Source organism: Rhododendron vialii, chromosome 2a, assembly GCF_030253575.1.
Source record: "Rhododendron vialii isolate Sample 1 chromosome 2a, ASM3025357v1".
Lineage (NCBI taxonomy): Eukaryota > Viridiplantae > Streptophyta > Magnoliopsida > Ericales > Ericaceae > Rhododendron > Rhododendron vialii.
In genome coordinates, this window is record NC_080558.1 from 3,890,901 (window position 1) to 3,951,848 (window position 60,948).

Below are 60,948 nucleotides of genomic sequence, written 5' to 3' on the forward strand. Positions count from 1 at the left end.
CATTTTTTTTAATTTGGCCTTAGGCACTCAAAACCCTTGGGTCGGCCCTGATTCTTATAGTGAATTTTCAGGATCAAACCATTTCTTCTGACTATTTTCAGAGCCACAATTGGAGGTGTGGGAATGTTGGGTGTCTCACACGGAGTGAGACCCACATATACATAGGGCCCACATCATGTGAGAGGGCGTTGCAAATAACTGTTGCATTGAAACTTTTTTCGGAGACAGGGTAACTAGGCATAACAGTCTTCCTTTGAGTGTGACCATAGGAACTTCAGACCCACTGCAGATCCCGGAAAGGACCAAAGAACCAGAGCTTCTACCGCCCCATCGAGGACTAGTGGAACATAACAGGACTTCGCACGAGGGCAAAATTCGAGAAGACGTACGTTCCGAATCCTGGACTTCTTGACTACTCAAACCCTAGGTGATAAATATTGTTTCACTCTCTACTGTGGTCCAAATGCTTGGACTGTAAGAAAGAGTGACAGAGCTCATAGGACAATAACGTTTCAAATTACGGAGGGGCGCGTTATCGAATCACAGTGGTCTCACGAAAATCCAACGTCCATTTTCAAAGAATAGACATTTCATTTTTTGTAAGATAAATATGATCCAATTCTAAGTCTCGATTGGCTTGATGTTCAAGACCTAGAACTTAGGATTTAATTTTTTTTCCCGTAGGTCTTAGGTTTAGAACCTCCTATGTGATATTTACTCTCGTGGCGCCTGTTTAGATAGACTTCTATTCGACTTTAATTGGGTCTCTGTTAGTGGACAATGTGATTAATACCCCCGAAATTAAGCGATATCTGCGTGAGGTAGTTCAAACAACCTGAGTCATCCTCCCTCCTTCCCGAAAAGATAAACCATTACTAGATGATATGTAATTTTTTGAATTAAAAAACAAGATACTTTAGTGCATATATATATTTTAAATATCTTGATACTTAAAGATTTCAATGAGTTTTTTAATTTGGCGTCAAGCAATTTGATGAATTATGGCACGCAAATAAAGAGAAAGATAAAATCTTAAGAGTATGCATTGCGACGAAAATCTGAAAATAATTTCTTAAAAATCACTCTTGTTGCAGTTTTAGAGATGAAAAAACAAATTATGCTCATACAGTCAATTTTCTCTTATTTAAATTCTACCGACATATATAGCAGGTACTGGAATAATCTAATTTGTGTGGGGTTCATACGTACTGAAACATTTAAATCAAATTAGTGACAGATCAATTGACAAGTAATAAATTAATGGTCCACCCTCGGGACAGAAATCATGCAGGGCACTTCTTGTAAAGCATCATGTAGGGGCACAGTCGCGGTTGTTCACGAGTGTTTTCAATGACTCGAATTTAAAAAATAAACTTTCTTAAAAGAGTTATTTTAAATCGATCCGGACCTTTCAATACACTCCTTAACGGCTTTGATGTGCCCTGCAGAATATGCCAAGAAAGTGTCCTACAGGATCTCTGGATCCATCTCCCCTTGTTCCATTCATTTGGTGAATCAAAGCATATGGTTTTCCTATCTACAGAGGTCATTTCTAATGTAGATACAAGCGATAGATACAAACCATGTTCGTTTTGGGCTTTTGAATAATGAGTAGAGAGATAGATAAAAAAATGAGACTAATAATTGAGAGAAAATTTATTGCGAACCGTGCCCAAAGAGAGAATCAGAAATCCAAAATTCCAAAACTAACAGAGTCATGTGATCCATTTTGTCGACTAGTGAGACCCACTGCATATTTACTTCTGTTAGGTTTCGTTTGGGCAGATGGAGTACAAAATGGGCAGATGGCAGATTTCATTATGTCTAAAATTTGTCCTTTTCTTACTTACCAAAAATAAATAAAAATTTGTCCTATTTTTGGATATGGTAGGCTTCCCAAAAAACCCATTACAAAATACAATTTGAACTCGTCGAACACATATATTTTTCTATTCAAAAATTAAGTTAGTGCAAGTGTCGCATAAAACACGAGCTTGAAAGCATCATTAAAATTCATTTTTATAATTGGCGAACTTTAAAATACGTTTCGAACTATTTAAATTCACAACAGATAAAATTGAGAGCGCTAGCATAGAGCGAGGTCATACTGAATAATTATGTCAGTAAGGTCATGACACGTCTATTTTTTGCTTGACGATCGAGTCATTCTCCCTAATTTTAATAGGGAGCTGATAATGCCAAAATCATTTTTGTTCCTGCCAAAACCCTTTTTGTTTTTGTCAAAACTCATTCATTACTTGACTTAATTGCCATTCACTACACCATTTACTTTAAGAAAATACCCCTTCAAATCTAGAGGATTATTTTTGGTTATGTCTCTTCTCAAATTACCTCTAGTTTTGCTCGTGAATTGCATTTTTGCTTGATGTTTAATTTTTGTTTGCTTCTCTTCTAAAATTAGCTCTAGAATTAGCTCATGAATCATTGCATTTTTGCTTGAAACGTGGAACTGGAAAACGCATTGCACTTGTGGGATTTTAAAGGGTATTTTCGTAAAGTAAGTGATGTAGTGGAGGGCAATTAAGTCATGCAATGAATGAGTTTTGACAGGAACAAAAAAGGTTTTGGAAGGAACAAAAAGGGTTTTGGTATTATCAATTCCCTTTTAATATACACATCATGATTTGCATATGCTAAAGCTAAAATACACTATTGAACATTATATTTGCACCAATTCTTCTATGTATCGTTACAATTTTATCGAATGCCTCCGAAGAGACTATATTTGCACAAAATCCCACCTTGCATCTTTCACTCAGATTTGGGGAGCCTGCTGGCCTATCGACGGTGCCATTTTGCTGCTTGAAATGAATCTCCTTTTTATGCTCATGTTGGCCCTTGTTTGGTACTTATTAAATGAGCAAGATGATTAATGATTTTTTGATTTTTCGTGGGGTCTATTTCTAATCCCACAAAGATGTTCTAACTGATCATTATTCAATTATTTTTTTTATGGGTTCATGCAACAAATTAGCTTAATCCAATATCAGTAAGTGCTTTTCTTAATTAGGAGCACAACACCGCCAATTTATTAGATTTTTATATGTTATTATATATTGGAATTGACAAAATTTAAGTTACTCGACTATGGCTATTCTATAAAAAATTTATAGAGCTATCACTTTGCTAGAGATTTGTCGATCCGGTTAATAAATTCATAATCTCAAAATTAGTTGTGGAGTGCATAAACAAAGTCTGAACACTATCCACCTCATGCATACGCTCCTCCAAATCCCCACTTTCGGTCCCATGATGGGCCTGCAACGATGATTCAAGCCGTTCATTCCCAAAGTCTCACAAAGCACGTCCATAAAACAAGGTTAGCTTGATCGAGTATGGACAGTTGCATGAACAAAATGTACACACTGAGCGGTCCACATGATTTAAAACTTGAACTGTCCATCTTAGACAAATGGTTGTATATATTTGTACAATAGTGGCTAATCTAAGTGACTTTTTCTTCACATGACGTTTTTTGCTAGATGCACAGAATTAAACGGTTTGGATCATGTTTTGGAGGGGTATGGTGGAGACAAATTATTGGGTGCCGGGTGGGTATCACGTGGTGCCTGCTTAGCGTATCCAGATCGTTCATTTCGGTTTTGGACGGCTCTGATTTGGAGAGAGAAAAAGGAGAGAGAAAGAGGAGAGAGAGTGGTAGGGTAAGAGAGAGGGGGGGGGGGGGGCGTTCAATCTAGGCCGTTGAACACACTTTTGGATGGCCCAGATGGGTTGCTTAGGCACCACGTGGACACGGCCACATGGTACTCACCTGGTACCCAAAAATTTCCCGTGGAGGTGAGTTGACCCAGTATCATATTGGTAACTGTGGTTTTTTCATGCATATATATGAGAAAATCTTATTTACGGAAGTACCGTTGTAAACAAGTGTTTACAAAGCTCAATTGTGACCGTCCAAAAGTATTTTGGACTGTCGGGATGCTAATGAAACTTTTCCCCGGAAAATTTTTATGAAAATCCGGATAGTTCAGAATACTTTTGAACGGCTGTGATTGGTTGGTACTGACCTCCATAAATAAGTATATCTCTTTATATATACCCAAACACATGCTAATGGATAGACATTCAAAGTGTGGAGAAAAGGGAGAGAAAGGAGAAGCAATAATTAATGGACAACACTACCCTTCCTCTACACCTCTCCCATGTTCAGAAATCATCTTCCATTATCAACCGATCACACACTCTCCTCCACTCCACAGCACTAATAGCCCTGATTTACTACAGAATTGCTTCTTTCTTCAAACCTAGTGACCTTCCAACTACCTTTTCATGCCTTTTAGTCTTCACCGGTGAACTCATACTCTCTTTCATATGGTTCTTGGGCCAAGCTTATCGGTTCCGGCCTGTTACCCGGACCGTCTTTCCGGAAAGGTTGCCGGAAAATGTAGAACTACCGGCCGTTGACGTGTTCATATGCACTGCGGATCCGAGTAAAGAGCCTACTTTGGAGGTGACGGCGTTGATTAGAATGTTGTATATATATGTCCATAAACGCATAACGAATATGCCATGAAAAAGATGGTTATTTTCTACTATTATAACTGTGTTAATCTGATTATTCTAACGATACTAACTTTTGCTGATTAAAAAAAAAGGTTATGAACACAGTTATATCGGCAATCGCTCTGGACTACCCGCCGGATAAGCTCCACGTGTACCTTTCAGATGATGGGGGTTGTTCTGTGACTTTGGAAGCCATGAAGGAGGCTTGGAGATTTGCTAAGGGCTATTGGGTGCCCTTTTGTAGGGCATATGGCATTAAAACCAGATGCCCCGAGGCTTATTTTTTTGGAGAAGAGGGTAATACTGAGAGTTCTCCGGGTGGTGAATTCATGGCCGATAGGGAGAAAGTTAAGGTTGGTTCACTGTTTCCCCTTGTACCCTTAAATTCCAAAATTTTCTTAAATACCACATTGTTTGAGAGGACTGATATTGAACCAATAAATAATTCCATCAAATATTCCATCGATCGAACAACTAGTGATGATAAAGCTCAAGATATTGTTTATCGCACTGTCTGTGGGAGATCATTATATAATGCATGCTTAATCCGGTTACGTAACTCCCTTTATCAAGAATTCAGTTCGATGCTCATATCTGCAAGAATGGAATCAATGGGGTCTAGTGGCGGCGACCGTTACAACAAGAATTTTAAAAAATGCAATTATTATATGTAAAAAAAAAAAAAATTATCTCCAACTCATATAGTCTCGCCACCGCTAGATTTTTGTTATATACTTGTCCTAAACTTTGTTTTTTTAACAAAGGAAATCTAAAAAGGTATTTCAAAACTAAATTCAATAGACCAAAGTTAATACTCCCTCCGTCCCTTTATTACAGTCCAGTATTCCATTTTGGGTTGTCCCTTAATAAGTGTCCATTTTGTAAAGTTAGTGGGTAAAAGTTTGTGAATTGTCTATTTTGTCCCTAAAAGTAGATTCCATTTTGAAAAGTTAGTGAATAAAAGTGTAATGATGATGGATAAGTAGGGAAAGTGGAGGAAAAAGTTGATGTGAAAGGTATAATGATGATGTCTTTTTAATAAGTTGGAGTTACGAAGCAGGACATTTAAAAAGGGACGAAGGGAGTATAAAGGATGAGGTGTAATTAAGGGAAAAAAACTCCACACTTTAACTCTAAACAACTTAACCTAGAAAACTGAACAAGTTAACCTAAATACTCTGCAGTAGTGGATTTCTTTTTATTTTCGGTTCTCAGTTCCAAATTTCCGATGGTAGCACTGTGTGGATTTCTCGTTTAGAGCAGTGGTGGACTTCCGAAACATTCAAAAATCATTTATCGTTTGGCATTTTGTGTGGATTTCTCAAACTTTATTGAGAAAAGGTTAGTCTTCTTCAATTTGTCCATATTTAATTGATGTTAGAGAAATAATTGAATGTTTTGAATCCCTTGTTGAGTTTGTCTTAACAATAGATGGTATTTGCACTATATTGAAATTATATAACATCATTTACTATAGTTTTTTTTTTTTTTAACTCCATGTGCAAATGAAAAACACCATTTACTATAGTTTTTGGTATGTTATTTTAATTTTTTCTAGCGTCGATGACTATTACTATTGTAATGCAATTTTTTTTCCGCATACATTTCGCCATTACTAGGGTAACATCTTAGTTCCGTCCCTGCATATCTGGTCAAACAAACAGGCTCTAAGCATTTACCAAGCAGTTTTTATGAAGAATTCGTTATAGAAAATCACGAAACCCAGAAACAGAAAGAAAAATGAAACCAATTACAAAGAACACGCTTTCCAAAAAAAAAAAATTACAAAGAACACAAGAGAAAAAAAAAATTAGTCCGGCTTGAAAATCTACTAGCATAGATCTGCAACACACACACACACAAAAGGAGAAAATAGAAAAGAGCGGGTAATATTGTTCGAAATTCAACACTTACCTTAATAAAATTTTTTTTTCCCGCTCTCAACGTATTTTAATTTCCATTTCTATAAAGGATTTTATTATTTTGGCTCCTTAATTTAAGAACATTTTATAGTTTGAATTTGGACCCGGCTTCTCTGTAGTTGGACGGCAGAGGCCTGTGTCATTTCATCGTGGCCATTCATCTTTGTATTCAATGGTCCAGATTTTATAAAAACTTGAAAGAGTTAATGTGGACCGTTAAAAAACACTTTTGGTCTGCTAGAATCACGAGGATGGTAGTCTGCAGTCCAACAACAGACTACAGAGAAGCCAAATTCTTGAATTTAGCCCTTCAAATGTAAGGATCGTGTACGATGAAGTTCTTGATTGTGGTGCAGGAAAAATACGAGAACTTCAAGAGTCGTGTGATGAGGATTAGGCAAAATTCAACCATCATTGTCAACCGAGATCATGTTGCGGTTATCGAGGTGATATTTTATACTTCTGTCCAGATTTAATTGTTCTTAGTTCTATTCTAACTGGCTAAAAAACGGGTTATATCTGTGAATCCGTAATGAATTTCATATTGAATATGGATCTTATTTGATAAATCTCGATTAGTTCTATAATACAATGCTTTCGAAATTACGTAAAACATTATAAATTGGAAGATATAATCGATTGAAAAATGACATGAACTCCAACAAAGGACTATTAAATCCGAACAGAGTGAGTACTTTTGGAAAAAATTTCGAGTAGGTTTTCCTTAATGATTGATACCCACTTAAGGTATTTATTTATTTTTCAATCGGTAGTTATAGGGAAATGATATTGGCACTCCAAAAATTGATGCAGGTACTCTAAAATCAGTGTAACTCCAAAACCACTTTCCTTTGTTTTTTGGAGTGCCTGCATCAATTTTTGGAGTGTCAATATCATTTCCCTAGTTATATTATTGATTACTGTAAAGATTGAAAGTCTAACAAAGCATCCCGACAAGCCCGGTTCGGAAAATTCTCCTCCCAAGTTGTGGAGATACCTACTTGAGGTATGAGAAGTAACTATAAACCTCAATTAAAAATTGTTCACCGAACATGGAATGGAATCAGGCAAAAGTGGCTTATGTTGACAAATTCATCATTTTTTTTTTATAGCAAAATGAATGATAAAAAGGTCTAAATAAACACCGGATGGAATCAGCTAGAAGTGGCTTGTCTGCCGTCCCTATATAGGGACTGCACCGTGCGATTGGTCGATTATCAGCCCATACCAGGTTTATTTTAATGATCGAAACCGTACATGTTGTAGAGCTCGTCAACAACATTAACTACGTCAAAAATCATGTTAATCGCACACTAATTGGAGTGCATTAATCTTTCTGAAAATAAATCCAACTGCACAGTGTAGGAAACGTGAAGTGTTTTTTTGGCAGGTGATAAATGATGCATCCATTGATGAAGCAAGTCAAGAAGACAAGGCAGAAGAGATGCCTCTCCTGGTTTATGTCTCGCGCGAGAAAAGGCCTTCTCTTCCCCATCATTTCAAGGCTGGAGCTCTTAACGTCCTTGTACTCTCTCTCTCTCTCTCTCTCTCAACATCCCACCATATCGCCTTTTCCAAAAAGTGTTTGTAGCAATGTTCCCATGCATTTTCAGTCGCAAATTGTACAAAAGTCTCTTCCCGGGTAGACACCGAAAATGCATGGAACAGACTACCGAGGTACAGATGGTTTTTCGGAATAGAATATTTAACCTCGTTTAACATCTCCATCAAACTAACACCTTGATTTAATGTGGACGGTGAGATTGGTCGATGTGTGCATAAGTTAGCCCGAACATTTGAGTTGTACAAAAACCAAAAAAACTAGACACTTTGAACCTTTAATTTTTCGTGATATGTGGGAAACAAAGTAGCAACATTAGCTTCTTTTTTTTTTTTTTGCCATATTTTATAGTTAACAGGAATTAATGAAAAATTAGTCAACAAAGGAGCTTAGAGGCTATTTATAGCTTTGATCCTATATAAGTTAGAAGGAAACGTTTTGGTGATTGAAGTTAACCTTCCAACCAGGTCCTATTGGACCCATTTCTTTAATTACTGACTTGGTCCACTCTCAATTCAATTCCCTTCTGTCTCTCTGTCTCTCACAAGCACACGCAATTGGCCCACACCAGTAATAAAGATTATGTAATAAACTCACGTTAGTTCAATTGTTTAGAACTCTTGAATTTTATTAGAATATTAGGAGTTCGATTCTTTCCAGCTGCGTATGAGTGTTTTTTCCTTTGTATTTGTTGGGGTTATTTCATTCCTTAATGAGGCTTGCAGTTGAGTTGAGCGCATAGTGATTGTGATACTTTTGATGGACTTGATGGACTTATCTATCTATCCCGTTGATTCAGGATGTAGTACTTTGTACTTCATATATACATGATTCCGTTGATTTAGGATGGAGTACTTTGTACTTCATATATACATGATGTAGCGATCTCTCCTGTCGATAAGAAAAAAAAAAAAATTTCACAGCAGAAATGCCTCATAGAAACGGTTAATTTGTTTGCAGCTTCGAGTATCGGCGATGATAAGCAATTCTCCTTACATACTGGTGTTGGACTGCGACATGTATTGCAATGACCCAACATCCGCCCGTCAAGCAATGTGTTTCCACCTCGATCCGAAGATCTCCCCTTCTCTGGGTTTTGTTCAGTTCCCTCAGAAATTCCATAACATCAGCAAGACTGATGTCTATGACAGCCAGTTGAGATATGTTTTTAAGGTATGCCCTTAGCGACTTGAACTTTGAAATGGATGTAGTACTCGTCAAACTCTATAATATCATCGGTTCGGATCCAATTTTTGGTATAGGGATTGATTGGTTAGATTTAAGGAAGAAGAAGAACCCAGGGAGAGGATGAGTGCACATTGGACTTTTAATGTTGTGTCCATTAATATGGATGGAAAACATAACCGCAGGGCAAAAATTTGCACATTTTCAAAACCATAGGAGTTATGTGCACACTTTTGAACCAAATGGGGTGTATCAGCACATGACCCAAACCGACACAAACCACATGGGTCAAAGTAGACTTTACCCGTTTATCTTCTCAAGAACATTTCTATAATGAGGTAAATGAGTTGGATAAGTAGTTTTTGTACACAAACTGTGTTCAGAATGATGTCTCAGTGGCTATTTTGGAGTTGTAGGACACAAAATGTTGGAACTTGAACGTAAAATCAATCTTTTAAATGTGGAATAGCTTCTAGGCCATATTAATCAAGTTTGAGTGGCTTACTGAAGCATGTGGATGTGATAGAGATATATGAGACAAGAATTAATGGAGTGCTTCACTGAGGTTGGATTCATGATCACCCAAAACCAAGCTCCGATACATTTCAGGGATGTCCGACCTAAAGCACAAAATGTAGTGGCAAGAAGCAGTGGCCTTTGTTTAGGGCTCTTAGGATAATGGTTAATTCTTAGTCTTCTCTGGAACGGAGTTTCTTTTAGGTGCCTCTAGGCTTTGGTTGGGTCTTGGGTGTGGTGTTTCTTTTTTGGGTTTTTAGCTTGGTTTGCTTCTCACCATCCAAGGGCAGTTATTTTCCCTTTTGGTTCCTAGCAGCGTTTTATTGTTGGAGTATGGGGTGCCTTCTGTTAGATTTCTTGGAGGGTTCCAACCTAAAATCAATTGACAATAAGTGGAGTAGCCTCTAGAATTTATTAACTAAGTTTGAGTGGCTTAGATGAGCGATGTGGGACAAGTCTAACACTCCCCCTCACGTGCAGCCCGGATGCACGTGGAGGTGACAGACCAGGAGTTGACTGACTGACTCGGGCGACAGAGATGACAGAGACTTTCTCATGAGAGGTGAGGCCACCCAACACCTAGCTCTGATATCATGTTAGATTTCTTGGAGGGTTCCAACCTAAAACCAATTTACAATAGGTGAAGTAGCCTCTAGAATTTATTAACCAAGCTTGGGTGGCTTAGATGAGCGATGTGAGACAAGTCTAACACCTTCTTTTGTAGGTTTGCTCTTGCTCTGCTTTCATGCTTTGTGTTTTTTATTCTTTTAATCTTTGTAATTTGTTTCCAAAGATTAATAAAAAAAATGTTGCTGTTCAAAAAAAAAGCAGCAGTACACAATGCGTGGAATGAACTCGTTATAAAACAGTCAATCAAGCTGCTGATGGACCTCGATCACACTCTCTCCACCAATGAGATTGAGGGCATTGTTTGCTCTCTTTTAACAAATAGGACACCCCCTAGATTATGTCAACGAAATCAAGTTCAAGGTTATATTAGCTAAACTTGGGTGACTTAGAGAAGTGACGTGGACAAGTCTTAGGACAAAAGGCACTTCATTACAAAAATTCCAATAAAAATCTTATCGCGATATAGAATTACGGTTGGTGATTATGAGAAGATGATGGAACTGGTCCTCTGCTTTCTCCTGAATTTTGTTCTCTTTCTAATCCACTACATTTTCAGGTACTATGGCAAGGAATGGATGGGCTTCAGGGACCACTTGTGTCTGGTACCGGCTTTTACATAAAGAGAGAGGCACTGTATGCAAATCCCATAAGAGGTTAGGTTGATCTTATAATCTTATCATGGGCTTTTTTTTGTATCCCCAGATTTTTTTTTTTGTATCTGTTGGATAGCTTGATATGCATTGTTAGGCTCGTTTTCTCTCAAAGTAAGCTTTTGGAACAATTGACTACTTAACATAGTCTTGGGTTCAAGTCTCTCCGTTTTTGCTTTTGTTCTCCGATTGTATTATGTTTCTCCCCATTTGTATTCTATTTTGCTCTATCCGTCCATATTTTGCATCTCCACTTGTAAAACGGAGTTGCATGTGAGGGAAGGTGTTGAATAGCTTGGTAACTTAAGAGTATCACCATCGGTTGGATACTTATAGTTGGTTCCTTGTTTGGCGATCATTATCAATTATAGGGGTATTGTGCAGAGTTATATATTGAGCCGGTTAGACGTACCATTGCCCGTTTATTGCACGTTGGAGTATAGTTGTTCTTTTCGTCACTGGACAGAGAGAAGATTGCAGTTGAGCCAATGCAAGTTGCACAACAATTACATATTACAGCTTGATGCTACGTCTACCCAGTTTTTGTGGCTGTTTGAATTGAATTATTACTTTCTCAGCAATGTACGTACGTTGCTGTTTGAATCACTAATTACGTTCTCATGAATTCCCAGATGTCGACGTCATGGAACTTAAACAGTATTTTGGCCCATCCAATGAGTTCATCAAATCCTTTGGCCGGCATTACAAGCCTAAAGATCACCAGCACTCCTCAAGTGTAACATTGATGAAAGAAACCCAATATTTAGCGTCTTGTGCTTACGAAAACGAAACCAAATGGGGCAAAGAGGCAAGTCCTAAACAAATCCTACCCAGCATTCCTTAATTGCATATGGGTGGCTGAGCGCCATTTTTTGGACTGAATTTCTGCCTAAACCGACTAAGGTTGCAGCCGACCATTCACCAAAAAGGGCCTCATGTTCTCGCCCTCCAATTCGATTAGAACATCAGTCACTTTGGACTCAAAATGCGGTGCAATGTTAATGTTCAAATTTCATATCGGTTGCAGGTTGGTTTCTTGTATCTTTCTGTGGCGGAAGATTACCTTACAAGCCTCGTCAACATGCACTGCAAAGGATGGAAATCGGTTTATTGTGATCCGGTGAGGCCTGCATTTTTGGGTGCCGGCACCACAAACCTGAATGATGTGTTGGTTCAGTCCACAAGATGGAGTTCTAGTTTGGTAGAAGTTGGTCTCTCAAGATTCTGTCCTCTTATATATGGGCCAAAGAAAATGTCTGCTCTTCAAACCATGTGCTATGGAGAACTCGCATTTTTCCCTTTCTATTTTTTGCCACTTTGGTGCTTTGCAACCATCCCTCAGCTGTGTCTACTGAATGACATTGCCGTATATCCTGAGGTACGCAGTAACCCAAGAAATGTGTTAGCTTTTCTCTTTTCGCAATTTGATTTCATTAATCCTATTCTTCACCGTTTGAAAAATTCTAGCCAATTCCTTATTGCATTAGAAAATATATGCAGTGCTCCTTTTGTTTTGATGGAAAACGTTATCCTTAGCTATCATTATCCACTTAAAAGGTTTTTACGCAGGATGTTTTCTGCAAAAGAAAGCTTTTCTGTGTTGGTTGCCACCCTGAAAATGATAATGCTAAATGTTACGGTAGTGGCATTGGGCCAGCCGCGTACTGGGGTAATCTCAAAGTGGTGTTTGTGAACTTCTCGATTAGTCAAGAAAACATTTTCCAACTTTAAAGTTGGAAAAAACCCTTTCCAACTTCAAAGCTTGAAAACTTACAGTGTCAAATTCATCTCCCTTTCCTCCTTTAAAAAGTGGGAAACGGTTTTTCGCATAATCAAGAAATTTTTCCTTGACCTATTTTTCGTGGATCTGAATATTAGAAAATGTGGAAATGTTGCCCATAAAACGTTTTCTGCTGAAACAAATGGAGCGTAAAACCCAGACTGACTTGTATCATTTTACATAAGATTCCTCCAAATATTCGTCTTGCTTGATTTGCAGGCTTCAAACTGGTTTTTCATGGTATTTTCGTTCGTTTTCCTGTCATCCGTATCCAAACACATACAAGAGGTCCTCTCAACTGGAGGCTCAATGAGGTCATGGATAAATGAACAGAGAATTTGGATGATCAAATCAGTTACATGCCATTTGTACGGAAGTTTGGACGCGATTATGAAGAGACTTGGTATGAGAGAAGCCAAGTTTATGATCACCAATAAAGTCATCGACGATGAGCAAACCAGATTATACCAAACGGGTAAAATCGATTTCCAGACATCAATTATGTTACTTGCTCCATTGGTAATATTAACCATTATAAACGTTGTATCATTTGTTGGAGGAGTCACAAGAGCAATGGTCACAGGAAAGTTCAGCTATATGTTCATACAAGTTTTTCTTTCGCTTTTCATCGTAACGATGGGTTACCCTGTTATCGAAGGCATGATATTGAGGAAGGACAAGGGGCGGATTCCGCCATCTGTCACAATCTTATCTGTTTTGGTTTCTACGATTTTCTTGTCTTTGGGATCTCTTGTTCTCAATGTATTATTGAAATGAAGATTGTCACCGTATGAATGTTCATTGTGTTTTCAATGGTGATGTGGTGTAGTACATTGATCCATGGGGTCTAATTAATTTTATTGGTCATATAGAAGGTATGTACCGTGTCGAGTAACAGCTAGTAATCTAGCAATTTTGTTCAGATTTTCCCTTTCACTCTCTTTGAGTGTATGCGCGCACGATGTTGCTACGTTAATAGTCAGTGGCAGACAGGAAGGGTTGCGGTCCGTGTGGCCAGAAGGTGGCCCGTGCACCCCAAATTTTAAGACTTTTTCGGCTTGTTTTCCGTTTTAGCCCCTTCAAACCTTCACAATTTTCCTTTTACCCTCTTTTAATTCAACTTTTTGTACCGTTTTCCCTCCAAACTCTATCTAATTTTGCATTCGCGATTCTCTTTTGTGAAATTCTCGGATCCGTCACTGCTAACAGTACTTAACTCATTACCCACACGGGTTATTTGTCAACCATGGAGTGAGTTTACAAATTATCCATCTTTCCAAGGATGCTGCTGAGATGATGTCAGGTTCTTGATCTAAATGCAGAAAGCATTGGTGATTTCAGCAATGTCAAGGTTTCTTTTCCTGGTTCTTCTCATTAGCTTATTTGGTATCTTGCTTTCTCATTAGCAGCATTGAGCAGCTCCATCACAACATTGCTTCTGTTTATATATTTTTACAACTTTCTGGGATACTGCATTTCTTCCTTTCGGAGTCTCAATTTGGATCACAAGCGGATGCAAGTCCTCGCACTTGCTTCGATTCACCTCAAATCATCTGTACCCATTTGTCGCCATACTGTTGTTTTAACGCGTTTTTGTCCACTAGATAGTTTAGGGAGATTTCGCATGATCTAGATATCGGTACAACAAAAAAATGAGTACAAGAACCTGCTTGGATATGATTACGCTTTATAATAATACACCACTTTTTAAGAGACCATGATTATATTCTTACCATATCTGTGTGACCAAAGCATACACATTACTGTACTTAGGAGAATGGCATTAAAGTTTGAACTTATTGAACCCGACCAAGTGATGCTGCCAAGCGGTTCCTGCCGAGCGCTATGCCAAGCGCATTTGGACCGTCCATCTCGACAAATCTGGATTGAAATCAAACTCTCCCCACTCTTCCAGGGAAGAGTTAGTTTTTTAATCTGGACCGCTGAAAACAGTTTTGAATTGTCCAGATGCGCCTTGGACCTGCTCGGTAGGGTGCTCAGCAGCGTTCCCGGATCTGAACCGAACCACCCTCTACTTAGAGGGATTGCTAAGCTGAAAAAAATGGATTTAGTGGTTTTGATCCAGTGTTTCGTATCTATTAGGATTCATATTTTTTTGAAGTTATATATGTTCCGATGAGGCACTTAACGATATTTGATCGAGCTGATTTTTGGTGCAAATGTAGAACTCGACGAACTCTACGCGGTGAACGTCTCTGATCGTCGGACTGATGCCAGAAAAGCCTCGCCGGAAGCTGCACAACACAGTCCCCTGTCCCTTGACAACCATCAACCCCGACCGAAGTGGTCACCAAACTCTGGCCTCTGAAAGACACGCGATCGGGGACCAAAGAGCCACAATAGACCTGGATCTCACCATCGCGGTCATGACTCGAACTTGTGGCTGCCAAGCTACCACCTCGGGTGGTAATTCATTTGTCATCCAGGTTGCTGTAAGGGTCCCCAACTGTATTAATTTCGGAGCATAAATGATTTCTAATAGTTGAATATCCATGTGCGCAACAAGTTCAGGCCCACACAAATAATGAGAAAATGACTTGAGAACGAGGGCAAAGGGGTAGCATGTCGTGGAAAACATCTGCCCATATTTGTTAGGTTTAGATTCTTCCTAGATTTCGAGCCCACATTTATTATTAGGAATAGATTACTCTGCGCGTATGAATGGGAAGGTGGGTTGGTGCAGTGTTTAGCGCTGCACCTTGCAGTGCTGCATCTCACCATCCAAAAGTGTTTTGGACAGTACAGATTGTCGAGACGGATGGACAGGATCGAGCATTGCAACTTGGAGCGCTAGGGGGCGCTGCAAAGTCCCAAGGTCCTGAATATGATGTTGTCACTTGTAGGTTCAGGTGAAGGTGCTCCAGTAGGGGATTCTTATTAGCTTTTATCCACCTATTTGACTACAGATTGACCTTAGGTCTGATTCCCAAATTTAGGAGGAAGTATTGAGGGAAATCAAAAGACACTTTATCTATATGGTCCAAACCCTTTTGTCTCAATTTGCCAATCAAAGATATAGTCTCTCTCTCTCTCTCTCTCTCTCTCTCTCTCTCTCTCTCTTCTGGTTAAACATGGTTTAACTTTTTTTGCTGAGAAAAAAAATGGAGTTATTTGTAACTCTCTTTCACATATTCTTATAGTGGATTTTAGGATTGAACCATTTTTTATAACTATTTTCAGAGCTACAATTGGAGACATGAGAGTGGGAGGTGTCTCACACAGGTGAGACCCATACATACATGAGACCCACATCATGTGAAAGAGCATTGCAAATAATCATTTGCATTGAAACTTTTTTCGGAGAACAGGGCAACTAGGCATAACAGGCTTCCTTTGAGTCTGACCATAGGAACTTCAGACCCGTTGCGGATCCCGGAAAGGACCAAAGAACCAGAGCTTCTATCGCCCCATCAAAGACTAGTGGAACATAAAGGGACTTTGCATGAGGGCAAAATTCGAGAAGACGTACGTTCCAAATCCTGGACTTCTTGACTACTGTAGCAAGCCGAGCAAAATAGCTCGTGCCGCACCGAACGTGATCCAGTGGTCCAATTTAGTCCAAGTTATTCCACCTTTACCGTTCGGCATACCGACGGTCTCATAACCCAAGCTTTGGCAACAACAATTCGCCCTAACCGGCTCGGTTTCCGATTCTTATGGTCGAAGAATCATTTTCGGCCCTAGATCCTTTGACGGTCGCACACCATGCTCGGTCCCGAACGATCGTGAGGCCATTACTCCCGCTCACCCGCATGGGAACAACAACCTTGGTCGTGGTAACGTTCGTGACGTCATTCGAGCGGTTATCATGATAAGGATGGGGGCACGTGAAGGTGCCAGCTCATCCAACAAACGGTTACAAAACCCTAAACGTGACGTGAGGGTGACATCAGCTGACGCGTGTCGAGCGTTGGTGCAATCTTGGAGATCAAGCTAGGGAATCTCTATAAATACCCCATTATGACTTTCTAGAAAAGGTACGCAGAAAATAACCCTAAAAACCCTAGTTCTTGCTTCTTGATTTCTCTCTGCAAGTGTACTGACTTTTGCACTGGAGGGCCATTCCATTCCAGAGAGCCCCTGGTGTGGTCTTTAGTCGTGTTTCATTTTGCAGAGCAAAGAGAAGGCTAGGAGCAGATCTCAAACCCTTGATCCAAAAGAGCGAATCATCTTGAATGGAGCCCCACAACTACTCAAACCCTACATGATAAATATGGTTTCATTCTCTACTGCGGTCCAAATGCTTGGACAGAAGAAAGAGTGACAGAGCCCTATAGGACAATAACGTTTCAAATTACAGAGGGGCTCGTTATCCAATCACAGTGGCCTCTCAAAAATCCAACGTCCATTTTCAAAGAATAGACATTTCATTTTTTGTAATTCAAATATGATCCAATTCCAAGTCTCAATTGGCTTGATGTTCAAGGCCTAGAACTTGGGAATTTTTTTCCCATAGGTTTGAAAAAAAATTCTAGATGATATGTAAAAATTTCTTGAAACTAAATTAAAGATTTCAATGAGTTTTTTTTTTAATTTGGTGTCAAGCAATTTGATGAATTATGGCACATAAATAAAGAGAAAGATAAAATCTTAAGAGCATGCATTGTGACAAAAATCTGAAAATTTAAAAATCACTTTTCTTGCATTTTTTGCAATTAAAAAACAAGTTATGCTCATACAGTCAATTTTCTCTTATTTGATGGGATCCTTATGAATGAATTTAATTTTATCGACATATATTTAAAAAAAGTTAGACAACTTTTTGTGGACCCCTCTCTTTAACAATTTTTTTTTGGCGCTAAAGCTTTGCTTGTCTTAGCAGGTACTGGAATACCATAATTTGTGTGGTTCGTAGTGAAGCATTTAAACCAAATTAGTGACAGATCAATTGACAAGTTATACTGTAAATTATAATGGTCCATCTTGGGAAAAGAAATCATGCAGGGCACTTCTTATAGTGCACCATGCAGGACACAATCACAGCTGTTTACGAGTGTTTTCAATAATTCGGATTTAAAAAAGGAACTATTTCAATTCACGAAAGAGTTATTTTAAATCCGAACCATTCAAAACACTCGTGGACGGCAAAAATGTTCCCTGCATAGTGCACTAGAGGAAGTGCCCTATAGGATCGCTGGATCCATCTCCCCTTGTTAATCAAAGCATATGGTTTTCCTATCTACATAGGTCAATTCTAATGTATAGCTAGATACAAGCGATAGACACATGTAACCATATTCGTTTTGGGATTTTGGATAATGATTAGAGAGAGATGGAAAAGTGATTCGTTTTGGAATTTTGGATAATGAGTAGAGAGAGATAGATAGAAAAATGAAAATAATAATTGAGAGAAAATTTATTACGGACCGTGCCCAAAAAGAGAATTCCAAATCAAAAATCCCAAAACGGACATGGTCATAGTGTTCCATTTTGTCGACTAGTGAGACCCACTACAAATGGCAGATTTCATTATGTCTAAAATTTGTCCTTTTCTTACTTAACAAAAATAAATAAAAATTTGTCCTAGAGGAAGTGCCCTGTAGGATCTCTGGATCCATCTCCCCTTGTCAATCAAAGCATATGGTTCCTATCTACATATGTCAATTCTAATGTAGATACAAGCGATAGACACATGTAACCATATTCGTTTTGGGATTTTGGATAATGAGTAGAGATATAGATATATAGAAAAGTGATTCGTTTTGGAATTTTGGATAATGAGTAGAGAGATAGATAGAAAAATAAGAGTAATAACTGAGAGAAAATTTATTGTAGACCGTACCCAAAAAAAGAATTCTAAATCTAAAATCCCAAAACGAACATAGTCATAGTGTTCCATTTTGTCAACTAGTGAGACCCACTACAGATGGCAGATTTCATTATGTCTAAAATTTGTCCTTTTCTTACCAAAAATAAATAAAAATTTGTACTATTCTTGGATATGGTAGGCTTCCAAAAGAACCCATTTGCAAAATACAATTCGAACACGTTGTTTGTTTCCCAAAAATGTTAACAATTTGGCCTAGGAACGGCGAGTAGTGCAGTTCTAGGCCTGATGCGGGCGTGCCAGGGCAGGATTGCTGCCCAAATTCGTATCGAGGCCTGGAAGCCTTAATCTGACTTCTAACTGGACGAAAGTGCACGACCTAAGGGTGGAGACCGTGAGGAGGTTCGTGGTTTGCCTTTGCGGGCTAAGGACTTAAAATTTCCTAATCGTGTGAAAAAATGGAAAGAAAGGTAGAGTAAGGCCTAAAACAGAAATAAATGGACTTTATTAACGGTTTAATAAAGTCTGATTACAAGGAAATGAAATAAAATCTAGGCTTGGCTAGATTGAGTACAAACTATTCTAGAAAGTAAAGGTAATTGAACGATAAGCCGTTGGCTTGTTTGGTCGGGGACCGAAAGATAAAAATAGTTAAAAGATAATTGAAATGTAATTTGGATAAGCCATGGGCTTTGATGGTCGTGGACCGAAAGACAGAAGATAATTAAAACATAAATTTGCATAAGCCGGGGGCTTGATGGTTGGGGACCTTTGCCAAGGCCTTCAACTCTGGTATTTATAGGCAGATGTTCCAGGTTTTGAGCTGTTCAAGCTGCTTCCACAGGCCTTCATGCATGGCTGCCAAGTGTCCCTTTTGAGCTGCTTCAAAATGCTCCAATGAGAGGCTATTCTTTGAAAAAAACGTGCCCTTTACTCCAAGGAAATGGTAAAGGCCTGAAAAGCCCTTCTTTTCTGCATAAAACTTTGTAAAAGAGTAAAAGGAACTTCAGCATCCAGGCCTTTGAGCTGCTTGTGAGCAGCTACTGCTTGACTGGACGTCTTTTGGGCCCACCAATGCTGAAGACCAAGGCTTCTTCAGGCCTTCCCACCATTTTATTGGACCTTGCATACTTGTGGGCCCTCTAAATCCTCTGAGGTTCATCTTTTATGGAAGAAGGATCCAGAAACAAAGGATTAACCAGACCTGGATGAGCTGCTTGTGAGCAGCTTGCTTAGGTCTGCATGAATCATTCACCAACAGCTCCAAAGGCTGCATGTGTGCCACCTGTCTCTGGCCTTGCTTCATGCTGAAGAATGGGGTCCCACCAGTTCAGACCTTGAGCTGCTTGTGAGCAGCTTACCCAGACCTGCCTATCAGGAATATTCTAGGCCTTTGAGCTGCTTGTGAGCAGCTTAAGGCATTCGAGCTCCTTGTGAGCTGCTTGTGAGCAGCTTAAAGCCTTTGAGCTACTTGTGAGCTGCTTGTGAGCAGTTTAAGGCCTTTGAGCTCCTTGTGAGCTGCTTGTGAGCAGTTTAAGGCCTTTGAGCTACTTGTGAGCAGCGTTAGGCCCCCTCATTGCTCATTAAAGGCTTTAACGATGCTCTTAAAGCAGTGGGCCTTTCATCAATTGGGCCTGAACTTATTGGTAAATCATGGGCCTTTGCCCAATGTAAGCCTTTTGAGCCCAAGCCTGGTGAGAAAACCAAGGCTTCTACCGATTTGGGCCCATTTCTTAGGCCTTTATTACTTCTAGGAATTTGGGTTAGGCCTGGACGAAATACTCAGGCCTGGTGGACTGATTCAAGCCTTAGGCCTTTGACTGATTTAGGCCTATATGGAAGGCCCATCATTTCTTAAGAACCGGTCCTAATTCGTGGGCAACTGGTCGTAAGGTTTTTCAAGGCTAGGGCCTCGACCCTCGAGGCTACCTTTTAACCCATAAATCCATTTCCTGATTTTTGGCCAAATATGGGTGTAAACACACGTCCATTTGCAAAATACAATTTGAACACGTCGGACATATTTTTCTATTCAAAAATTAAGTTAGTGCAAGTGTCGTGACATAATTAAGTCACAAAACACCCACAGTGTGCGCGAGCTTGAAAGAATCATTAGAATTCATTTTTAAAATTGGCAATTTTTAAAATACGTTCCGAACTACTTAAATTCGAAACAGATAAAATTGAGCGAGGCCATACTGAATAATTATGTCAGTAAGGTCATGGCACGTCTATTTTTTGCTTGATGATCGAGTCCTTCTCCCTAATTTTAATATGCACATCATGATTTGCATATGCTAAAGCTAAAATACACTATTGAACATTATATTTGCACCAAATCTTCTCTGTATCGTTACAATTTTATCGAATGTCTCCGAAGAGACTATATTTGCACCAAATCCCACCTTGCATCTTTCACTCGGATTTGGGGAGCCTGTTGGCCCATCGGCGGTGCCATTTTGCTGCTTGAAATGAATCTCCTTTTTGTGCTCATGTTGGCCCCATTTGGTACCTATTAAATAAGCAAGAGGATTAATGATTTTTTGATTTTTCGTGGGGTCTATTTCTGATCCCACAAAGATGTTCTAACTGCTCATTATTCAATTATTTTTTTACGGGTTTATGCAACAAATTAGCTTCATCCAATATCAGTAAGTGCTTTTCCTAGGCGCGCAACACTGCAAATTTATTAGATTTTTATATGTGATTATATATTGGAATTGACAAAATTTAAGTTACTACTATGGCTATTCTATAAAAAATTTATAGAGCTATCACTATGCTAGAGATTTGTCGATCGGGTCAATAAATTTAGAATCTCAAAATTAGTCGTGGGGCGCATAAACAGAGCCCGAACGCTATCCACCTCATGCATATGCTCCTCCAAATCCCCAGTTTCGGTCCCATGATGGGGCCTGCAACGATGATTCAAACCGTTCATTCCAAACTTCTCACAAAGCACGTCCATAAAACAAGATTACCTTGATAGAGTATGGACAGTTGCATGAACAAAATGTACACACTGAGCGGTCCACATGATTTAGAACTTGAACTGTCCATCTTAGGAGTGATTTTTTAGTGCAGAGCGGGTATATCCTACATGGTACCCGTTCGGCGCATCCAAGCCGTCCGATACACTTTTGGACAGGTCGGATTGAAACCCTCTCTCTCCTCTCACCCCAACACTTTCTCCCTCCTTTTTATCTCTCCAAATCTGAACTGTTCAAATACACAATATAATGGACGACTAGAATGCGCGAGCAGACATCACGTGGTACTTGCTCGGCCTTGAAAATTTTTTCCCATCTTAGTCAAGTGGTTGTATATATTTGTACAATAGTGGCTAATCTAAGTGACTTTTTCTTCACATGACGTTTTTTGCTAGATGCACAGAATTAAACGGTTTGGATAATGTTTTGGAGGGGTATGGTGGAGAGAAATTATTGGGTGCCGGGTGGATATCACGTCGCACCCGCTCGGCGTATTCGGACTATACATTTTGGTTTTGGACGGCTCGAACTTGGAAAGAAAAAAAGGAGAGAGAAATAGAAGAGACAGTGGTAGGGGGGGGGGGGGGGGGGGTGCTTCAATCTAGGCTGTCGAACATACTTTTGGACAGCCCAGATGGGCTGCTCAGGCACCACGTGGGCACGGCCACATGGTACTCACCTGGTACCCAAAACTTTCCCGTGGTGGATATATAGTACCGCGTGGAGGTGAGTTGACCCCAATATATATAGAGTTAGGTTCCGGTGAGAGATCTCTCATTTTATTAAAATACGGGACTCCCCTTTCCGATTGAATTTCGATGATCCGAGCCGCTCAAAGTGATTAGAACATGATTTTAAGGGTACTCGTGAGAAATCAGCAAAAAAAATGACCGGGAAGGGCTTCATCCGAGCAGTTTTCATTGAACGGTTCAAAAAAACTGCTCGGATGACGCCCTTCCCGGTCATTTTTTTTGCTGATTTCTCATGGGGATCCGTAAAATTACGTTTTGCACACATTGAACGGTTCGAATTTTTAAAATTTGATTGGAAAATGAAAGTCCCTCATTTTAACAAAATGAGGGATCCCTCACTTGAAAATTCCTATATATATATATATGTGTGAGAAATTTTATTTACGGAGGTGTTGTAAACAAGTGTTTACAGTACTCAATCATGACCATTCAAAAAAATACGGTCGGGATGCTAATGAAACTTTTCCTGGGAAGAGTGAAACTTTTCTTGTGAAAGTTTCATTAAAATCTGGACCGTCCAGAATACTTTTGAATGGCTGTGATTGGTTGGTGCTGAAAGTATATCTCTATATATATACCCAAACACATGCTAATGGATAGACATTCAAAGTGTGGAGAAAAGGGAGAGAAAAGAGAAGCAATAATTAATGGACAACACTAACCTTCCTCTACACCTCTCCCATGTTCAGAAATCATCTTCCATTATCAACCGATCACACACTCTCCTCCACTCCACAGCACTAATAGCCCTGATTTACTACAGAATTGCTTCTTTCTTCCAAACAACCAAACCTAGTGACCTTCCGACTACCTTTTCATGCTTTTTAGTCTTCACCGGTGAACTCATACTCTCTTTCATATGGTTCTTGGGCCAAGCTTATCGGTTCCGGCCTGTTACCCGGACCGTCTTTCTGGAAAGGTTGCCGGAAAATGTAGAACTACCGGCCGTTGACGTGTTCATATGCACTGCGGATCCGAGTAAAGAGCCTACTTTGGAGGTGACGACGTTGATTAGAATGTTGTGTATATATGTCCATAAACCCATAACGAATATGCCATGAAAAAGATGGTTATTTTCTACTATTATAACTGTGTTAATCTGATTATTCTAACGATACTAACTTTTGCTGATTAAAAAAAAAGGTGATGAACACAGTTATATCGGCAATCGCTCTAGACTACCCGCCGGATAAGCTCCACGTGTACCTTTCAGATGATGGTGGTTGTTCTGTGACTTTGGAAGCCATGAAGGAGGCTTGGAGATTTGCTAAGGGCTATTGGCATGGGTGCCCTTTTGTAGGGCATATGGCATTAAAACCAGATGCCCCGAGGCTTATTTTTTTGGAGAAGCGGGTAATACTGAGAGTTCTCCGGGTGGTGAATTCATGGCCGATAGGGAGAAAGTTAAGGTTAGTTCACTGTTTCCCCTTGTACCCTTAAATTCCAAAATTTTCTTAAATACCACATTATTTGAGAGGACTGATATTGAACGAATAAATAATTCCATCAAATATTCTATCGATCGAACAACTAGTGATGATAAAGCTCAAGATCATTATATGATGCATGCTTAATCCGGTTACGTAACTCCCTTGTATCAAGAATTCAGTTCGATGCTCATATCTGCAAGGATGGAATCAAGGGGGCCTCGTGATGGCAGCCGTCACGACAAAAATTTTAAAAAATGCAATTATTATATATAAAAAAAAAATATCTCCAACTCATATAGTTTGGCCACCGCTAGATTTTTGTTCTTATTTTTTGTTATATACTCGTTCTAAACTCTATTTTAAAAAAAAAGGAAATCTAAAAAAGTATTTCAAAACTAAATTCAATAGACTAAAGTAAAATATTATAAAGGATGATGTGTAATTAAGGAAAAAAAACTCCACACTTTAACTTCAAAGCAACTTAACCTAGAAAACTAAATAAGTTAACCTAAATACTCTGTAGTAGTGGATTTCTTTTTATTTTTGACTCTCAGTACCAAATTTCCGATGGTAGCACTGTGTGGATTTCTCGTTTAGAGCAGTGGTGGACTTCCGAAACATTCAAAAATCATTTATCGTTTGGCGTTTTGTGTGAATTTCTCAAACTTTATTGAGAAAAGGTTAGTCTTCTTCAATTTGTCCATATTTAATTGATGTTAGAGAAATTATTGAATGTTTTGAATCCCTTGTTGAGTTTGTCTTAGCAATAGATGGTATTTGCACTATATTGAAAAAATATAACATCATTTACTATAGTTTTTTTTTTTTTTAACTCCATGTGCAAATGAAAAACACCATTTACTACAGTTTTTGTTATGTTATTTTAATTTTTTCTAGTATTGATGATTATTACTATTGTAATGCAATTTTTTTTCCGCATACATTTCGCCATTGTTAGGGTAACATCCTGGTTCTGTCGACCCTGCATATCTGGTCAAACAAACATGCTGTAAGCATTTACAAAGCAGTTTGTATCGAGAATTCGGTATAGAAAATCACGAAACTGGGAAACAGAAAGAAAAATGAAACCAATTACAAAGAACACAAGAGAAAAAAAAAATAGCTCGGCTTGAAAATCTACTAGCATAGATCTGCAACACACACACACACAAAGAGAAAATAGAAATAGCGGGTAATATTGTTCGAAATTCAACACTTACCTTAATAAACTTTTTTTTTTTCCCGCTCTCAATGTATTTTAATTTCCATTTCTATAAAGGATTTTATTATTTTGGCTCCTTAATTTAAGAACTTTATAGGTTGAATTTGGACCCGACTTCTCTGTAGTTGGGACTGCAGAGGCCTATGCCATTTCATCGTAGCCATTCATCTTTGCATTTAACAGTCCAGATTTTAAAAAAACTTGAAAGAGTTAATCTGGACCATTAAAAACACTTTTGGACGGTTAGAAACTTAGAATCATGCGGACGGTACTCTGTAGTCCAACAACAGACTACTGAGAAGAAGCCAAATTCTTGAATTTAGCCCTTCAAATGTAAAGGATCGTGTACGATGAAGTTCTTGATTATGATGCAGGAAAAATACGAGAACTTCAAGAGTCGTGTGATGAGGATTAGGCAAAATTCAACCATCATTGTCAATCGAGATCATGCTGCAGTTGTCAAGGTGATATTTTATACTCGGGCAAGTTGAGTAGGAGGACATATTATAAGAGTTTTTGATATAATATGGACATAAATATTTTTCCATAAAGGCTAAAGGACATTCTGTTTAGGATTTACAAAAAACCCCTTTCCAAGGTTGACTATCATTAACCGATATTGACCAAGGTTGACCGGCATTGAAAGTACATAAAACCCTAAGGTACCTTATATATGAAAGTGCCTAAAACCCTAGGGTACCCTCTGAGAATGCCTAAACCGCTAAAACTCTATAATATAAAAGTGCATTCTAAAACCCTATGAAAGTACTTAAAACCCTAGGGTACCCTATGAAAGTGCAACAAGATCGAAAAACTCGAAAAATACATATTTTGTGTTAGCCAAACAAGCCCCTTATCTCATTTAAGACAATTTAACTGAAAAAGGCATTTTTTGTGTTAGCCAAACAAAACCCTTGTCTCATTAAAGGCAATTTTGTCTTTTTACGGATTTTAGACTCTAAAATAATTTTATTACTGTAATAGATCCTATACATCACAGAAACTTAGGCTAGACTAAAGCTCCTATAAAGTTGTTTCATTTGGACTTTAGACTAATATGCTGTTTATACTTTTGGAAAAAATTTCGAGTAGATTTTCCTTAATGACTGATACCAACTTGAGGTATTTATTTATTTTTTAATTGGTACGTATATTATTGATTACTGTAAAGATTGAAAGTCTAACAAAGCATCCCGACAAGCCCAGTTCGGAAAATTCTCCTCCCAGGTTGTGGAGATACCTACTTGAGGTATGAGAAGTAACTATAAACCTCAATTAAAAATTGTTCACTGAACATGGAATGGAATCGAGCGAAAGTGACTTATGTTGACAAATTCATCATTTTTTTTATAGCAAAATGAATAATAAAAAGCTCTCAATAAACACGGGATGCAATCAGCTAGAAGTGGCTTGTCCGCCATCCCTATATAGGGACTGCACCGTGCGATTGACCGATTATCAACCGGGTTTATTTTAATGATCAAAACCGTACATGTAGTAGAGCTCGTCAACAACATTAACTACGTCAAAAATCATGTTAATCACACACTAATCGGAGTGTATTTTTCTTTCTGAAAATAAATCCAACTGCACAGTGTAGGAAACGTGAAGTGTTTTTTTGGCAGGTGATAAATGATGCATCCATTGATGAAGCAAGTCAAGAAGACAAGGCAGAAGAGATGCCTCTCCTGGTTTATGTCTCGCGCGAGAAAAGGCCTTCTCTTCCCCATCATTTCAAGGCTGGAGCTCTTAATGTCCTTGTACTCTCTCTCTCTCTCTCTCTCTCTCTCTCAACATCCCACCATATCACCTCTACCAAAAAGTGTCTGTAGCAATGTTCCCATGCATTTTCAGCAGCAAGTTGTACAAAAGTCTCTTCCCGGAAAGACACTAAAAATGCATGGAACAGACTATCGAGGTACAAATGGTTTTTCGGAACAGAATATTTAACCTCATTTAATATCTCCATCCAACTAAGACACCTTAATTTAATGTGGATGGTAAGATTGGTCGATGCGTGCATAAGCTGGCCCGAACATTTGAGTTGTAAAAAAACCAAAAAAACTAGACATGCACTTTGATCCTTTAATTTTTCGTGATATGTGGGAAACAAATTAAAGTAGCAACATTCGTTCTTTTTTTTTTTTTTTTTTGGTTGTTGCCATATTTTATAGTTAGCGAGGGTTAATAGGAAGTTAGTCAATAAGAGGGCTCAAAGGCTATCCATAGCTTTGATCCTATGTGAGTTCTTGTGGTAAACAAAGTAGCAACATTAGCTAGAAGGAAAACGTTTTGGCGATTGAAGTTAACCTTTCAATCAAGATCTTAATCGCACAATTGACTATGAAAATAGATACTCTCACCCAGCTTTTGGACTTGAGGAATCAAGATCTTCTCGTGTGAAGATTCTTTATGGTTATATATGCGATTCTCATGTAATGTGAAGTGTGTGCCACCTATCATGATTTTATTGGACGATCTGAGCCGTTAGTTTGTAGAAAACGGTATCATTATTAATAATCCAGAGTGATTCAAACATCGGTCAAAAGGCTTAGTAGAACTATACTAGAGAGAAGATAAATGAACGGTCATGCGATGTGATTAATATGCTTCGTTCAAATGGATATTGATGTATGTCAACGAGGGGATTAGAAAATCCTATAGTTCAAGGCCCTGCAAGGCACCTTGTAGGGCGCACACGAGTCATCGATCTTGACAATGAATAGTTGAGATATGATTTTTAATTATGATTGATAAGAATCATTTATTACATATCGGTCATAGTTGATTTTTAATGTGGACCGTTGATTGATGAAATTGACGACTGTATGCCGCCCTACATGTGCACTACACGGGGTGCACTACAGCACCCCCAGATCCCAACAAGGGGAGGGCTTTACCCTTGATGGGGAAAATAGGGTCCGATCTCTTCTGTCCCAAAAATCCTGTGCCTCTGTGTCGAGGGATTTTCTAGCTATTGGATTGTGTAATTTTTTAATTTTTTTTTTAAAATTCGACAACCGGAAAATCACGCGACATAGAGACACATAAATTTTCGACATAGAGAATCCTGCCTCGGCGGAAACCCCCTAGGGGCTCTCTCCTCTCCCTTGCTCTCTTCTTCTCTTTTACCCACACAATACACCAACTCCCATACACACGTACATATGCAGGCTTCTGAAACAGATTACAACCACACAAATAAGAGGAAAACTTACTTACGGAGTCTCCGTAAAAATAAAACTTACGGCACTCAATCTTGCTCATTCAAAAGTATTTTAGACTGTCTTGATTAAAAACAAATTATTATCGATCAAAATTTAAAAACAGATCTCAACCATTAATAATCGAAACAGACAAATGTAATTGCGCGACTCCGTGTATAAGCCAATCTCCACAAATAAACCAACTAGTAAAACACCTCACATGCTTTCTGCCAATCTCCCACAATAAATCCACCCAACCAACCAGGTCCTATTGGACCCATTTCTTTTATTACTGACTTGGTCCACTGACTTGGTCCACTCTCAATTCAATTCCCTTCTGTCTCTCCGTCTCTCGCAAGCACACGCAATTGGCCCACACCAGTAATCAAGATTATTTAATAAACTGACGCTAGCTCAATTGGTTCAGAACTCTTGAATTTTATTAGGATGTTAGGAGTTCGATTCTTTTCACCGACGTATGAGTGTTTTTTCCTTTGTATTTGTTGAGGTTATTTCATCCCTTAATGGGGTTTGCAGTTGAATTGAGAGCATAGAAATTGTGATACTTTTGATGGACTTATCTATCTATCATTTTGATTCAGGATGTAGTACTTTGTACTTCATACATACATGATACATACATGATGTAAAGATCTCTCCTATCGATTGGAAATAAAAAATAAAAAATTTCACAGCAGAAATGCCTCACAGAAACGGTTAATTAATTGTTTGCAGCTTCGAGTATCGGCGATGATAAGCAATTCTCCTTACATACTGGTGTTGGACTGCGACATGTATTGCAATGACCCAACATCCGCCCGTCAAGCAATGTGTTTCCACCTCGATCCGAAGATCTCCCCTTCTCTGGGTTTCGTTCAGTTCCCTCAGAAATTCCATAACATCAGCAAGACTGATGTCTATGACAGCCAGTTCAGATACGGTGTTAAGGTATGCCCTCAGCGACTTAAACTTTGGCATGGACGTAGTATGCATGAAACTTTACAATATCAATGGTTCGGATCTAATTTTTAGTATAGGGGATGAATTTGTTAGATTTAAGGAAGAAGAAGAACCAAAGGAGTGGATGAGGGCATATTGGTCTTTTAATGTTGTGTCCGTTAATATGGACGAAAAACATAACGGCATGAGCAAGAATTCGTACATTTTCAAAATCACAGAGGATTATGTACACACTTTTAAACTAAAGAGATGTATCCGCACATGAGTCAAACCACAGGGGTCAAAAGTAGACTTTACCCTTTTATCGAACATTACTATAATGAGGTAAATGATTTGGATAAATAGTTTTTGCGCGCAAACTGTGTCCGTAATGATGTCTCAGTGGCTATTTTGGAGTTGTAATTTTGGTTTGAAATTGTAGGACCACAAAATGTTGGAACTTGAATGTAAAATCAATCGGTTAAACGTGGAATAGCATCTAGGCCATATTAATCAAGTTTGAGTGGCTTACAGAAGCATGTGGACGTAATAGAGATATATGAGACAAGAATTAATGGAGTGCTTCACTGAGGCTGGACTCATGATCACCCAAAACCAAGCTCCGATACCTTTCAGGATTGTCCGACCTAAAGCACAAAATGTAGTGGCAAGAAGCAGTGGCCTTTGTTTAGGGCTCTTAGGATAATGGTTGATTCTTAGTCTTCTCAGGAGCGGAGTTTCTTTTAAGTGCCTCTAGGCTTTGGTTGGGTCTTGGGTGTGGTGTTTCTTTTTTGGGTTTTTAGCTTGGTTTGCTTCTCACCATCCAAGGGCAGTTATTTTCCCTTTTGGTTCCTAGCGGCGTTTGGTTGTCGGAGTATGGGGGTGCCTTCTTTTATAGGTTCGCTATTACTCTGTTTTCATGCTTCGTGTTTTTGATCCTTTTAATTTGTTTTCAAAGATTAATAAAAAATATTTTGCGGTTAAAAAAAGAAGAAGCAGTACACAATGTGTGGAACGAACTCGTTATAAAACAGTCAATCAAGCTGCTGATGGACCTCGATCACACTCTCTCCACCAATGAGATTGAGGGCATTGTTGGCTCTCTTTTAACAAATAGGACACCCCCTAGATTATGTCAACGAAATCAAGTTCAAGGTTATATTAGCTAAGTTTGGGTGACTTAGAGAAGTGACGTGAACAAGTCTTATGACAAAAGGCACTTCATTACGAAAATTCCAATAAAAATCTTATCGCGATATAGAATTACGGTTGGTGATTATGAGAAGATGATGGAACTGGTCCTCTACTTTCACCTGAATTTTATTCTCTGTCTAATCCACTACATTTTCAGGTAGTATGGCAAGGAATGGATGGGCTTCAGGGACCATGTTTGTCTGGTTCCGGCTTTTACATAAAGAGAGAGGCACTGTATGCAAATCCCATAAAAGGTTAGGTTGATCTTATAATCTTATCATGGACTTTTTTTTGTATCCTCAAATCTTTTTTTTATTTGTTGGATAGCTTGATATGCATTGTTAGGCTCGTTTTCTCTCAAAGTAAGCTTTTGGAACAATGGACTACTTAACATAGTCTTGGGTTCAAGTCTCTCCGTTTTTGCTTTTGTTCTCCGATTGTATTATGTTTCTCCCCATTTGTATTCTATTTCACTCTATCCGTCTGTATTTTGCATCTCCACTTGTAAGATGGAGTTGCATGTGAGGGAAGGTTTAGAATAGCTTGGTAACTTAAGAGTATCACCATCGGTTGGATACTTATTGTTGGTTCCTTGTTTGGCAATCATTATCAATTATAGGGATATTGTGCAGAGTTATATCGTGAGCCGGTTAGACGTACCATTGCCCGTTTATTGCACGTTGGAGTATAGTTGTTCTTTTTGTCACTGGACAGAGAGAAAAGATTGCAGTTGAGCCATTGCAAGTTGCACAACAATTCCATATTACGGCTTGATGCTAAGTCTACCCAGTTTCTGTGGCTGTTTGAATTGAATTATTACTTTCTCAGCAATATACGTTGCTGTTTGAATCACTAATTACGTTCTCATGAATTCCCAGATGTTGACGTCATGGAACTTAAACAGTATTTTGGCCCATCCAATGAGTTCATCAAATCCTTTGGCCGGCATTACAAGCCTAAAGATCACCAGCACTCCTCAAGTGTAACATTGATGAAAGAAACCCAATATTTAGCATCTTGTGCTTATGAAAACGAAACCAAATGGGGCAAAGAGGCAAGTCCTAAGCAAATCCTGCCCAGCATTCCCTAATTGCTTATGGGCGGCTGAGTGCTATTTTTTGGACTGAATTTCTGCCTAAACCGACTAAGGTTGCAGCCAGACCATTCACCAAAAAGGGCCTCATGTTCTCGCCCTCCAATTCGATTAGAACATCAGTCACTTTGGACTTAAAATGCGGTGCAATGTTAATGTTCAAATTTCATATCAGTTGCAGGTTGGTTTCTTGTATCTTTCTGTGGCGGAAGATTATTTTACAGGCCTCGTCAACATGCACTGCAAAGGATGGAAATCGGTTTATTGTGATCCGGTGAGGCCTGCATTTTTGGGTGCCGGCACCACAAACCTGAATGATGTGTTGGTTCAGTCCACAAGATGGAGTTCTGGTTTGGTAGAAGTTGGTCTCTCAAGGTTTTGTCCTCTTATATATGGGCCAAAGAAAATGTCTGCTCTTCAAACCATGTGCTATGGAGAACTCGCATTTTTCTCTTTCTATTTTTTGCCACTTTGATGCTTTGCAACCATCCCTCAGCTGTGTCTACTGAATGGCACTGCCGTATATCCTGAGGTATGTAGTAACCCAAGAAATTTCTCTTTTCACAAATTTGGTTTCATTAATCCTATTCTTCACCATGTTTAAAAATTCTAGCGAATTCCTCATTGCATTAGAAAATATACGCAGTGCTCCTTTTGTTTAGATGGAAAACGTTATCCTTAGCTATTATTATCCACGTAAATGGTACACAGGATGTTTTCTGCAAAAGAAAGCTTTTCTGTGTTGGTTGTGACCCTGAAAATGATAATGCTAAATGTTACGGTAGTGGCATTGGGCCAGCCGCGTACTGGGGTGATGTCACGGTGGTGTTAGTGAACTTCTCGATTAGTCTAGAAAACATTTTCCAACTTTAAAGTTGGAAAAAACCCTTTCCAACTTCAAAGCCTGAAAACTTACAGTGCCAAATTCATCTCGCTTTCCTCTTTTAAAAAGTGGGAAATGGTTTTTTGCATAATCGAGAAATTTTTCCTTGACCTATTTTTCGTGGATCTGAATATTAGAAAATGTGGAAGTGTTGCCCATAAAACGTTTTCTGCTGAAACAAACAGAGCGTAAAACCCAGACTTACTTGTATCATTTTACATAATATTCCTCCAAATATTCGTCTTGCTTGATTTGCAGGCTTCAAACTGGTTTTTCATGGTATTTTCATTCGTTTTCCTGTCATCCCTATCCAAACACATACAAGAGGTCCTCTCAACTGGAGGCTCAATGAGGTCATGGATAAATGAACAGAGAATTTGGATGATCAAATCAGTTACATGCCATTTGTATGGAAGTTTGGACGCGATTATGAAGAGACTTGGTATGAGAGAAGCCAAGTTTATGACCACCAATAAAGTCATCGACGACGAGCAAACCAGATTATACCAAATGGGTAAAATCGATTTCCAGACATCAATCATGTTACTTGCTCCATTGGTAACATTAACCATTATAAATGTTGTATCATTTGTGGGAGGAGTCACAAGAGCAATGGTCACAGGAAAGTTCAGCGATATGTTCATACAAGTTTTTCTTTCGCTTTTCATCGTAACGATGGGTTACCCTGTTATTGAAGGCATGATATTGAGGAAGGACAAGGGGCGGATTCCGCCATCTGTCACAATCTTATCTGTTTTGGTTTCTACGATTTTCTTGTCTTTGGGATCTCTTGTTCTCAGTGTATTATTGAAATGAAGATTGTCACCGTATGAATGTTCATTGTGTTTTCAATGGTAATGTGGTGTAATACATTGATCCATGGGGTCTGGTTAATTTTATTGGTCATATAGAAGGTATGTACCGTGTCGAGTAACAGCTAGTAATCTAGCAATTTTGTTCAGATTTTCCCTTTCACTCTCTTTGAGTGTATGCGTGCACGAAGTTGCTACGTTAATAGTCAGTGGCAGACAGGAAGGGTTGCAGTCCGTGTGGCCAGAAGGTGGCCTGTGCACCCCAAATTTTAAGACTTTTTCGTCTTATTTTCCACCTTCACAATTTTCCTTTTACCCTCTTTTAATTCAACTTTTTGTGCCGTTTTCCCTCCAAACTCTATCTAATTTTGCATTTGTGATTCTCTTTTGTGAAATTCTCGGATCCGTCCTGCTAACAGTACTTAACTCATTACCCACACAGGTTATTTGTCAACCATGGAGTGAGTTTACAAATTATCCATCTTTCCAAGGATGCTGCTGAGATGATCTCAGGTTCATGATCTAAATGCAGAAAGATTTGGTGATTTCAGCAATGTCAAGGTTTCTTTTCCTGGTTCTTCTCACTAGCTTCTGTGGTATCTTGATTTCTCATTAGCAGCATTGAGCAGCTCCATAACAACATTGCTTCTATTTATATATTTTTACAACTTTCTGGGATACTGCATTTCTTCCTCTTAGAGTCTCAATTTGGATCACAAGCGGATGCAAGTCCTCGCACTTTGCTTCGATTCCCATCAAATCATCCGTACCCACTTGTCCCCGTACTGTTGTTTTAACGCGTTTTTGTCCATTAGATAGTTAGGAATCTCGATGAGAAATATCGCATGATCTAGATACCGGTACAACAAAAAAAAATGAGTACAAGAACTTGCTTGGATATGATTACAATTTATAATAGTACACCACTTTTTAAGAGACCATGATTATATTCTTACCATATCTGTTTGACCAAAGCATACACATTACTGTACTTAGGATAATGGCATTAAAGTTTGAACTTATTGAACTCGACCCAGTGATGTTGCCAAGCGGTTCCTGCCGAGCGCATCCGGACCGTCTATCTTAGCAATCAATAGTCCGGATAGAAAACAAACTCTTCCCACTCTTCTGGGGAAGAGTTAGTTTTTTAATCTGGACCGTTGAAAACAGTTTTGCACGGTCCAGATGTGCCTTGGATCTGCTCGGTAGGGTGCTCGGCAGCGTTCCCGGATCTGAACCGAACCTCCCTCTACTCAGAGGGACTGCTAAGTTGCAACTTGAGGAACTCCAACTCCATCTCCAATTCAAACCTTTTCTTCTTCTCTCTCTCCAACTCCCCCTTCAAATTCTCAATCACTTGCGCCAACTGCTCTTCTCTGTTCAAATCCACACTCTCTCCCCCACCTAAAAACACTATCATATTCCTCACACTCTGCCTCTGAGCATCCAAGCTCTTCTTCAGAAACAACAGGCTCCCCACCACCTCTGCCCTTCCTACACTCCCACCACCCAACTCCGCCTCACCACCGCCGCCGTTATCGCCCGTTTCGGAACAAACCTTCATTTGGTCACCAAGTCGAGCGTCGACAACTTTTCCCGGTGAACTCGAATCCGATGCCTCCGAATCCCCTCCCCTGTTTTGAATGACCGTCTCGCCTCCGAACCGGACTTGTTTCACGATGTCGGGATCTTCATCCTTGTTCGTTGGAAAAACTGGGTCTAGTTCAAAACCATCTTCATTGAAGTTCCACCCACTAATTCTTCTCTGTTTCATAAATGAAAACCCTTCATCATCTCCCTGTTAGTGATTGCAACACTATTAGTGAAAGGTGGTGGAAATTATGTTCAAGAAACCAATTATCAATTGAGCAACGGTCTTGCAGGAATCATGAAAGCAATTAACATAAAATTTTGAAATAATTAGGCTCTGTTTGGTTAAGTTGCCAATTTTTTGTTTTTCGTTTATAAAAAAAATGAAATGAGTTATTTATTTATTAAAAAATAAAAACAAAAAACATGCTCGGTGACCATAAAAGTTTTTGTTTAATAATTTTTGGGCTGCCAAAAGTGTTTTCAAAACAAATGAAGCATAATTTTTGTATTTCTAGGATTTCCGTAGATCAGTGGAATTGATTATATATTTGTAAACAAAAATAGTAAAACAAGCTTGTTTCAAAAAATATCGAAAACAAAAATTGAAAATAATTTTTTTTTCAAAGGGAGCCTTGTCAAGTACCTCATCATCATCATCAGTACTTCTATTCATTGAGGCTAGTCTCAGAAGCTTTGATCCTCTGAACCTCTGTTCAACACTAGACAATCCTTGCAACACATTCTTCACAAGAAAATCTGTCCCTTTGCAATTCTTGAAAAACGAATGCTTCAGTAACTTCTCGGCGCACGGCCTTTTCGATGGGTCTTGATCCAAACACAACCCCACCATGTCCCTGAAAGCCTTTGAAAACTTCTTGCTGCTGCTGCTCTTGGTTTTCTCGTAGTCGGAGAATCGAAAGCGCTTCGTGATTTTCATGAGTAGGGTTTTGGAAGGAGTCAGGTGGGAGAGAGGAGGCCGCCCGTGGGCTAGTTCTAGTGCGGTGATGCCGAAAGACCAGATATCCGCCTTCAAACTGTATCCGTTGTGCGAGTGGATCACCTCCGGCGCCATCCAGTAGGGCGTTCCAGCAAGATCGGTGAGCATTGGTCGCCTTGCTGATGAACCATGGCCGGAGTTGGGCTCGTAGATCGAGGCCGACACTCCAAAGTCTGCGAGCTTTACGGATCCATTCGAGTCTGTCAAGAAAACAGAAGAAAATACGACATCATTCATTATACCCAAGAGAACTGCAGACTACAGAGAGACCTCTACTGTTTCATCGTAGCCATTCATCTTTGACTCTTCTTCGAAGATTTTTTTTAAAATTCGAACCGTTAAAAAACATTTTTGAATGACTAAGAACACAGATGAAAGTCCAACAATAGACCGGAGAGAAGCCAGATTCATAGCAGAAACTAAACTAATGGGACGGTAACTTTCTTGATAAATTATTTGCAATCGAAAGGGATCTTGGAAGGGTATCCATCAGGACAATCAGACGACTTCTAAAAAATTAAGAACATTATTTTCCTTCTCAAAATCTTTAGCTACAATCTTTGCGGTTTCAATTTGAAATGGAAGAATCATAAATACGTGATACTCCATCATTCAATTACTACAAAGAAGAAAATAAACAAAACATTTAGATGCCGAAGAAGCTAGCCCTCTTTGAAAACCCAGTTTCTGAACCAAGAGTACAGCGTTGTGGCCTTAAAGTATGATCTTGTGACCATACGATCAAAGTTCGCGGCACATAGTTAAAGTTTGTGGCCATGACGTTGAAGTTCACGGCCAAAAGAATAAAGTTTGGGGCCATGACGTTGAAGTTTACAGCCACTAGGTCAAAAGTTTGCATCCATGACATTGAAATTTGCGGTCACAAGAATACAAGATTAAAGTTTGCGGTCACATTGTTGAAGTTTGCTGCCACAAGATAGAACCTTTGTAATCGGCCCATGGCTCAATTTGATCTGAAATAAGTTTCATAATGAGCTAAAAAATTTGATCCTCATGGCTCAATTTACAGAACTCAACGAGTAAATTATTCATGCAAAAATCTATATCTATCGAATGTCAAAAACTCAAGTTATCGAAGAACATTATTGTCTGAAAAAAAAAAAACCGAAAACTTGTTTTTGAAAATGCACTTCAAAGTAAATTTGATTTGATTGTGTGGTCACTGTAATCCTGACGGACTTGATTTTATCCAAGATATTTCTAATCGTCAAGCTCTATAACTGAACGGTTAAGATCAAATTCATATTGACAATTTATGGTTTAGATCTGTTGAATCTTTTAACGACAAAAGTATATTATTACCGGTAAAAATTTCAAAATGAATTTGGACCACTGAAAACGCTAACCGACGGTTGTGATCACTTGAACTGCATACAAGCCATATTACCAATTGGTGTTTAAAAAAAAACATGTTTTCAATAGCATAATTGCATTACCTATCAAAATATTTCCAGCCTTAATATCTCTATGAAGATGCCCTTGCCCATGCAGATAACACAAGGCATGCAAAACCTCCTTCAGAACCGCAGCAATGCACTGCTCCGACAACCCATTCGGGTACAAAGAACCCATAATCGACTGAAGAGACCCGCCCGACATGAACGGCATCACGACCCAAAGCCGGCTCTCCGCCATAAACGAACAATGAGCCTTCAGAATATTCGGGTGCGACAGAAGTGACATCGTTTTGGCCTCCCGACGAACAGTGTCGAAGTCGGTTCGCGACTTGTTGAAGTCGATCGCTTTGATGGCGACCAAGGCGGAGTCCATCGGGTCGCAGATTGCTTTGTAGACTATGGCGCTCACTCCCCGGCCGATTTCGTCGAGGATTCGGTAAGAGTGTGGGTCGAGTGGGTAGTTGGTTCTTTTGGGTTCTTGTCCTGGTTGAGCCATGAAGGGGAAACTGTTGGTTTTGGGGGACTATTTGTTGAGTTTTGAAATAGGTTTTTGGGGGAGTGATGAGAATTGTGAGTTTTTTATCCTAATATAGTTGGAAATATTCAAGATAAAATCAGCTCCAAGATAAAGCCCTTGGATATTTTAAAAAATAATTGGGTAAAAGATTTTTTATTTTTTTTGGATTTTTTGATTTCTTTGGTCGAAACAAATTAATAATCTACAAAAATTTAGTGTAAAACTAACAAACGCGATTTTTTTTTTGAATAAGGACAAACGCCCAAAAAAGCCACTAAAGCTAAGAAGAACAAGGCCTTAGTTTTTTTTTTTTAATTTTATAAAACTCTTTGCTATTTGGATTCATGTCATAGAGATCTGACGGTTTTTTACATGCTGGTTGTCAGCTACCTAACGCACAATCCTCCTCTTTTATCCGGGCTTGGGACCGGCTAGGGAATAAAGATAAGGCTCTAAGCACAAACTAGGCGGAGTTAAGGCTCGGTTTGGTTTAGTTTGGTTTGTATAAAACTCTTTGCTGACCGAAGTAAATTTCATCTGTTTTACTTCACTTTTTCTAAACGAATTAATTTTTTTTTTCTATATATGTCTAATTAAAAGAGAAAGGTAAAGTTAAAGCGGGGTTCTTGTGAAATTGAAAGAGAAAGGTAAAGTTACAGCGGTGATCTGTAGATATTTTCTGGTCTGTGAATGAGCTGATGCATGTGAATTTCAACTGTTTTGTGTTTGAGAGAGAGAGGATTTTTTTTTTTAATAAGTGTATAACCGCACCTGATTTACACACTCAATCATGTGGATGCCGCTAAACATGTGAGTGTGTGTGTGATTGAGTGTGGTTCTAGCATGGTTTCTTTTTCTCTTCTTTTTTTTATAATTTTTTATGTCCGGCACTTTGGAAATTAGAGAGGAGGGATTTGGATGCAAAGATGACTCATATGAGAGTCCATTTCCAACCCCCAAGGGACTGATTTAGTGGTTAAGGCTACGGGTTTGCTCCATCCTACGATCTCAAATTCGAAATCGCTCATGTACACAATTTTTTGCGATTAGGCCATACAAAGCTTTGCTCTCTAACCTTCATTGGGACCTCTACGGCCATAGTTGATAAACCAGCTCATATATGCTCTGGCAAGCGGCGACAACGCATCTCTCCTTTTTGATTGCTCCCGATGAACTAGATCAACGGGGGGAAGGGAGAAAAAAAGAAGAAGGATTCAATGACTAGGGCTATCTCTTGCAAGCTCCCGTGATCAAAGCTAGTCAGCTTGCAGCCATTTGAACCAATTGGTGCTTGAGTCGAGCGACCGGATGCATATTGATAAATGCCAAAACAATGAAAACATACATATTTTGGCCCTCCAATTTACATTTATTTTGGTTAATTGATATTTATTTCCTTTTTTTTTTTCTGTTTATAGGTTGCTCGAGCTCGGTTTCCAATAATTTGGGTAAAAAAAAAAGAATTTATAGAAGTTCTGGATCAAAATGCAAAGTTCTTCAAAGTTGAATGGCTAATGTCTTATAATGTGAAATCCAAGGGCCTTTATGTTATTAGGAATTAAAACCCTACTCCTATAATATATAAGTAAGTGGAAGTACTGACTTCAAGGGAGTTTTTTTGGACGGAAGAATAGGAAAAACGGGGGCTGCCGATATCTAAGTAACCGGCGCCGCCATTCTTTGGTTCGAATATTGTTTAGTTTTTTCTGAGTTTTTTTTTTTTTGCCTTCAAGTTATTTAAAGTCTTGTTCAACTACTTGCATTCCGATAACTCATTTTAATTTCTGTTATTTATAAAAATTGTTCGTTAGTTTTTGTTTAACTTAGATCTTTTGTTTTTTTTCATCTTGCGTAACAGAAGCATATTTCAAATTAGGATTTTTTTCGTTTCTTGTGCAATGATTAGTGAGTAGTCGTCGGGGTAGGATCGCGGGGTGATTAGCACACCATGACCGGATTGGATACGTTCTGCTCCTATTTCAAAATAAAGAATGTTCAAAAAATAATTTTAGATTGGTAAAATACTTTCCGTAGACAAACCTGGGTATTGTCGGAGCCCATGTGAACAGGGGTAAGGAGGTTCAAAACTCATTTTCCACTGCGCATGGGTAAACGACCATCATAAAGATTCGCATCTTACGGGGTACCTTTTTTAGTCTGAAATCAAACGTTTTAAAGAACACCGATTGGAGCAGATGAGTCTGGACCGGTTGCGAGTGCTATGAACCATACGACCATACCTTTCTTTTAATTATTTGAAAAGTACAATCAATTTCTAGGTTTTAGTTAATCACAATCAATTGTCAAGGGGTGGCTACCTAAGAGCCAATTTAATCAGTAACAACCCGAGTTCTTAGTCAGCCCACATCACTGTCTCTGTGGATTCGACTCTGGTCTTATTAAATATTATGCTACGTCGATCTTCGCCCTACGCTTGAGGCAACCCTTTATTTTAGAACTAGAAATCCGTCAAGCACGCTTGATAGAGACTCCATCGGTTGCACGTTTGAGCTCGTCCAACCATCCATTTTTTTTCTTTTCTTCTTTTCTAACATTGTAGACATTAGTGGGGAATAAGAGGGTTAACAATTGAAAGGAATTCGACAACTCTTTCTATACTCGAACCGCACCCCACTCCTAAGCCAAGGGATTAGCCATTGATTTGACTTACCTGATTTATCAGAGGTTGATAGTGATGCTCTATTGTATTGTATGTTTAATATTTTTTAATTAGTTCATATTATTTTGTGACGTACTTTGATATGTGAATCTCAGTCAAAAGATTATCATATATAATTAATTTAAATTAGTCTAAGTAGGTGCTTAATTCCAAATAAAGATCAAGGAGTGAGAGTATGATTTTGTATTTTGTGCAGAAAAAATACTTCCTAAACGGATGATTAATTACGGAGTACTTATCTTTTATAGTAGCTTATCCCGTTACCACCACCACCACTCATTTAACGCTAGTGGCACTAGTCATGGCCGCTGACCATCTCCAACGACTTCAAAAGTTAGTTAATTTCTACTTTTATTTTTCAATTGTGCGAAAAATGTTGTAATGGTATACGTTAAATGAACCGGTGAAAGCTTATATATTGTTTTCCAAAAATGCTATAAGTTAAATGAACCGGTGAAAGCTTATATATTGTTTTCCAAAAATGCTCTAATTGAAATTACTAAAAAATAGCTGTATTTATGAGTGAATGAAATAATCAGGGGACAGCTAGAAGATTTTAGCTTAGCACGACAAAAATGTACGGAGTATAAAACAATTTTGTACACAAAACAATTTGGTGAACATAGTGAACATCTGCCAAAGGTTCCTTTAATTTCACTATGACCAAAAAAAAAAAAGAACACATATAGAGAAAGGAACCTTTGGCAGAGCCGCTGTTGCAGTTTTAGGACGGGGGATGCGGCAGAGCAACCATCGGTGGAGAGAGAGAGAGAGAGAGAGAGAGAGAGAGAGAGAGAGAGAGAGAGGCGGGGGTTTCTTGATGGGGGAGAGACGGGAGAGGGAAATGCTGATTCAATAAAATTAAGATTGTGCCACTAGTGTAATTAAATCAAAGAGTGTGCACAGTTTACTTGTTCAAGAGAAGTTGCATCTCAACCATTGGGTCAATTTAATCTCGGCCACTCTTGTGGAAATGTATCTGTGTGGTCTCCAACACCCTAGTGTGTTGTAATATAGATGTGGTCGAAATTGATTGACATATGTAAACTCCTGATCTTTGTACGTAGCATTGTTTACTGATCGTGACGTACCGTATCAACAATAAATATTTTCTAGAAGAATAATGGTCAAGTCCAAGTATCGATCGTCAAGGACAATATGACTAAGTTACTATGAATTCGATCAATTTCTAGATTAATTCAAAATGAAATGGAAGAGTTTGGTTCTATTTGATTTTTGGTAACTAATTTAGAAAGCAACTAAATTAAGAGTTTGTACGTACTCTATTTTTTAACACCCCCTTTTAAAAGTCAAGCCACGAGAAAAACAAGAACACCAATATATACGTGGTTTCATAAAGCACAAAGCACCAAGAAAAAAAAATAAAGCACAAAGCAAAGTTTTTACTCCAGAGGCGAAGAACGAGAGAGGATTCACTATAACCAAGGAGCAAGATTACAATGGAGCTAGCTATACCTGTCACTCTACAAATTGAAGCGCCCTTGAATCCCAAACAAATTAAGAGATATCAGGGCTCCGTTTGTTTCGATGTAAAACGTTTTACAATGTAAAATATTTTTTCAGAAAACAAACTTCAAATTTTTATTTTTCGGTGTTCGTTGACACTTGAAAATATTTTCAGAAATCAACAAAATACTGTAGTGGGGAGCTTAAACGGTGGAGAGATATGATATTATTAGAATTGAACGTGGGTCATGATTGACGATCGAAGAAACTGAGCAGTGAAAATTGCAGTAGAAGACAGCGAGTTCGTTTCGAAAAATAACTTACGGAAGATTTAATGGTAATTCATTTTCATCCAATTGATGGAAAATATTTTACACGTAAAATATTTTTCTCATTTTTTACATAACCAAACACCGAAAAATATGTAAAACATTTTATCAGAAAATATTTTACGTCCAAACAAACGGAATTGTAATGATTAAGTTGTTCCTTTAATCTTTTTGACAATTTTAAAGATAAATAAATTTTTACCTTTCAAAGAAAAGAGTACTCAACTCACTAGGGACCGAAAAACCTAACACTCTTGCATAAATTCTCCAAAAACTTACCTATAGAATGAGAAATACTTATTTTCGGAGCAGCCAGAAACAACTTGTTTATAGCAAAAGTCCATCACAACCGTCTGAAAGTGTTTTGGACGGTCCAGATACTTTTTCGGGAAAAAGTTTAACTCTTTCATGAAAAAATTTCAATAACATTTCGACTGTCCAAAATACTTTTGGACGATCATGATTGAGCACTGTAAACTTTTGTTTACGGCTGCTCCGGAAATAAGATTTTCTTCGAATAAAATACCACAGCGTATCTAAAAAGAGAATATCCTCAAGTTACCAACCCTCTGGTTTTTTTTTTTTTTTTTTTGGACTCACTTTAATAATTGAAATGATTCCTCCTCTAAGAATCATCGAAACCAATACAGTACTTGCACAACTGATTGATTGTTTTTTTTTCAAATACTATAATTTACCAAAGTAGACGATTCCCATTTTGATATTTTTAAAAAAGTAAACGATTTCGATTTGACATTTCACCGGTAATTCATTTGCCAATCCACACCAAAAATGAGCTTTTTCGGTTACTGAATACTGATATATATGTCAAAAATTGGATTTTTGTTTGCAGAATTAATGAACAGACATAAATACTGAAACAAATTTGATTTTTGATATAACTATGTATCGATATCTAATCAAGCTCATTTTTTTGCGTAAGTATTCTGCTCTGTGGGTCCTACAAGTTGAACTGTTCGGATTACAACAAAACATGCACGGTGGAGCCCACAAGTGTCTACCACAGGTGGCAAAGAACTTAATTAAACACACACAAAAAAAACAAAAAACAAAATTAGACCGGTTCAATTTTTTGTCCACACTTCGGTGCAAGATACTGAAACAAATGCCTTTTTTACTTTCACCTGAAAGACATCGATCCTGTGAGATCAAAACAGATAATATTGTGTCCTCCAAGTAAAACAATTAATTAAGCGCTAAGAGCATCCACATTGTAATAAACAAATTGGTATGGATAAGCAAACTTAACAATAATGCTAAAAAAACACCTCACATTGTAATAATCAAATTTACAAGTTTTTTAGCAAATAACTAAATTCTACCCATTCTATAACCAAACTTAACAACTTTTACCAATAACCAAAACTCAATAATCAAATTCAAAACTAAAAAACACCCCACATTAGAATCGTCTCATCGAGAATAATAATTTGATGTGGTCGGGTGCGTGATTAGAACTCGTTTGTAATTGGACATAGGTGCATTGCGTATTGTGGGGGATTTTTTTATAAGGATGCAAAAATAACCAACGTGGAGGTAAAGTTGAATTATGAACTAAATGAATAATCAAATACTGACGTGACACATTTTGATTATTGATTTTGATTATTCCCATTGCGGATGCTCTAAGTATCAGTTAATCTAGGGGAGTGATTTTTGCATTTCCTCGAATTGGTAACCGCATTCTCCTCGGAAGTATCAACTCCATATTGATTATCGAAGGGGGGCGAGAATCTCTCGCCTTAATTTAAAACTACTCAAATGTTATCTTGTAAGTTGAATAAAACACAATTATGCCGCAGATAAAATAAGCGATTAAATCCATAAACGCACAAACCACAATTATTTTTTAGATATCATTGTTCTATCATCCATACTCTATATCGTATATATCTAGCAGAAAGAGAAGCCAAAGGCAAAGTCGACCCAAAAACCAAAAAAGCCAAACCCACGACGGTTCACGGCGATCACCACCACCATGTCCATGTGCACGTTAGAGAAGAGCGGAGGGATCTTCCTCCTAACCATAAACGGGCTCGACGAGCACCGGGTCAACCCCACCCTCATCAGCTCGCTCCGGTCGTCCCTCCGCCAGGCCAGGGACCAGTCCACTCGCGGCTGCGCCCTCGTCACCAAACACCAAGGCAAGTACTACTTGGTTACATTTGATTAATAAAATCCCTTTTTTTGCCGTATAAAAAAAAATAAGGCAAGTACTTCTTCTTTCTCTTCTTCCCCTCGCCGTGATGCGTTTGCTCTTGCATGCCCTTTTAATCTTTTGCATCCGTTACATTTGATTAATAAAATCTCTGTTTTTTTTTTTTTTTGCCGTTCAAAAAAAAACGAACAGGTAAGTACTTCTCCAACGGCTTCGACACTGCGTGGGCCCAGTCCGCCGCCACCCGCGGCGGTGGAACCGCCTACGACCACCTGGTGAAGTTGTCGGAGCTGTACGGGCCGGTGGTGGCGGATTTCGTATCGCTGCCGATGCCGACGATCGCCGCAGTGACAGGACACGCCGCGGCCGCCGGGTTGATGCTGCCGCTGAGCCATGATTATGTGTTGATGAGGGGCGATCGCGGGGTGATGTATTTGAGCGAGCTGGACTGGGGTAAGTGTTCCGTTTCCTTCAAAAACTAGTCCGAGCTTCTTTATTGTCGGGTTGTTTCACCTTGGTTCGTTTACTGCTCGAGTCTATATATACACAAATTTGCCGAAACTCTACAAACGAACCGGGTTTTTATAATCAAGCTATGGTACAACTTACTCAAACTCGGCTCGCTGACTAATGAGTCGAACTTCGAGTAGTTGCATGCGAACAGCTCGATTTGTTTGCCGTCCTTGCTATATATTGTCTAATTGATAATCAAAAAGATTTAACAAATCAATATCAGCGATTCAACCAAGGCAGTTTTAGTTGCTTATTGTTCAATGTAAGCAAATAACTAAGTTGACGAACTAAACGAGCCAATAGATCGAGCTGGTTAACTTCCAGTGGCGGATCTAAGATTTTGCCTTGTGTGGGATTAAAGAGTGTCTTTGTCCCACAGCATCTCTTTCTAATCGATGATCATTGTAGTGCATGCATGCTTTTTAATCAAGGAGGAGTAAACATTCAAAATTACCTTAGTTTTTATTGCCAACTTTGTTATCAATTTCAGTATACTGAATCTCCAAAAATGGGGTTCCGACAAGGTTTTAAACTCCAAGAATCAAATGTAGGGAAACATGATTCAATGAAATATAGCGTAACACTACGCTTGCACGTGTAAAAATAGTAGGAAACTATGAAAGGCCGACTATTATGGGCGTGTTTGCGATAGATAGGCTAGTTTTGGATTCTACTGTAGATTCTACATTTTAGATTTTAGTCGAAGTAGATTAACATATTTATCATAATTGTGAAATTAGTAAAAATTGGTACTGTTCACTGAAAATAAGCTTTTATAGAACTTAAAATTCAGAATATGATCCGAAACGTGTGATTTTAAGAATTTTAATCCTTTTTGAGCTTTTTAAAATCTGTAGAATTTGAGAATCTGTTATTTAGGATTTTTAGCAAAAACTCCGAATAGATTCTAAAAAGTTGGAATCTCAAAATCTACGCAAAGAAAATTCTCCTTAACACGCACAAAAAATTCTTGTCCAAAAGAGATCACTAGTGGAAAACATTCTAATTTTGGAGAAATTTAGGGGTGCAAATGTGATGAATTGAACTACTAAATAGCTAGGGTATAGTCCATGTAGTACCCGAGCACTAATCCTTGTCGTCCCAACGTATTTTGGACGGTCAGGATTTTAGAGAGAGAGAAAGAAGAGAGAAAGTGGTCGGCCGAGGGGGAGAGAGACTATTCGGATCTTGACCGTCCAAAATACGTTTGGAAGACTCGGATGCGTGCTGGGTACCGCCACGCATCCAAAAACTTTCCAAAATCAGTTATAGTAGAAAATACGACAATTCGCTTTCTATACCAGATTCAGCAAAAATTCAAGCTTATTAATTCAATTCATTTTCTTAATTATCACATAATCATCGATCCAAGCCAACGGTTCCAACGAAGTACTTGCCAACTACGCGGCACATATCACAAAATCCACTTAGGCCTCGTTTTGTTAAGGTTCTTATTTTTCAAGTATTTATTTTTCGTTTTACGAGACATGTCATTTTTTTACAATACCGATATTATGAACAACACAAGACTGCTAAAACAATTCTATTTTGTACCCGCCAGTATATATATCTAATACGCTACTATATATACAGTGGTAAACAAGCTGACCATATGCCAAATCAAGGCCCACATCAGAAGCCCACTTCTAAGCCTAGAAATTGGATTAGCAACTAAACACAACCGAATTAATACGGGCTGGGGCGTATTTGCTAACCAAAAAGTTGTAGACTATAACTTTTTGATTTTATGCTTCTTCAAATTTTCTTCGTATTTATTAGTTGTGCGTAAAACTTTTATGAATTATTGGTTTGTCTCGACGAGAAGAATCGAAAAATTAAAAAAATTATGATTTTTACACAATTATTTTTTGAAATATCCAAGAAAAAACCTAAAAAGTGGACTTTTTATTTTTTTATTTTTCTTGGATATCCAAAAATATTTGTATAAAAGTCATAATTTTTTATTTTTCGATTTCTCTCGTCGAGACGAACCAATAGTACATAAAAGTTTGGAGCAAAACTAACAAACGTAAATTTTTTTTTTTTAATAAAAGCAAAACTAGTATACAAGTTTTTGGTTAGCGGAAATGCCCCCTACATGTCCAATTCAATTACACTAATGTACTGTCGAAGTCAGCTGATAAATCTAAAGAACATATTCGGAACAATTGAACTCACATATCAGATTACCAAGAACTTTTTTTTACGGCAAAATAAATTTTATTAAAATTTACAAAGGATACATTGAGTGTTTAATAAAAGATTGAACAAACTACTACCAAAAGAGCAAAAGCTCATACATCCAAAAGACAAAGCCCGTAAAATACCTAATTGGCCGAGCCCAGTCACCTAATGGGTAAAAAGCCCAAGCCTAAAAACCCTTGAGAAACCAAACCTTTTAACATAGCATTGTCGCAACCCCTGCAATTAATCTCTTGCATAGTAAACATACCAATGCCATAATTACTCGAATAAAAGTTACTTACCATCTTTACAAAAGATTATAAAGATTAAACAGATTAAGGGCACATTAGCAAGAAGTCACCCAAGACCGAAAACAAGGCACGACGCTAATCGAAACACCAAAAATCCAAAGAGACAACACAATATTTTCTGCAATTAAATTTCTCTCTTTCCGCAATTTGCTATTTGCCCCTCACATTAATTGGTAAATTTTGCAAAAGCTACCCCACTATCAATACTTTTCGATATTATAAACTACTAAACAAAGACACGCGTCTCACAGAGATATACCAAATCAAACATAATCACGGTCGCATAGCTTGCTCGTGCTCACGGATTATGTGACTGAGAAACCAACCTGCCCCTTGGAAAAAATTATTGAGTTGTGTTACGGTATCACCGCATAATGCCCCAACACCTTTTCATGTTGAGAGATTCCGGTACTGCTAGCGTCCCGTCATATTGTGCTCAAACTCTTTTCTAGTACACGTTTCTCGTGAAATGGAAAAGGAGCTTGAAATATAACATGGTGGCGCCTTAGGGACACTAGCATTTTATCCTTAAAATCATATATTCATGAGTGTTAAAAGAAATGCTGGGCCACCACAAGACCGTTGTACTCCTTCTGTCCCATAATATTTGTCCGGTCCGCAAAACGAGGACTATAAAATAATATATTTCTTTAAAAAAAATTCAAATTTTTTTCATAAGTTAAAAGAACTCGTCAAGATCTAGTAAATTGTTGAATTTTTTTCAACTTTTCTTATAAAAATTGTATTATTTTTACGTCTCCGTTTTGCGAACCGGACAAATATTATGGGACGGAGGGAGTATAATATTTTTTCCCCATACTTTATATGCCAGCTAGGGTTAGAGGGAGTAAGTGAGTTAATCCACAGAAAATTCAAAGACTGTCCATAACAAAATTTATGAGTATTTATGTAGCGGGCATCAGGGGGAGTAAGTGAGTTTGTCTTTTTATGGGTATGTGTCATTGTTTGTTTGTTTTTGTCAAATGAATCATTGTTATTAGGGGCCGAGCGTCAATGAAATATATTCAAAAACGAAATTAGACCGGTTCAAATTTTGACCATACTTGGGGTGCAAGATATTGAAACAAATGCCTTTAGCTTGAACAACATCATGCATGTGGACTCAAAACGAGATAATAGTGCATGTAGTATTTCTTCCAAGTAGAAGAATTAATTAGGCGTCATGGTCTTAGTTAATTTATGATTTTTATTTTTGAAGTTGAATAAAAGAACAATTATACTACCAAACTTTGGTGGATAAAATAAGTGATGGGATTAATAAAATGTACAAATCAAATGGGTGCTTAGGTAACCATTCGTCGTCTAATTTGGTTCAACAAGCATCTCCTATCAGTACCACAGAATATCCAAGTCACATAATCTTTGATCGAAATCATCCATTGAGCAGAACAAATTGAAAAGCTGCCGTAACAAACATTCTTCCAATTGCGTTTTTTTTTTGGGTAATTTATTCCTCGGATTTCGGTCAAACCAATATTGAATGGTGCATACGTACTTATCTTAAAATAAATGACTTGCAATCTAAGGTATCTATTTTCTTTTTCACTATAATTGTTTTTTGAAATTACATTTACGGCATCCGATCGATTCGGTATCTTATGAAATTAATAAAAATGACAAATTGCGCACTCCTATCTCTATAGAAATTAAGTGATTCAATTAAGAGAACTTACATATGTGTATTTGTTATGGGTGTTAAAAGAAGTGCCGGCCACAACAAAAATTAAACCAGTAATGGCAAGTTCCCCTAAAAAAAGTCAACCAGCATAGCATTTTGTTTTATCTTTATTCAAAAAAAAAAAATTCATGTTTGTTAATTTTGTGCTAAATTTTTGTGCATTATTGATTTTTTTTGACGAGAGAAATCGGAAAAATAAGAAATTGGGACAGAAATTCAAGTTTCTTTGAAAAAATCCAAAATAAACTCGTCGAGATGAATTAATAAGTCAAAAAGTTTCACACAAAATAAAAAGGGAAAATGACGGCACAGGACGTGTTTTGATAATTAATACCCTCCTAGGACATGCTAAGAATAATTGTTAATGCTGAAAATGTCCTTGGCGGGTATTAATTATCAAAACATGTCCTTAGCCATTATTTTCCCAAATAAAAAAGCGCAATAAAAATTTGAATAAGGACAAATAAAAAGCAAGGTCGTGGCTTTTTTAGGGAATGGGATCATGTCCTCATTCTCTACCCTGTATCCAGTCCCCATTCTACACCTGTATGAAGGTATAAATATCTAATATTTTCAACTCGTTAAGACTCGTGAACAAACTCAAGTTCTAGTCAAACCTAGGCAATCTCGGCTTGTCAAATTTTCATTGAGCTCGAGCTCGGCTTAAGTTTGATTGAAACTTAAGGAACGAATTGAACATTCTAAATATGTTTACCATCTATATTATAAAATAGAGCGGTATCTTGAAGGAATATTCCAAAATTTATGTACACATGCAAACAAAAGCATCTTTTTGGCCATTGAATTGAGTTTTCAATATGTTACAGCTGTTGGATCTTACAATATGACATTTTGGTAAATACATTACATTTAAGTGGCATTTTAGTGAGGGATGAAGGAATTCAAATAAAATTCTCTCTCAAAACCAATATTATTGGTGTAAACTGGGGAATTAATTATAGATGGAGCCCCTGGCTAAATTGGGGAATTTATGTGATTTTTCCGATTGCTCGTGCGGCCCGTGCCTAGATGGAGCCCCAAAGGGAGGAATCATCAGACACCAATTTACTTTCTACTCCCTCCGTCCCTTTTTAAATGTCCTGCTTCGTAACTCCAACTTATTAAAAAGACATCATCATTATACCTTTCACATCAACTTTTTTCTCCACTTTCCCTACTTACCCATCATCATTACACTTTTATTCACTAACTTTTCAAAATGGAATCTACTTTTAGGGACAAAATAGACAATTCACCAACTTTTACCCACTAACTTTACAAAATGGACACTTATTAAGGGACAGCCCAAAATGAAATACTGAACTGTAATAAAGGGACGGAGGGAGTATAAATAATTCCCCCTTCTCCCTGTAGGTTTCGAATATCTCTCTCTCCACGTAGTAGAAATAGGTTGGGTGTGGTCCGATGAGCAGACGACGGTCATGACGTCTCTGCAAAATTATTGAGATCGCTCTGTTTAAACCCGTGGTTCCCATCTCTAGCTTCCTTCCTTCTCATGTACTCGCTACCTTTTTTATCTAGCCAATAAGGTGTTTGGGAAAATGACGACTCATGACGTATTTTGATAATTAATACCTGCCAAAAACATACTAAGAACAATTGTTAATGATGAAAATGTCATTGGCGGGTATTAATTATCAAAACACGTCATTGGCCGTCATTTTCCCTAAGGTGTTTGATAAAATGCCCAACACATGTTCGGTGAATCTGTAGTAGTGAATTGGTTTTTATAGTAAGTAGACTACTTTTTATTCAATTGTATGTGTTTTGGAAAATCTTTGGAAGCAAGTAATGGTTATTGGCCATCCATTTAAGTTGGAAAATGTGTAAGCGCATGCACTGTGTGAACAATAGTTTACGACGGAGTGTTTCATCCATTTCATCCTCTCTTTTTTTATAAGACTGCATAAATCAAAAACACCAAATTAAAAAGGTGTTAATTTCCGTCCCCTACTCTTATTGCTTTATCAATTTTATAAAACTAGATGGCCAAAACCAGTACCAAAAAGAGTTTTCATAATTATTTTTCGTCCCCTACCGATTTAGTTGATGCAGAGCATTGGTTGGTATGTTTAAATTTTAAAATGTTGGTTTTTATAATCTTAATCTTGGACATGGGTTGATATATTGGGTTCAATATCCAGTATTTATTTGCAGTGTGTTGATCGTTTGAGTCATGCTTTCAAGCACGAACATGCACTAACAATGTGCCATTAGGTACGTTGCGCCGTGCCTTTAGGCACGGACATGCACTAGTAGTTGTAAAATTATGACTTAGCTATAGTTAAAGTTGGTACTATGAATTTACTGGAAAAAAGAGAGGATGAAAATCAGCTTATATAAAACAAAAAAATTAAAATTTAATCCGAAAAACAACATAAGCTACCCGAATCCTATTTGAGATTTTCATAGTTCCATTCATTTTTTAGCTTTTCAAAATCTTTAGGATCCAAAAATCTGTTATTCAGAATTTTTGGCAAAAACTCCAAATTGATTCGAAAACCTAGACTCTCAAAATCTACGCAAAGAAAACTCTTGTTAAGACGCACTAAAAAGTTTTGTTTAAACGAGACTCGTGGAAAACAATATTTCCTCAGTCTCATTTTGGTTGTCCATTTTTGTTATTCGGGTCGTTCTTTAAATGCTTATATCTCCTAATCTTTAATATTTTTCATAATTTTCAAAACTTTGTATTATAGACCTAATAGAGAATTATCAAATAAAATTCATATTGCATAATTTTTTAGATTCATATTAGAAGATATAAGCAATTGAAAACTAATATGAATATCAAAATTGGACAACCAAAATAGGACGGAGGGACTATAATTTAGGGGTGCAAATGTGATGATACATATGGGTTCTATAAACTAGGTGGTCCACTCCTAGAATTTGGACAAGTCATTATTATTTTGTGAAACTACAAATGTAGGGGTATGATACATGTACTCTAGTACTCTCATATAAAGGGATGGCAACGGGGCGAGCGGGGACATAGATATCTAAACAAAATCACGCTTGCATACTTGCTCGTGCTCATGCACTTGGATTACGCGATTGAGATACCAACCCACCCTATGGAAAAATTATTGAGTTGTATTACGGAATCACCACGTGATTGCCCAATAGCTCTTAACATCGAGAGGTTAGCCGGTGCTCCTAATTAAGGTACCATCATGTGGTGCCTAAACTCATTTTCAGTACACATTTGTTGTGGAATGGAAAAGTAGCCTAAATTTGGCCGCACCTCAGGGGTACTGAATTTTTTTTTTCCTTAACATCGCTTTTATTTATGGGTGACTTAAAAGAACACCACAACACTAGTGAATAAATTACTCCTATATCTTTTTAAGAGTATGTATCATTGTTATTAGGTAGGGTTGCACAAAAAATTTAGTGAACCGTAAAATCGGACCGGAGCAAATCGATCCATACCTTTTGGATTTTGTCTGTAGATTAATAGTCCGGACACGGATTCAAAAATTAAAAAACCGTAAGATACGGACTAGGATTGGATTTTCATTTGAAAACCGTGGATTATCCGAACCGAACCGTAAGATATTTAAAAAATAAAAAATAAATATAACATATAGTAAATAATAATAATTTCACACCTATTTTTATAAATTATATTTAACTATTTGACAATTTGGTATCTTATTATAAACTCTTAAACCTAAGGGGGTAAGCTGCAAGCCTGCAACTTTATCGTGTTTTTTGTATTTCAGGTATATAACATCTAAAAGCTTTGTATTTCATTTTACTATGATCTAATTTAGTTTCACTCATATCATTACAATTGCAGCTCTAGAAAAGGTTTCTCTTAAGTATTTTGGTGTGTTTATTTTATCCATGTAGGAGTACTATGTAGGAACTGTTTTTTTTTTAAAAAAAAAATTGAAGTATTTTAATGTGCAATGTGTCTAGTTTTATGTAATGACATGATGTAAATTGTAATGTGTTCAGTTTTTTTTTTTTTTTGAAGTACTATAATGTGTTTTCTTTGTTGGGAACTACTGAATTATTGAGCTACTGTAATGTGTTTACTTTTAATGAAGTACTCCTTCCGTCCCATAATATTTGTCCGGTCAGCAAAACGAGGACGTAAAAATAATACAATTTTTGCAAGAAAAATTTAAATTTATTTTTCAACAATTCAACAATTTTTGCAAGAAATGCATTATTTTTAGTCCTCGTTTTGCGGACCGGACAAATATTTTGGAACCGAGGTAGTACTTTTTTTTACTTTGCTCGGACCTATTGAATTACACAGAAAAATTTGAAAATCCAGATTTCTTGGTTGTTGACTTGTTGGTTGATGCAATCCGTGGACAAAATCGGGACCGAACCGTGAAATTTTTGGTCTGGACGACGGATTTCATTTTAAAAAAACCGTGACTCGCAGATTAGGATTGAATTCATAGGAATCCGATCCGATCTGAACTGTGCACAGCCCTATTATTAGGTATACTCGTTGCCTAATTTGGTTCAACAAGCATATCTCCCATCACCGCAGAATATCCAAATCGCATAATCTTGGGTCGCAATCATCTATCTATCTGTATCTTATATCTTATAGGAATGTGTTTATGGCTACCAATCCTCCAAACCTTCATCTCTAATTGGACAGAACTAATTGAAAAGCAGCCATAACAACTACGTTCTTCCAATCGCGTTTTTTTATTTCCTCAAATTTCGGTTAACCAATGAATTGTACATACTTATCTATGAAATAAATGACTGGCAATCTAATGAATCTATTTGCTTTTTCCCTATAATTGTATTTTGGAAATGAACATTAATTCGATCGGTACGATATCTTATGAAATTGACAAAACTTACTTACAATTACTTATCTTCGTATATAAAATAAGAAGTGATTCAATATTAAGAAAACCTATGTATTTGTTATGGGTGTTAAAAGAAGTGCCAGCATTTTGTTTTGTCTATATTCAAAAAACAAAATAAAATCCGTGTTTATTAGTTTTGCGTTAACCTTTTGTGGATCATTGATTTTTCTTGGCGAAAAGCAATTGCGGAGCCATGATTTTTGAACCCGGGGGACCAGATTAATAGAAATGTTTTTTATCAAACCAAATACTTATTATATCATAAAATTTTTATGTTTTAATACATTGCATTTGTATATTGAAATTTGAAATGATTCTAGCCTAATGCAGTTAAAATATACCAATCATTTTATTTTTTTCTTTAGGCAACTTCAACAAATTGAGAAATGAAAATGTAAAATAACCGATTTTTTTATCAAATCAAACCAAAATTATTAAGATTATACGTATCTATACACAAATAAGTATCAATAATATTTAAAATTAGGTATATGAGAGACATAATAAAAATTTTACACTCGGGAGCTTGGAGTGGGGCCGGGGCCACCCTGGCCCTAACATAGCTCTGCCACTGGCGAGAAGAATCGAAATAGTGAAAAATTGTGACCTAAATTCAAATTTCTTTGCAACAACCCAAGAAAAACTAAAATATATATAAATTCGTCGAAACAAATTAATAATCCAAAAAACCAAGCACCCCTCTCATCTCTCTCTACCTTCGCCGTTGTGGTGGTGGTGGTGAAAATGCCTCTAAGCAACACCCCGCCACCCCTTTCCGTCCCTCCACCATCAACCACCATGCCACCACCTCCTCGCGTCTCTCACGTACCTTCCTCCGCCCATAACCAGCATAAAACGCCCACCCCAGATCCCTCTCTTTGCCTCTCTTAAAACCCTCTCCAAAATCCCTAACCCCACCCCCCCCCCCCCCCCCCCCCCCCCCAGTCATCCTCTTTCTACATACATAAGATCTGTTTCTTAGCTAAGCAAAATAATATTGCGTACAGGGATTGTGTGAGGTCTTGATGGTATCATCTACCTCCATATATATACGGCCCCTCATGGAGTAGATCCCGCATCCAACCAAGTCTCGCGGCGATCAATTAATCCTTGATACGTCCATACCGCTCCTCATGGAGTAGATCCCGCATCCAACCAAGTCTCGCCTCGTTCAATCAATCCTTGATTTCCCATTTCGGAGTTTAATTTGCGCAAGTTATGCATGTGGGTATGATTTTTTTTTTTTCCCTATCCAGACGAACTAAATTGGATGAAGACGGAAAAAGAAGAAGCCATGTGGCTTTTTTAGGGAAATTCGCCCAGAATTTTTACTCCTAGTCATTATCAGCATCCATTTATGTATAATCGTTATATCTATATCAATATACTAAGTTGAATAAAGATGAAAAAATAATGACTAGGAGTCATTATTCAGGACAAGTTTTCCTAAAAAAATAACCTGATCATATATTGATATAGCCGCCAGCATCCATTTATGTATAATCGTTATATCTATATCAATATTAATATACTAAGTTGAATAAAGATAAAAAAAAAATAAAGGAAAAAAATGAAGCCATTATCAGCAGAGTGCCAAAATCAAGAAAATGCGGCATTTTTAGGAAAATTTGCCCTGAATAATGACTCTAGTCATTATCAGCAGCCATTTACGTATCATTGTTATATCTATATATATTTGTCACTTTCCAGACGAGAAACCAAACCCAAGAAAGCCACGACGGTAAACTTCACCTTCACCACCATGTGCACGTTAGAAAAGATGGGCGGGATCTTCCTCCTAACCCTAACCGGAGTCGACGAGCACCGGCTCAACCCGGCCGTCATCGGCTCGCTCCGTTCGTCCCTTCGACAGGTCAAGGACCAGTCCACTCGCGGCTCGGTCCTCGTCACCAGGAATCAAGGCAAGTTCTTCTCCAACGGCTTCGACCTCACGTGGGCCAAGTCCTCCGCTGCGTTCAGCGGAGGATCCGCGTACGACCAGTTGTTTAACTTGTCGGAGCTTTTCAGGCCGCTGGTGGCGGACTTCGTGTCGCTGCCAATGCCGACGATCGCCGCTGTGACAGGACATGCCGCCGCCGCCGGGATGATGCTGGTGTCGAGCCATGATTATGTTTTGATGAGGAGCGATCGAGGGGTGCTGTATATGAGCGAGCTGGACATGGGTAAGTGTCCGCTTAGGGTTGGGCTCGTGTCGTTCGCTGGCTAGCTCACTGTTTTTTTTTTCCCTCGGCAAAAGGAACTTTTATTAATCTCGAAGGGGTACATCGAGAAAAAAACAAATATTAAAAAAAACTAAAAGCATAGAAAAATATCCAACCAAAGTTGGATAAAACACCTCCTTTGTCCAACAAGTCGAGCTGAGCTATCATCATTTTGTTGTTTCCTAATTTGCTTCTTTGGCTATATATAGTTAGGGCTGCAATGAGTCAAGGTGAGCTATGACGTGTTTGAGTTTGGCTCTTTCAAAACTAGTCGAGCTCAAGCTACCTAGGCTCGTCTATTGTTGAGATGTTTGAGCTCGGTTCGATCTACTCAACTCCATATAAATTGGTCGAGCCTCTACATACAAACTGAACTTTTATAATCGAGGAAGGATACAACTAACTCAAGGTTGGCTTGTTTACTAATGAACCGAGTCTTGAGTTACTCCTGATTAGCTCGATCGGTTAGTTTGCCTGACTATAGTCTAGTAGAATAAGGTACTACTAGTGTTCATAACACTATATACACGATAGAGATACGGTATTCATAACCCTGTATATAGGATAGAGAGAGGGTTAAATTGTTATGAATACCAGAAGTATGTATAGAATATGGTGTTCAATGGTAGTTTTGTCTAAAAAAAATTGCCACACAAGTGGTATTTGCCTCGGCAACAAATGGCCATGCAACAGAAGGGTTCCAGTTGGGTAACATTTAGAGATGAGAGGGTCAATTTGGAGTGACGGCTCCAGAAATTTTTGGTCAGGTGTTCAGAAATTGCCTTAACATCAATTAGGCCTGTCAATGGGCCGGATCCGATCCAGATCTGATAAGAACCAATCCGATCCGGATCCAATAAGACTCAAATCCGATAGTGGTAATCCGGATCCGAATCCGAAAAATCCGAATCCGATCCGGAAATTTTTTTTACTTCAAAAATTTTAGCAAAAAAAATATTTTTTTCAAAAAAATACAAAAAAAAATTTTTTAAAAAAATATTTTCAGAAAAAAATTTAAAAAATAAAAAATAAAAATAAAAATACAACTTCTTAAACATTTTTTTTTTCAAAAAAAAAAAATTTACTATTTTTTAAAAAAAAATTAAAATTTTTAAAAAAAATAAAGTTCGGATTCGGATTGATAACGGATTTAATCCGATCCAATCCGAATCTGATCCGGATCCGTATTGAATTATCGGATTCGGATTATAGGATTATCGGATCGATGTTATCGGATCCGGATCCGGATCGAATTTTTCGGATCAGATCCGGATCGGATCCGGTCCATTGACAGGTCTAACATCAATAGCTCTATTAATCAACAATATATGCACAAAATCCTACGTGTTAAAAATAAATAATGTAATAAAAAGCATGAGCTCAATTCCAAAGAAATTATCTTCTACGCAAAATGAGAAAATTAAAAAACATATATTATTATATTTTCGTCAAAAGAAATCAATTTTTTTAGGTTCTCGCCTTGCTTAGTTGACGATATTTTTTGAATGGAGGGAGTGTAATTTTAAAGTTTCTTGGACGATATTTCACATTTTAAATCAATGTTGACAAATTAATTTATTAATAATACCCTTTGAAAGAAATTGTGGTAAAAAAGGTTAAGACGAACCTTTTTAAGATACTCTTCTTTAGGATGATATGATGAGATTTGCTATTGTAATCTTGGATTGGAAGAAAGATTTTTCTAGGTAATAGAGTTTTGCCACGTAGTTGAATTTTTTTAAAACTTGTCCATAATTACATAAGCTAGACAGACAAAAATTTAATGCAGTTAATTTCATGAATACGAAATTAATACATTTACCCCATCTGCAATGGACATAGAGCTCGATACCTACATCAATAAATTCTTTGTTTTTTATATCACTTTTTACAAATCTCTTTCAATATGAGTGTGAGCTTTGTTCAAATTAATGTAGATGTTTTCTTTTCTTTTTTTATTTTGTTGTCAAGTTATGGGCTGTAGTGTGGGTTCTTCAAAGTGGATTGATTTGTGGGCTAATTTTTTTGGTGGGTGTTCATTTATAATTGGGTTGGCTATTCATTCATATTCGGCCTTGGTGTTCATTCATAAGCTTAAGTTAAATTTTTCACATGTATTATAAGGAAAAAAATTATTTGTGGGTGTTCATGTGACCATCCAACCTAAGATGTAGAGCCGCCAGTGTCAGTTTGTGCGCTTTTAAAATTACGGGAGTGTGCGTGAGAAAAGTGAATAGATGAGAGACTGTCCGTGAAATTTAACTGTAATGTCAGAGATAAAAGGGGAGGCCTGAAATCTACAAAATCCATGTTTTTCTTTACATAATTTCCTGTAGTATATACGTTCACCACGTCTCGTTCTTCTTTGATGTAGGGATGGCGTACCCTGACTACTTCACAGCACTGGTGAGGGAGAAGGTGGGGTCATCCGCTGCTCGCAGGGACATATTGCTGAAAGCGGTGAAAATGAAGGCGACGGAGGCCATGGCGATGGGGGTTGTGGACTCGGTGCACGAGAGCCCGGAGGCCACGGTGGAGGCTGCCGTGCGCCTGGGGGAGGAGTTGGTTAAAAGGAAGTGGGACGGTGAGGTTTATTCGGACATACGGTTAGCTATGTACCCTGAGCTATGTGGCGTCCTGGGATTGGCCCCCAAGGGCGTTCGAGGATTGGCCAGCGAGGACTTGTTAGCCTCTATGGCCCGGATTTGAAATGTGAAATTGTTGAAAAAACTATAAGCATCCATAGAGGAATGAGGGGTTGGCTTATGGGGGCCGGGGCCACCCCCATTTGGGAAACTCCATAATTAACTCTCTCTTCTTTTTCTTTTTTTTGTTTATTTTTAAATCTTTACGTGTGTTGCCCATGTAAAATATGACTTAATAAAGAGTTGTTTATATATATATTTTTTTCAAAGTTTGTTTCTGACCTAATTTGATAGTTGCACTAGTGGCATGAAATTAGTTTTAAAATTTCTCACAACAAAGTTATTCGGGCAACTTGAAAAAAGGGAGAAAAAAAAAATGTGCTAGCACAGATCATGCACAGAAGTTTTTTGTGGAGCCTGCATCGGGTACAACAAAAATGATCTAAAGCGCTTATTGTCTGTCACAATCTTATCTGTTTTGGTTTCTACGATTTTCTTGTCTTCTGGATCACCTGTGCTCGTGTATTTATGAAATGAAGATTGTCACGATATAAGAGTGTTCATTGTATTGTATTTTCATTGGTGATATGGTGTAGTACATTGATCCAGGGGGTCTGATTTAGTTCATTGGACATATAGAAGGGATATGTACCTTTTTTTTGGCAACATCAAAAAGATTTTATTAATCTGTATAAACGATTACAATGATTAAAATGGAACAAGGGTACACCGGCAAAAGCCATCCAAGACCACTAAAGAACCACGGCAAAGAAGGCAAGACGTCAACCAAACACCAAAATCCAAGGAAAACCGACCTAAAAACAAGCAAACACCAAGCGAGCCTCCAGACTAAAACAAAAGGCAAACCCTACAGCATCAACACCGCCGAAATCTAAAAACCACCCACAAGCCACCAAAAAGCCAGAACAACGAAACACTAAAACCAAACACACTTGCCAGGACCCACAAGGAAAAAGGAGCTCCAACGAATTGAAAGGGAGACGATAACCCCCATATTACTGATCGAACAAGACCGAAAAGCCAAACAACAAAAGCACTGAAACCTAAACACCAGTCGCAGGCACCCAAAAAAAAGGCTAGAACTCCAAAGAAAGGAAAGTGTCATCCCCATATCCGAAAATTCTCCCCCCCCCTCTCTCTCTCTCTCTCTCTCTCTCTCTCCTGTTTGCATGCGCGCATGTGTATAGGTATTATACTTTTTCTCATGAAGTTGCTACGTTACTACAGAAAGGAGTGCAGTCCGTGTGGACAAAAGTGGGCCTGTGCAGAACTTAACACTTTTTTTTTTTTTTCTTGTTTTCCGTTTCAGCCCCTTCAAACCTTAACAATTTTCCTTTTACCCTCTTTATATTGAACTTTTTTTTGTACCGTTTTCGCTCCAACTCTAACTAATTTTGCATTTGAAATCGTCTCTGTGAAATGCCTGGATCGTCACTGTTAACGGTACTTAACTCATTGGCCACACGGGACATTATTCATCAACCATGGAGTGTGTTTACGAATTATCCATCTTTCTACGATGCTGTCGATATTATCTCAGGATCATCTGATCCTCAATTTTGACAGTTTTGAACCTTTTGGTGTGGTTTCAACATATGTCAAGGCTTCGCACTTGTCTCGATTCCCCTCAAATATTTGTACCCGCTTGTCTTCGTACCGTTGTTTTAATGCAATTTTTGTCCATTAGATGGTTTAGGGATCTCGAGAGATAATAAATTTCACATGATCCAGATATCGGTATAGGCAAAAATGAGTACGAAGACTCGCTTGGATTTGTTTTGATTACAAACAAATGATAATACACGACTTTTTTTTAGAAAACCATGATTATATTCTACCATACTGGCCTCCACCTTGATCACTACAAGAAAAAACACAATTGCCGACTAAAGGTTTAGTCGCCTAATGTGGCCTTTTTAGTCGCGAAATGGTTTTCCCGACTAAATAATTTGGTCGGCAATTTAGTCGGGGAATGAGAGTCGGCAAATGTAATTGCCGACTAAATAAGGTTTAGTCGGCTAATGTATAGAACATTTGCCGACTAAATAAGGTTTAGTCGGCTAATGTATGATTTTAGCGACTAAATGGGGCGACTAAAAACTTGGTCGCGGTTTCTATTTTAGTCGGGAAATGTAACTTTTGCCGACTAAATATTTAGTCGGCAATAATAATCGCATTGTGGCATCAAGTGATATTACAAAATA

At 38.0% G+C, this 60,948-nt stretch overlaps 4 protein-coding genes and 1 pseudogene across 6 annotated transcripts; 4 read left to right on the plus strand and 1 right to left on the minus strand.

Annotated features, from left to right (window-relative positions):
• Positions 1-4,070: 4,070 nt before the first annotated feature.
• LOC131315490 (cellulose synthase-like protein G2) lies at positions 4,071-13,667 on the plus strand. 3 transcript variants are annotated; one of them, XM_058344579.1, is made up of 9 exons: positions 4,072-4,492; positions 4,638-4,898; positions 6,824-6,913; positions 7,858-7,992; positions 8,989-9,201; positions 10,916-11,012; positions 11,642-11,817; positions 12,037-12,387; positions 13,009-13,667. In XM_058344579.1, exons 1-9 carry the CDS (start codon positions 4,151-4,153, stop codon positions 13,564-13,566), a joined length of 2,223 nt encoding a protein of 740 aa, XP_058200562.1. In that variant the 5' UTR covers positions 4,072-4,150; the 3' UTR covers positions 13,567-13,667. The 3 variants fall into 3 exon arrangements, with proteins under 3 accessions (XP_058200564.1, XP_058200563.1, XP_058200562.1); XM_058344581.1 differs by lacking the exon at positions 8,989-9,201 and having other exon boundaries at positions 4,071-4,492; XM_058344580.1 differs by lacking the exon at positions 6,824-6,913 and having other exon boundaries at positions 4,071-4,492.
• A 9,220-nt stretch (positions 13,668-22,887) lies between these two features.
• Positions 22,888-33,203, plus strand: LOC131315489 (cellulose synthase A catalytic subunit 8 [UDP-forming]-like; annotated as a pseudogene).
• Positions 33,204-33,974: 771 nt separating this feature from the next.
• Positions 33,975-37,653, minus strand: LOC131315491 (serine/threonine-protein kinase BLUS1). Its single transcript, XM_058344582.1, has 3 exons — positions 37,146-37,653; positions 35,335-35,888; positions 33,975-34,896 (listed from the first exon to the last, which is right to left on the minus strand). The coding sequence occupies exons 1-3, from the start codon at positions 37,600-37,602 to the stop codon at positions 34,348-34,350; spliced, it is 1,560 nt and encodes a 519-aa protein (XP_058200565.1). The 5' UTR covers positions 37,603-37,653; the 3' UTR covers positions 33,975-34,347.
• A 6,351-nt stretch (positions 37,654-44,004) lies between these two features.
• Positions 44,005-58,992, plus strand: LOC131315492 (enoyl-CoA delta isomerase 2, peroxisomal-like). Its single transcript, XM_058344583.1, has 3 exons — positions 44,005-44,264; positions 44,471-44,731; positions 58,453-58,992. The coding sequence occupies exons 1-3, from the start codon at positions 44,099-44,101 to the stop codon at positions 58,785-58,787; spliced, it is 762 nt and encodes a 253-aa protein (XP_058200566.1). The 5' UTR covers positions 44,005-44,098; the 3' UTR covers positions 58,788-58,992.
• On the plus strand, positions 55,185-56,100 carry LOC131315493 (enoyl-CoA delta isomerase 2, peroxisomal-like). The gene has a single exon (XM_058344584.1). The coding sequence runs from the start codon at positions 55,427-55,429 to the stop codon at positions 56,081-56,083; it is 657 nt and encodes a 218-aa protein (XP_058200567.1). The 5' UTR covers positions 55,185-55,426; the 3' UTR covers positions 56,084-56,100.
• Positions 58,993-60,948: the final 1,956 nt, after the last annotated feature.

What these genes read in the sequence shown, in the direction of transcription:
- LOC131315493 (XM_058344584.1), top strand. Translation starts at nt 55,427, where the DNA reads ATGAAGCCATTATCAGCAGAGTGCCAAAATCAAGAAAATGCGGCATTT.
- LOC131315490 (XM_058344579.1), top strand. Translation starts at nt 4,151, where the DNA reads ATGGACAACACTACCCTTCCTCTACACCTCTCCCATGTTCAGAAATCA. An exon ending in GTAAAGAGCCTACTTTGGAG is followed by an intron (nt 4,493 to 4,637) that starts GTGACGGCGTTG and finishes TTAAAAAAAAAG; the next exon opens with GTTATGAACACAGTTATATC. An exon ending in AGTTGAGATATGTTTTTAAG is followed by an intron (nt 9,202 to 10,915) that starts GTATGCCCTTAG and finishes CTACATTTTCAG; the next exon opens with GTACTATGGCAAGGAATGGA.
- LOC131315491 (XM_058344582.1), bottom strand. Translation starts at nt 37,602, where the DNA reads ATGGCTCAACCAGGACAAGAACCCAAAAGAACCAACTACCCACTCGAC. An exon ending in GGCTGGAAATATTTTGATAG is followed by an intron (nt 35,889 to 37,145) that starts GTAATGCAATTA and finishes TTTTCTTGACAG; the next exon opens with ACTCGAATGGATCCGTAAAG. An exon ending in GTACTGATGATGATGATGAG is followed by an intron (nt 34,897 to 35,334) that starts GTACTTGACAAG and finishes AATCACTAACAG; the next exon opens with GGAGATGATGAAGGGTTTTC.
- LOC131315492 (XM_058344583.1), top strand. Translation starts at nt 44,099, where the DNA reads ATGTCCATGTGCACGTTAGAGAAGAGCGGAGGGATCTTCCTCCTAACC. An exon ending in CCTCGTCACCAAACACCAAG is followed by an intron (nt 44,265 to 44,470) that starts GCAAGTACTACT and finishes AAAAACGAACAG; the next exon opens with GTAAGTACTTCTCCAACGGC. An exon ending in TTTGAGCGAGCTGGACTGGG is followed by an intron (nt 44,732 to 58,452) that starts GTAAGTGTTCCG and finishes TCTTTGATGTAG; the next exon opens with GGATGGCGTACCCTGACTAC.